At 52.1% G+C, this 63,824-nt stretch overlaps 2 protein-coding genes across 4 annotated transcripts; one reads left to right on the top strand and one right to left on the bottom strand.

The window, feature by feature from the left end:
- Positions 1 to 4,970: 4,970 nt before the first annotated feature.
- TMEM63B (transmembrane protein 63B) lies at positions 4,971 to 51,929 on the bottom strand. Of its 3 annotated transcripts, XM_086631659.1 has the most exons (24): positions 51,892 to 51,929; positions 22,337 to 22,535; positions 21,624 to 21,703; positions 19,405 to 19,443; positions 15,677 to 15,767; positions 14,805 to 14,842; positions 13,889 to 14,031; positions 13,570 to 13,621; positions 13,174 to 13,282; positions 12,601 to 12,671; positions 11,706 to 11,786; positions 11,448 to 11,571; positions 11,225 to 11,358; positions 10,938 to 11,075; positions 10,506 to 10,659; positions 10,131 to 10,237; positions 9,246 to 9,332; positions 7,775 to 7,840; positions 7,473 to 7,635; positions 7,200 to 7,305; positions 6,875 to 7,042; positions 6,623 to 6,738; positions 6,306 to 6,386; positions 4,971 to 5,234 (listed from the first exon to the last, which is right to left on the bottom strand). In XM_086631659.1, the coding sequence occupies exons 2-24, from the start codon at positions 22,511 to 22,513 to the stop codon at positions 5,070 to 5,072; spliced, it is 2,490 nt and encodes an 829-aa protein (XP_086487785.1). In that variant the 5' UTR covers positions 22,514 to 22,535; positions 51,892 to 51,929; the 3' UTR covers positions 4,971 to 5,069. The 3 variants fall into 3 exon arrangements, with proteins under 3 accessions (XP_086487785.1, XP_086487787.1, XP_086487786.1); XM_086631661.1 differs by lacking the exons at positions 14,805 to 14,842; positions 19,405 to 19,443; positions 21,624 to 21,703; positions 22,337 to 22,535 and having other exon boundaries at positions 51,892 to 51,919; XM_086631660.1 differs by lacking the exons at positions 14,805 to 14,842; positions 21,624 to 21,703; positions 22,337 to 22,535; positions 51,892 to 51,929 and having other exon boundaries at positions 19,405 to 19,435.
- Positions 51,930 to 52,115: 186 nt separating this feature from the next.
- Positions 52,116 to 62,605, top strand: MRPL14 (mitochondrial ribosomal protein L14). Its single transcript, XM_086628322.1, has 3 exons — positions 52,116 to 52,148; positions 59,642 to 59,735; positions 62,192 to 62,605. Exons 2-3 carry the CDS (start codon positions 59,662 to 59,664, stop codon positions 62,556 to 62,558), a joined length of 441 nt encoding a protein of 146 aa, XP_086484448.1. The 5' UTR covers positions 52,116 to 52,148; positions 59,642 to 59,661; the 3' UTR covers positions 62,559 to 62,605.
- Positions 62,606 to 63,824: the final 1,219 nt, after the last annotated feature.

Genomic DNA, 63,824 nt, shown 5'->3' with positions numbered 1-63,824 from the left:
ATAATAATGGTAATAGTAATAATAATATATACAGACAAGTGATGTACAGTGCAATTCCTCACCATCCCTTGACCAATGTCCAGCCTGTTCCTGGCTAGTGATTTCAAGTGCAGGTAAGTCCCAAAACTGCAATCCCAGAAGAGAGAGAGAATAGGCCTCAGGAGCAGAATGATGGGAGAGACCCTCCAGAGATGGCAACTATTGAGAAAGAGAGGCCATCCCCCAAAACTTTCTGATTTATAGTGAGCATGACGTTACATGGTATGGAAGACTCATTGCCGATTTAAGCGTCAATCGCCCTGGCCACGCTCCTCCCAGGTTTTTGGACTCTGGGGTCCTATCAAAAACAAGCTGAAAAGTCCTTGATCACTATGGATACCTGCACACCACAGTTGGCAACAAACTAAAACAAAGTGTCTTACCAACTTGGTTCTCACCTGATCACGGCTGCAGTCTCTTGAAAATGCAGCGTACTTCAGGAATGCAGCTTTTCTGAACAGAAAATTGATTCTATCCCTGTGAAATCAGGACACCACCTCACCAGCTGCACCTTGCTGCTGGGTGCCGGCAGGGCCCACCCCAAGCAGGTCCCACTGCCCTAGAGGTTCCCACAGGAGGGTTGCCCTCCGTGACTCACAGTGCAGGTATGCTGGGTGGTGCCGCTGCTGGCAGGCATGGCTGCAATGGGGCTTGGCACAGCACTGCGCAGCCTGTTAGTGGCGCAACATGGCTTTGTCTGGCATGGCATGGCCCACCATGGACCAACACAGGTCAGTCTGGTGTGGCTTTGCCTAGCGCAGCCCACATGGCTCAGTGCAGCATGGTTGGGCTTGGCCTGGCATGACCAGCTCAGCTCAGCGCCGTTCAGCATGGCCCACCCCAGCCCCAGTTCTGGGAAGAAGCTGTGCACTGCTGTCCTTCTAGTGCCAGGGCTGAACACAGTGATCCCAATGGGTGTCACCAACTGGGGGGCTCCTTCTCCTCCCCTTGTGCCTGGCTGCAGCTGGAGAGGCTGTGCTCGCACCGCCTTGCTGCAGGAGCTGGCATCCAGATGCTCCCCCCAGGCCTTTGCAGAGCACCTGCTTTCTAACCCACCCCACCTTGCCCCAGAGGGCCAAATCCTGGCTAAGCAGGGAGCAGATTGCATGTAGAGTCAGGAGCTGTGTCCCTTGCCTAAAGCGGGGGGACAACCAGGACCCTCAAAACCAGCTGTGGCATAGTCCTGCTGCTGCACCTACAAAAGAACGCTCCAGCCCTGGCCAGGATCCACTGGAGCTGCACTCTCCCCATTCCCACATAGGAGAGCCCATCACAGGCAGCTTGTTCTGCCCACCCTGGTGGGGAGGAGGCTTTGGGGTGCCCCTGCTCCAGGGTACCACAGTGGCCGCTCCACCTTACCCCTCAGCCAGAAGGTGGCTGTCACTTCCCACAGGCTGGAAAAGTAGGGGAGTCCCCGCCGGGGTCACCAGCCAGCTCCTGCCCCAGCTGCAGGCAGCAGCGTGCGCTTTCAGACAAGGTGCAAGCAGACCCCTGCAATGCCAGGGCTTGTTTCCTGCTTTGGGCTTGTGCCTGGAACGTTTCTACCAGCTGCTTCTTCCAGCCTTGAGCATTGCCGATCTGCTCTGCCTGCTCCAATCCACCCGAGACAGTGCCTGTGCTTGCTGTGACCTCATTCTTCTCTGGTTCATCTCTTGCCTCATTACCCTTGGTGGCCTTTAAAGCCATTTTCACAGCGACTCCTCTGGGGTAGAAGACAGCTCCAGCCTAATCCTGTCACACAGGCTGTCCCATGTCCTGCCCCTCATGCATTCCAAACACCTGCACAAATATCTGTGCAGTTTCCTTATTCTCTTCCCTCAAGCTTCCCTTTGCAGTGATGCCTGCAGGGGCCTGGAAGCGGCACCATTCTTCCTTTAGTCTTTGGTTCTCTTTATCTGTGCCCAGGCGTTGCCTCTTCCCAGTCCTTTGGCTGCAGCAGAAGGAAAGCTTTTTGTCCCCTGCTCATGCTGTGCTGCTGGCACATGAACCCACAGAGCCTGAGCACAGCGAGGTGGGAATGGAGCTGGGAGCCTGGGGTCACTTATCCATCTCTCAGAGGCCTGCCCCACACCCTCGCCTCTACCATTGCACCATCCTTGGAGCAACGGCCACTGTATACAAATCAACGAGCGCACAGCAGCTGCCTGGGAACCATCCCAGCCCCCGGCCTGCAGCAGAGCGCAGCAGGGAGCAGCCCTGGGGGTTGGCTGCTTAGGGAATGGCAGAGATACCACCAGCGTCACACAGCAGGAAAGCATTCCCGCCGTGCTGCACTCCAGCAGTCTAGCACTCTTTCTCAGAGGCGTCAGCTGTCCACCCAAACCAGGCTGGCAGTTGCCACTAAGGCTACCAGCAAACTCCCCTCTTCTCCCATACCATTCCAAAAGCATCCGCCCCCATCCCAGCCTCAGTGCATGCAGCTCTCCATCCACCTGCTTTTAGCCTCAAAGCTTTTAGCTTTGATGGCTCTGCAAGCCGGAGGGAGAGCCCACTCGGTCTGGGAGAGCCCGTGAGCTGGGTTCCCAGCAGGCGGGCAGGGCTTGTGCTCATGCAGGGGGAGCACACAACCCCCACTCCTCCTTTTGCACCACGCATGCTCCCACATCCCTGCTGCAGCTGGGGTCCTCTCCTCCAGGTCCCAGCCCCCAACCCACTGCACAAAGAAAAGACTGCAAGAGACAATAGCTCTTTTTGTTCCTTTTTCTTTTGTACACAAATTATACGGGTATTATACACATCTCTACACAGACAGTGCCACTCAGAACACACAGCTCTCCATGGGCAGAGCCCCAACAGCTGCAGAGGCAGCCCCAGGCCACGGCCATACCTATAGAGACCGGAGCATCCAGCCCACTACTGGATTGGGGCAAGGGTGGTAGGTAGGTGCAAGAATAGGGAAGCAGGATCAACATCCTCCCTGCCCCAGGCTGGGAGCGGACCGGGAGCTCTTGGCTCACATGTTTCATTTAATTTCTCAGCCCGACCCTGGAAGGGGCAGGTGACACTCACCGGTCCCTCCGCACCCACATGCACTCCAGCCCCAGCCGAGCCTGGGAGCCAGGGTGGCCTGCCCTCCCCATGCATCGAAGACCCTCATTCTCTTCCCTCTGTTCCCTCTTCCTCCGGGCCTGGGATTCCTATAGAGAGATGTACAGGAAAGTCAGCTAGGTCCTGCCTGGAGCAGCCTCCCCGCCTGCTCTGTGTGTCCAGCTCCCCTCCTCTAATGGGGACGAGGGGGAGAAAAGCCATGGGATGTGCCTGCCCTTCCCCAGAGCGGAGCTGGGCAGGGCTGATTCGTCACTTGTTCAGGTCTATTAAAGTGCCTGGAGCTTCAAGGCCAGCACAGGTGATTGAAAAGGTGAACGACTGTCCCCTTCCAACCGAGCCTGTCAGACCCTGGAGGGCACTGCCCTCAGCGAGCCGGCGCAGCACCCACAGATGACAGGCAAGGGGAAGGTGGTAGTTTCTGCAATGAGCACCAAACAGGATGGTGGCAGGGGGTTGAGGGAAATAAATATAGCTCAATAGCAGGGAGATTCATTTTCCTTTACATTTTACACAAGAGGAGGGGGGGAAGCAATTGAGGGCAACTGATTCTGACCAGAAACCTCCTCACAAAGAGCCTTTAAACCGGGTCAGACCTCCCTGCGGGTGCCAGGGGTTCCACTCCACCTCTCCTATCCATCCTGTCCCATCTGCCTCTGGGACACGGCTATCACCAGGGGGAGGGCAAGGGGCAGAAGCAGGGGAAGAAACAGACCCCTCTCTCAGGCTGGGTAATGCCAGGGGAGCCTACATCCAGCCAGGGCAGGTGAAGAAAGCCAGCACAGCCCCAAGAGACTCTTGTGCTCCTGAAGATAGCGGTCTTGCTTGGAGAGGGCTCCCAAAGGCTGCTATCCCAGGGCTCTCTCCCTCTCTGACCACTTCAGCTAGGAGAAGACCTTGTGGCGGCCCAGGGAAGGCAGCCCATGGGGCCCTGTTGCAATCAGGCAGCACCGACCCTGCAGGGTGCTGAGGGCCTGCAGTCCAGGACCCTTTTTCCCCTCTCCCTAGCACCCAGGAGACGCCCAGCACAGCCCCCCTGGCCCCTAGGCCTGACTCTGCTGTGCAGACACAGGGCAGCAAAGGGGGCTGCGGTACCACGCGAGGGGTCAGGTTGATTTGTTTGAAAAGGGGAGTAAAATGTTGCAAAAAAAATGCCACTTAAAATGACACTGCAATCCCCTGCCTGTGTCCCTGGGGGAGGAGGGGACAGGACCTGGGGGAGAGGCTGCCCGCGCCTCCTCCTGCCCACGAGAAATGCCCTCGGCACCCCTCACCCTGCGAGGGGCTGCCTAGCTCATGCCAACCCCGCATCCCTTTCCGGGGGTGATGCCACCCCTGACTACGAGGCCAGGCCGTCACTTTCCCTGCGTAGGGAGAGGTTTCTGTCACTCCCTGCACCTGGCCCACCTGCTGGCGCTGGCATGTCACACCAACGGGATGCTGCAAGGGATTAAGAAAGGGTGGGCACGGGTAGAAGGTGCAACAAAAGCCACCCCCCTCCCTAGGTGGGACTTCAAATACACTGACTAAAGCTTTTTGTTTTGTCACCTTCCTGTAAATCTAATAAATTATTAGTGTTTCTCACCAGGAGAACTGGGGACAGGGGGTCCTGCTGAGGAGCCCCCAGAAGTTCCCCTTGTACTCCTCCCCACAAAGCACCCAGCCTTCCTCCTCCCTGTGGGTCCAGAGCAGCACCGTGGGGGCCGCGGTCCCCCTCCTCCCCAGCCCCTGGGGTTTTGGGTCTGGGGACGCCTTAAGAAGGTAGCTAGTAAAGAGCATGCCCACCGAGCTGCTGGGCTGGTGCAGGGGTGGAGGGTCAGGGAAACGGAGAGTTTGCGGCAGGGCCCCTGCCCTCGTTGAAGGCAGCAGCCCCGGGGGGTGGGTGGGCGAGGGCAGCAGCCAGCACCTCGGTGCCTCTCCTAGGTCTCCGTGTGCACAGCCTGCCCCGCTCCTGAGCCTCCTTCCCCTCCCTCCCTCCGAGGTCTCTACTGGTGGATCTCGTTCTCTATCAGGCTGTCCTCACACGACTGGAAATCCGTATCGTTCATGCCATCCGCGTTGATGAGCTCCTCGTCCTGCGACCCCTGCTCTTCTGACTCCGTCACTTCGCCCTCTGGTGAGGAGTCCTGCAGCACTTGGGCGATGTACTTCTGCCAGGCCCACGCGCAGGGTAGGCGAGGGGTGGGGGGAAAGCAGAAACACACATGAGTCCAAGGGGCTTCTCGTGGCAGCAGAGCACAACACGCACAGTGCCATGCAAGAGGCTGAGCGTGGGGATACGCTGGGAGGGCAAGGAAAGGTCCAGACTCCATGGGATGTACCAGGAGAGGGGGTAAAAGCAGGACTGGCTTGGCCCTGCAACAGTGGATGTTGCGAAGCCCAGCATCCTGGGACAGGCAGCAGCCGCAGGGAGCCAGGGCTGGAAGACCATGGGGCTTCTCAGCTCTTTGGAGCCCACACTGAATGGAAGATTGTGCTCCCTGTTTTGCCAGTGGACATGTCTCCCTGAGGCTGTGCCTGCCTTCTATAGGAAACCTCCTTTTGGAGAGATGCTGCTGTTCTTAGGGACATGGAGACTAGGAAGGATTACATGTGCTCACCCCAGCCCTGCTCTCCTGAGGAAGCAGGAGGCTCTGCTTTACCCCATCTCTGCGTGTACTCCCTGAACTGCTCTGCACAGCATCTAGACCCCAACTAGAACAATCTCATGGTGGAAGGAAGCAGCTGGAACAAGCCAGTGAGCCAAGGAGAAGTTCAGAAAACTGGATCTGGGATCTCAAAGAGTTAGGCAGGGGAAGGGAGAGTTCCCAAAGCACTTTCATGGCCTTCAAGGCAATGCCCACAGAGACCCCTTTGCACCGGCACCAGGACCAGCCCAGTGGGTGACAGCCTTTGCTGACAGGCAAGCGTGCAAAGATGCAGAATGAGAAAGGAGACTGACCCAGCCGGATTCACTGTCCCAGCCAAGAAAGAGGCAGAAAGTAAATGCACAGCATCTGAGCAGTGGGTTAGGGTTGTGTGTGTGGGATGGGGCAGGGGGCTACACTTCGTCACCCAGCTCAGGGGGCACAGCACCCAATATTTGGCTCCCATTCTCGCTGGGAGACTCCAAGTGCTGCCTCAGAGAGGCGAGGAGAGATACTCGGAGAGGGAGTTACCTCCCCCTTCCCAAACCCGGGTAAGGAGCGCGCCAGGTCATGGAGGTGGGGACAAGGACTCACCGCTGATCTGGGAGCTGGCAGGCTGGTGGCAGGTCTCCCATTCTGCCTGTTGTCTATAGTGTCCACCTCTGTGTGGTCAATCTGGAGAGAAAAGGATGAATTGAGAGACTGCTGGGGCAACATGTTTGCTGTCCCGTCATAGGAGCAGCATACAGGCAGCAGGGAGAGCCTTGGGACTGTCCCCTCTGTGAAGCCAGGGTTCAGAGGATCTACCAGGGAGCAGGCTAGGACCCCCTGCTAGAGACCCTGCTGTTCTGCAGCTGAGCTGTGCTCCCAAGGAGAAGGGTCCTATACTCCCACCCAGCACGCCATCTCACCTTGTAGTTGTGAGCGCTGAGGTATTTGAAGTGCCCGAAGCAGACGTGACACAGGCAGATCACAATGGTGATCACAAGGACCACAAAGGTGAACATGGAAGTGGGGGCCAGGAACCCTGGGGCAAAGGAAAACCGAAGCGGTGTCAGAGGGACGCTGACCGTGTCCTGTGGCTGGGTCTGCCAAGATCACAGCCTGGCCAGGGAAACAGCTCTGTAGAAGGTCAGGAGCTGGCATCCCAGCCCAGCGCTCACCTGTGCGCATCGTGGAGAAGAAGAGAAGCCAGAAGAGGCAGAGGATGGGGGCTGCCACCACCTGGTTCACAGCCCCTGAATGAATCTTCTTGTCCAGCTTAGCAGGCAGGTAAGCGTAATACAGGTTGTATCGGTCCACCAAGTGCTTAAGCAGCATGTACATGAGCCCTGGTAGAAAGGGAAGGATGCCAGCAGAGTGGGGAATCAGCCTCTTTCCCAGCACCTCTGAGTGACAGGGGATATCTCCCCCACACCATCCTTCTTGCCTCCCTCCCTCGAGTTCTCCCCAGCCTCTGACGCAGGGAGGTGGAGCGGGATCACTTACCAAAAGGGACGATGATGGGACAGGTGATGCTGTATGTCATGACCACAGTGAATACGCACATCATCCAGGCGTAAGCAGCCCCAAACTGGAACTCGTAGGCCTGGTGCTGCAAGAGGGAACAGAGACCCATCAGCACAGCTCTGGGAGCTAAGTGGGGGTGTGCACCACACCCAGTTGTACACACAGCATCAGGCGAGCCCCTTCTGGGCTCCGTCGCAGCACTCCCATCCCCAGGTGGAGACCACAGCCCACCCTCTCAGCCCTGCTACATACTCGTTTGACGTTCCTCCGCTCAGCGGCCGAGCGGGCCAGGCAGAGGCGTATCATGTACATGAGCAAGCCAGGGATGCGCAGCAGGTCCATGGCATTCCCGATGAAGGCAGAGGCGATGACGTAGTTGACAAAGAAGGCCCCATTGTCTGGCAGGAACACACACCTGGGGAGGTGCAGTGAGAGTAGGCTGCAGGAGGTGCTTCTCCCTCACAGGGCAACAGCCGGAAGCCCCCAGTACCTTTGGACACCAATAAGAACCTTCCCCTATCGCCAAGAAGGGCCTTCTGCCCAAATTCACTTACTCGAATCGAACAGCAGCTTCAGCGAGGAATTTTTTGTCAAACAGCCAGCGGAAAAACACATCCAAGCTGTGGGGGAGGGGGGCAAGAAGGAAAGAGGAACAGTCAGAAGCATCCATACAGACATACACATGCAAATATGTGGAAGCTGCTCTAAGAAAGACCCAAAGCTCTGACCATAGACTCTTTTGTTCCCTCTTGGGATGTGTAACCAGCAATTATGTAAATCAGACACTGGGAAAAAGACTGCAGCACCCGAAGAGGGACATAAAGCTTCCTACTCTCATGTGTCCTCTCCCTTTGCCCCAGTCCTATTAGTAAAGTATCTTCCTCTCCTCTCTTTTAGAGCATAACGTCCATGCCAGGAACAGGTGACTGACTCTACAGAAGAAACTGGCTAGGTACAAAGTACCCTCCAACACTGAGATTAAAAAAAAAAAAAAATCCCTTAGGAGAAACAAATCCCATTTTCCTCAGTTTTAATTTTTTGATATAGAACTGTCCAATTCTCTGGCATCTCAGGTACCAGTGGAGTACAGAGCTCCAGAGGCAACAGCAGCTGGTCCGAGTTCTCAGAAGGAAGTACAGTCTGTTTAATGGTATCTGGTCAAAAAGCCAACCTTCTGAGAACATTTACCTGTCTAGGTTGTAAGGTTATATGGAAAAAAGTTTTAATCTCGCTGGGAAACATTGCTGCAGTCACCCACTAGGATGGAGGACTATTATTCTGATTCTATCAGAGGGTTTGTCTATTCTCAGGAGCTGCCTGACTTCACCACTGCAGGGCTGTAACCCAAATCCTGAATTTAGGGGGTTACAGATCTCCCACACTACAATGTGTAGTGTAACTCCCTACTACAGCGAGGACACCCTGTCCCACTCCCACCCTCCAGTTTTTCCTTCCTTACATTATTTCCCTACTCGGCCACTGTTCGGTGCTGGGAGCTCATGTTGACAGCCAGCAGCTGACGCACCACTGTTTGCGACAGGGCATTTCTATAACTCCTGCAGGAAGATTTGGGACTATCATTTAAACAGATGAGCATTGATGCAGTCTACACATAACCATTCACCCCAGCAGTTCTGGCTGAAATGGGGAATTCCCTAGTTTTGTGCAAAATTCAGAGTGCTCCCTGAGCACAGAGGTGGGGAGTGCCTCCCTCACCAGCAGACCTCGAGCAGATTTTTCACATGCGTCCATCGACCGTGCCAGTTTTTGCAGCATTATTTGTAACACCACGGCACATGTCAGCCTGTCTGCAGACTGATTTAATAAGCTCTAGAGACCCAGCCAGGTATGGTCTGGCCTGGCTCCCCAACCAGAATGAAACATCACCTTCCCAAGGGGATGGTGGCCAGGTCACTCCTGCATCTGGGAAAGGATGTAGTGTAGGAGAACAACAACCATGGGTACATCTCAACTGTCCCCATGCTCCAGGTCTCTACACTTGCTTTCCCTTCCCACCACGCCTACCTGCTCAGGCCCAGCGATGGCAGCAGCAAGACCATGAAGATGAGAAAGGTGTAACACTTGTGCATGGTCGTCCTGTTCTCTCCAGACCTGAAGGCAGAGAGGAGGCTGTTAAATCTTTCACTGTTGCCCCACCAGCCGCAGGAGCGGTGCCCCCATCGCTTCTCATCAGAAAGTACTTCCCAGTGTCCAATCTGAATTCCACTCTGTCCACTGCTGGTACATTAATACGTCCCCTTCCCCTCCAGGGTGCCTGAGGTCTGTTCTCGAGTCCCAGTTCCTTCCCTCGCTTGTCTCACAGGCCCTCCCGGCCCTCTTATCTTTAGAGGACTCTCCGCAATCATCTCTCTTGACCTGCAATCCTCAAAGCTGGTGACACTGTCCTCACCGGTGTTTGCAACATAGAACAGAAAACAAAGCTTACATCGCACATGCTGTGGGGAATGTGCCTCACAAGCAGCACATTTCTAGCGCTCTGCACTTCAAATACCTTCCCTGTGGCCAGAAGCCATAGCAGCTAAGGCAATTTTCCCTTGGAAAAGCTATGATTTGCACATGGGTACAGGCACACCACCCCTGCCCACTCCTGACTCACCTGAGCCACAACTTCCCTTGCCACTAGCATTTCTCAGTGACCAGCCCCAACTCCTTCCAGCTTTCTACTTCTTGTAGACCTATGTCAAGCTCTGCTCAGACAACCATGCAGATTGGCAGAACAGCTGTCCACAGCAGATGCCAAATGTCCAAGAGGGGCAATGTAACACCACGTTTGGAGGGGAAGACAGTTCAAGCAGAAGGGATCCAGCCAGGAGCTTTACGTTAGCGAGAAATGTCTAATGGCCAGGCAGCATGCTGGTATGGCTAAGCGCAGGTGCTGGTAGTCCTTACCTGGTCCAGTGCGCTTCGAAGAAGGCAGAGTAATACACGATGGTGGGCAGCAGAGCAGAGAAGCACCACAGCAGTAGGGTAGGGAAGAACTGGGTGATGATGGGGTTCTGTAACGAGGGAAAGAAGAGATTGTGTACTACACGGTACGTCAGCTCTCGCACCAGCCACAGGTACAGCTGCTTTTGCTGATGCTGAGTCCTCAGCACCGTGGCTGCCACTGCACCCTGGCCAGGCTCAACACATCCCTCCTGGTCAGGCTGACAGGACCTGGGGAGCACTGATAACCTCTCTCCCTACCCCCTCCCTTGCAGGGGCTGTTGTGCCCTGGAGAGGTTTCCATGCGACCCATCCTGCACCTGTCTCCGAAGGCCTTACATTGAGGTACTCCACAGGCTTAGTGACATTGAACTTGTCCATAGTGGTGATGATGATAGCAGGGGTGGTGAGGAAGAAGAGGAGAATGAAGAGGACCACATTGATCACGAGGCAGCGGATCCACCAGATGAAGCCCCGGATGGAGAGGTGTTCCCTGGGAAGGGGTAAGGAAGGCATCAGGATGGCTGCATGGGGCAGAAGGGCAGGTCCAGAGCCTCACGTGCACACCATGGCCCAGCCTGCGTGAACAGCACTTGAGGTGCCAGCCCAAGGCTTTCCCTCTCCAGGTCACATCAGACTTCTAGCTCAGCCAGGCTGGGCTTCAGCAAGAACAACTCATTCAGTTACCAGAGGAGCAGATGGAGAAGGAGACAGGGAAGGTGCACCCCTTTCCCATCACCAGGGCCCACTAAGCCCCACAGAGCTGCTCACCAGTAGATATTCTGCGGGTCAGGGGCATAGCTGACGGTCCAGTTGGAGACGTGGAGGGATTCGCTGCAGGAGGAGGCCCTGGGCTCCCCACGGCATGCACAGCCCTGGCACTTACAAGCGTTGAAATCTTTGAGGATTCTGGAGAAGAAGAGAAAGAGGGAGATGCTGACACAGAGGGCTGTCTGGGACAAGCTAAGGGGGATGCCTTAGTGCTGACATTCCTCTGATTTGAGGCAAGAGCTGGGACAGGTCACCTTCCCATGAAAGACAGGACCTTTTACACTCACATGGCTGTGATGGTCTCATTGTGGAAGGTGACAAAGGCCATCCCCAGAGGCTTTTCATTCACCTTCTCCTTCTCCCGCTTGTAGTCATCTTTGAGCTTCTCCTCCAGCTTGGTATAGTACTCAATGGCCTCCACCTAGGAAAGGGAACAGGGGTCAGAGCAGAAACATGGGGACCCAAGCCCTGGCATGCCCCACCACCAAACATCTCTGGTTCTCCCCCCACCTCCTCGCAGCCCCTGATGACACAGCAGCACAGGTGGCCACAGGGCTTGGGGTTGATCATGGATGGTGTGTTCTCCTTGCTCTGCAAGTTGGTGAAGTAGATTCGTCCACGCTCAGCTTTCTTCCTGAAACAGGACAGCAGAAGAGAAGGAAGGAAAGAAAGAAAGAGAGCAGCTCAGAAAAACTCCTCTGGCACCAGACTTGAGGGAGAGCCTACGGCATTGGCCTACCCTGACTTCTCTCCCAAATCAGGGGTTACCTCTCTGCGTCGAGGAACATCAGTCGGGCCACGTCATAGCAGGGTCGGGCCTCCAGGACGGTGCAGTTGGCATAGGCCTCCCTGTGGATGGGAAGCATCAGCTCATCACACCTGGCACCAAAGGCTGTACCCTCAAGCAAACCACACGCATCCAGGACTTCTCTCCTGCCCTGGGCTGAGCGTCATGACGCACAGCAAGAGCTTGCTGGGGGCAGCAGGGTAGCCTGCAGGCTCTGTCCCTTATAGCAGAAGACACACATGAGGCAAACACTACATCCTCCGGATGCACGAGGAGCATCTTCAGATGTTTGTCCTGTGGCAGCAAGGACCAGGACCCCACAACTCCTCTCTGCTTTCATGGGCCACAGGGCTTGGGGTCAGAAGGACTCCCAAAGGGTACAAAACATTTCTCCTCTCTCTATGCTGCTTCTAAACATGGCCCTCACAGCGTGTTCATTGAAGTCCTGAAGGAAGAGAAACTTTGTTTTTTTTATTAAAAAGAAAAATATACTTTTCCACAAGGACTGTGATCAGGGCAGAAGCAGCAGCACAACATCCCATAGTTACTGCCTGAGCGACTCCTGCCTGGATCTCATCTCTGAGCTCGACTACCTTTCAGTACACACTCTGTCCACTACTTACCACACTGACCCTCTATGGCTCTGCAAGAGTTAGCTGGGTGTATCCCCAGGCACAAAACTAAGGACACTGCACATTCAGATAAAAAATTGTGCAGAAAAATAACAGTGAGATGACCAAAATAAAAGCGTTCACCAATTTAGACTAGCTTTTTGCTCTTGATGTACTATTGCCATTCCAGATAATGCTAGCACTACCCAAATAAAACCACCCCTGTTACAGAGCAGCCTTTCATTAGGCACACAGTGAGACTCACTCGAAATGCTTCTTGATCTTCTCTGGCTCAGCATATTTTGAGATCCCATTGATGAAGAGAGTTCGCTTAACCTGGAAGGAAGGAAGAAAAATAAAAAAGGAGAGGGCAGGCAGGTGTGGATGGTGTGAAAGACTGGACTGCAGCAAAACCCTCCAAGGCCTGAGTCAGCGATGGGAAAGGGCAGTCCCATCACTTCCAGCATCCAGACCTCCCCCTGTCCTATGCTTCCACTAGTTGTTGGCACCCTGCATCCCAGTGCGCCGCAGACTGACATCCCAGGGGCTTATACTGCACCTGCCTGAACAGAGAGGGTATCCTTAATGAAGAAGGCAAAAGTAGCTGGAGCAAGCCCTGAGGAAGTCATGAGGTCCCCCCAACACGTTCATTCAGAGCAGGCCTCTCCTGTTTCCCTACAGACAGTCAGGGCTGCTGCTCTGGAGGAGGTCTGCCTTCAGCCAGGCAGACCTCAATTGCTGTGGGAAGTGGGGTGCTCTGCACTCTCTCCAAGGCCACCTGACTTGACAGAAGGGTATGGGAAAAATGTGCCTGAGAGCGCAGCCAGATCCTGCTCACCAAGTCATCCTCTTTGTAGCGCATCTTGGAGGTGTGCCGGCGCATGCTGTACACCGTCAGCAGCAGGTAAAGGAAGGCGAAAGACGTGTGCAGCCACAACAAGTTATTCCTGTCACAAAGGAGACCACAAAGGTCAACAAAAGGTTGCCACTACAAGTCAGGACGTGGCTGGTCAGGCCCTGAAGGCAATGGGGTCATGAGCAGCATAACTGGCATGGCACCCACATGCCCTACAACCAACTTCCTGGAGTTTAGTCTGGAAATTGGAGTAGGGACAGTAGCTTCACAGCAAGGGCACAAAAGCAGCCTTCAAGGAGGTGAGGCTCTGCAGCAAAAGAACATTTACAAAATACCCCAAGGGCCTCAATTATCCATCCCATCCCTGCCCACACATACCCAGAATTCAAGTTAGCTATAGTTGTCCTCCCAAAGCTGTAGGCGTTGTTTTCTAGGGAGAAAGAGGCAGAGACAAGCACATTCAGTTATACTGAGTGGCACAGAGCACCACTGGGGTGGGCTACAGCAGAAATCTCACCTGCAGAACACCCCAAAACCCCAAGCTGCCCAGGATGATGCTTTGGATGTGCCACTCTCAAAGTGGGACAGCAGTCAGAATTTGCCTGTTAGTCCCGTCCTGCCCTCCACTGCTCCTCAGTGGTTTGGGACAGTGTTGAAAACAGCTCCCCCAGCCCAGCCAGATTCTCCCTGCTCTCACCTAGCAGGTCCCCTGAGAAGTTGACAGGTAACACGATGCCCACGGACAGCACACCCACGGCCACCAGCAGCCCGATGATGTGCCTCTGGAAGGACAGGTAATGCACCGCATCACCTCCACACTTGTCCCGGATCTCGTCATCCCTGCCAGGGAGAGAAAGGCCGTCAGGCAATCTTCTACATTCCCTCAAGTGCTGCAGGAAAGCAAAGGGTCATGGCTGCCCTCTTGGTTTGAATTCACACAGCACCCCTGGTGCTGTCCCACAGAGCTGTGGCCAGGCCTCAAGTAGGGATCCCAGCACCCAGCCTTGAACCAGCCTGGGCAGAAACCTGCCCGTGCAATGCTTACTGCAGCCCCACTACCACGCCCCTGCCCTCCACTCCTGGGATGGGCAGCTGGACCCATGCAAACCCAAGGTCACATCCTTCTGGTAGGCCTTGCTTCCGCTGCTGAGACACAGGATGGCTGACACTGTCCCACAGCATTCTGAAGCCAAGAAGCGCTCAGGAGACTACTCCTGAGCATCATCAGGCTGAGGTATCTCCCTGCATCCTCCAGTCCCTCCTTTGTAATCCTTCCTTGGACAGCAGCGCCCCTAGCAGGAGTCCCAGGTAGAAGAGCATCTCTGCAGAGCAGCAGACAGTGTTTCTGAGATGGGACTGAAGCAGGGGAGACTTGGGCTGGGTGCTCTTCTCTGTCATGGACTCACTGACCCCTCAGTTTTGGCTTTAGGACTCCTCATCAAGTCCTGTCTTTGCTCGTCCTCTCCAGAGGACACGTTTTGCCTGTGCTCTTCAGAGAAGGGGCTGCAGCAAGGGCAGTGACTTCACACGACTGCACTGGGTGTCCCAATGCCCTGCACTACCCTCTGCTTCTTCCCCAGGTGGCTCCTACGTGCAGGTCCTGGGGCACTTACTTTATCCTGAAGATGGCTGTCAGCCAGGAGCAGAAACCCTGTGCAGAAAGAAGACAGTAGGGTCTTGTGTCACTCTGTTCCTTTTTCCCTGCTCCCTCGTTCAAAGGCTCAGGAGACCAGGCTGGTGTTCTCACACCTCAACAGACTCTGCTCAGGACAGGAAGGGGACAGACCACGAGCACCCAGATATGCAGAGCCACAGATGGGTCCAGGTGAAGGAGATGACAGTGCTACTCCACAGGGCACAACATAGGCTGGACTCTGCCATGTGGCTGTCCCCTACTGACTGGACCTCAGCCTCCCAGACAACCTATGGTCTCCTGGCTAGCATGGAAGCTCTCCACCGCCTAGGGACACCCACAAAATTCACCATACAGGTACTTTAGCCATCATGGTGGACAAGAGCAGCTCTGCAGGGACTGGGAAGGCAGAGTGGGACAAACCAGTACTCCTCAAAGGACACCTGAAAGAGGAACACTTCCTCAGAGCTTCACCACTCATCCATCACATCTTGTTATCCTACTGAACTGCGCCTCCCCTTTAGAGAGGAAAACATCAGCAGAGGTAGATAGTGCTGTGAGGAGGAGCCAGTCACCTTTCTCCCGGCAAGTATTATTTGTGATACTGAGATGATAGGTTGGACAGATGTCCGTTAAGCCACAGGGATGTACAGACTACTTATTTAAGCACATGTCTAGAAGCCACATAGTTATGTCCCCTTGAGCTCTATACCACACTTATACACTACAAGGTGTGGGACCTAAGGCCCAGGGATGGGCAATCGGCGTTGCTTCTGAGGAGCCCTTGGGTCAGACAAGCTATGGGCTCCTGGCCACTCAAAGGGAAGGTGTTTGACTCTTGCTGCTACTCACATTGTCCCTCTGGTCGAAGTCCACAGAACTGGAGACGGAGGTGAGGCGCTCATAGCGGTCATGGTTGTCAGAATGCAGGGCGGAGGCTACACTAAAATGACAAGTGAGAGGCGAGGGAGAAAGTTAGAAGATGCAAGAAGGTAGCCTGGCCAGGAACCAAGAGCACCCAGAAGATGAGAGGTTAATTCAGGTCAGTTTGCCCCAGGTTAAGATGAAGAGAGGCGAGATCAGAGAGCAGAGGTAGCAGTAAGCAGAGATCCCTCCTCAGACAGCACCCTGAGCCCAGCAGCCCCCACGGGCTTGGCCATGGATGCTACTTGCTCAGCATCTTCCGAAAGGCACTGGCGTTACGCAGCAGCCCCTGCGAGGAAGGGCTGGCAGCGGCAGCCACAGAGGAGAGATAAGGTCTGTTTAGCACAGGGTTTAGATAGAGGAGAGGAGGTGGGAACCAGAGGGTGTCACAGCCCCTGTGGCTCCAGTGCCGCCACAAGGCGGCAGCCCCGGTGCTCCGGAGAGGCACTGGCAGCGGCTCCCGACCTGGAGGGCCTCACTCCACTTATGGAAGAGGAAGACTGGGAGTCTGGTGGGCCATATTCCAGCTACATCAGTCCTCCCTGCCCTTAGTGCTTCAGTGCAGGGAAATCCAGGAGGAGAAAGGCAGCTGAGCTCCAGTGGCTGTGCTGCCTGGAGCCAGGCTCAGCCCAACAAGCTCCATGGCCTCAGCTGGACCTCCTACCTGGACATCCCTCCAGCAGGAGTGGGGCAGGCAGCTGGAAGTGAATGACCACAAGCTAAAGTGCAGGAAAGCAAGAGAGGTAAATATCCCAGACTGTTTTACTCTAGACGGAGGCAAGGACCTAGATAAAGGATCTGCAGCAGAAGCATCCAAGGCAGACAACAGCCCCTGCTACAAATGCAGGTGGAGGGCGGCTGGCAAAGGAGACAAGAAAATGGTCCAGAGACCTAAATTAAATAGCACTTGCTAGATGACAACAGCAGGCCAGTACCTTGGAGGTGCAAGAGATGTAGCTGATCTGAAAGCTAGAAGTAAAGGAAAAAAAACAGATGAAAACAGTTTCTCTGTAACCAATACAGGCTTAAGGAGGATCAGACAAGAACCCAGAGAAGAAGCAACTGAGAGACAAGTACTAGAGACACGGTGTATGACACTACAGGACAGACCCCCTCGACCCTGCTGAAGGAAAGAGGATGGGATACGTGGCCTCCCTCAGAGCGGAGCAGCATCTGCTGAGTCCCTGGCTGGAAGCAATGGAGAGAGGGGAAAGGAGATTAGCTGAAGGCCATGGGACTACAGGAGTGCAGATTAGCCAGTGGTGTGCAGCCTTGTGACTGCGCAGCCCAACACCCTGCTCTGCTGGAGGCACAGGGCAAGCTTCAACCCAGCTCTTGAACCTTCAGTCCCTTAAAACCCCAGAGGCCCTGCAGATGGGCACATCGAACGAGGGTAAATTTCTGCTGTCCGCAGGCCCGAGGAGAGCCCAGTACACCACAGTGTGTTTTTGGCTCCTCGGTATTGGAAAAGCAGAGGGCAGAGCAGAGCAGCACTGGAGGGGACAATGGAGCACCATGTTATGAGATGACCAGGCTAACTCAGCTCCATTCAGCAGGATGCAGTGACCATAATCAGGATGACTCGCAGTGCTGAGAAGACAGAGGGGGCCAAACCTCACCAAAGATGGGAAGCTGAAGAGGGAGCTTCAATGGTACCTGCACTTAGCTGAGGGCTTTTTAAAGCTAAGCACTAACAAAGCAAAGTGGTGGAGGCAAGGTTGCCCTAAAGGGTGAGAAGATTAAGGTGGAACCCTGTCCGCTGCCCTAGGTTTGGTGCCGGCCCTGCCAGGCAGGAAGAAGGATGGGGTCTGAGGCACGACTAGCCTCATGCCAAGGGAACTGCAGGCTCCAGGAGGTGAGGCCAAGCATGCTGTGGAAAGGGCTTGCTGCCGTGCGAGGCAGGAGGTGGCTGCATGGGTGGAAAGCCCCATAGGACTCTGATCACTGCCTTCAACCATGAAGGTGCAGGTGAGTTGCCACGATCTCCCAGTGCAGACTGAGTCACCAATTAAGAGTGCCGATGGCAAGGGCACGAGCCCTGGCAAGGGGCAGGACAACGACACTTGCCAGTTCTCAGGCAAAGGGACACATCTGAGGAAGATGTCCTCCTGCACCAAGAGCAATGCTGTGCATTCAACGGCTGGGAGTGCCAGGCAGCATACACGTGTCCCTAACCCACCATGTGCCACTGTGCCCCAGCACAAAGCATGGCTGGGATTGGAAAGTGCCACCAGCCTTTGAGGAGCACAGCCAGGACAAGGTCTCCTTGTCGAGCTCCACAGGCTTTTGGAAGTTTCTGGCTGCCAATGTTGTCCCAGCTCAAGCAGTAGGTTTTGGGGGGGGATGTCAGCAGAGAGCTCCAGCAAGCCCAGATGAAGGATAGGAGCAGGAAGAAGTATTGCCCTGGAGAGAGATAAGCACTCCTCAGGATAACTGAGATGGCCCCTGCCAAGAAGCCTCAGAACACAACAGCCCTGTTACCTCAGCCTTACTCCCCCTGCAAGGTGTTAGCAGTGAAAAGTTGCCAGACACACTCGAAGCAGGGCCAACCACTAGTGAAGCACTCCAGCATGAGCGAGGGGTCCCCTCTGTGCCTTGTACCATAGCCACCACCACCTCTGTTTTCACAGCTCCAACCACTCTGCTCCTTTGGGGGCAAGGAGCAACCACAAAAATAGAAGCATCCCTATACCCTCTCAAGGCAGCAGCAGGCCCCTGCTTTGCAAGTGATGGGCTTTGAGAAGCAAGGCTGCAGCTTCCTGCCCCATATTCAGACACATGTTAGCTTGGCTGGAGCGACCATTACAGGCTCTACACCACTGCCTGATCATCTCCTGTGCAGCATATGCCACCCATCCAGTCGGCAAGGCATGGGGGATGCTCTTATCCTAGGCAAAAAAGTAGCAAGAAAGAGGAAAGAGCAGGGAGGGAGGGTTCATGGCAGCATTTAATGGGCAACGCCAGGCCAAGGTGCCAGAGGATGCTCTCAGCAGAGTTGAGGCAGGAAGTTTGCTTCTGCAGGGGGAGAGAGAAACGATAAAGATGCTGCCTTGCCGGGTGCACTGCCAGTGGGGGTAGGTGGCAAGGGACATGGGCCAATGCTTGCCTTGGTCCTGGCAGTCTCATAAGGTGAAGGTAAAAAAAGAGAGAAGTCGTGCAATTGCCTGCTAGATCCTCTCCATGCACCCGCCTGCCCCTACACCTGGCATGGGAGCAGCCCTCATCGCTCCCTGGCACGAGAGGGATCAGGCAAAGGAGGCTTCCCTGGGTGGCCCCAGTGTGCTGTGGGCTCAGGCAACCAGGTTTATTTTCTCCATCGTAAGGCTGGATAGCTGGACACAGGCAGGTAGAGCAGGGTATGTGATGTGGCACCTTCTGCCTCAGCTGGGAGCTCCTAGGCACTACTGCCTCAGGGAATGTTTAAGGGCTACTAGGGGAAAATCAGTGTACATCCAGCTGTGGTAGTGGCTGACACAAAGGGGAGGGAAAAAGAGAAGAGCATGAATTCACCGACCGAGAGGCACAAATCCAAGCCCAAACTCCCAGCCACTTAGATTAGTTCAGAAGCAAGACAGAAAACTGTAAGAGAAAAGGAGAAAGAGAGAGAGCATGAGCAAGAAAAAGAGAAGAAACAAGACCCTGAAAAAACGACATACTATTCCCGCTCCTCTCGCTCCGTCTGCCGACGTCGGCGCCTGGGGGCACAGAAACAGAAAAGGAGAGGTTACAACCCCAGGAGCAGGCACTGGGTCTCCTTCGTCACAGGGAGCTATGTACCTGACAGGGCTCCACACTGTCCTGAGGAAGAGAAACCTGCTGATGTTCAGGCTGGAGAAGACCTTCTTTCCAGAGCCCAGTGCTGTCCCAAGTCACAAAAACCTGAAGCACTCGCTGGCCCAAGGGCAGAGTGCTTTGCTGCTAGCTAAAGGCAAGCTGGCTTCACTGGGAAGGTGATCTGGCTCCACACCACAAGCGTCCCAGGGAGCTTCTGAGGGACCGGGCCAGGCAGGACAGTCTACCAGGGCTGTCCAGCTGCCATCTGAGCTCCCCCTTCCATGTCTCTCCTCCTCACTAAGGCAGCCAACATATTTGCATCTTGCCCTCCTGAAATGCTCATCTTACCTCACGGATGGGCCAAGTAGCAGGGGCTCCTCCCTGGGACCCCCATGCTGATGATCCACAGACCTTTACCACAGCCACACTGTCCCTCTCCCTATGCTTACCAGCTCTTCCTTGCCAAATGGCTGGCATCCCTCTGCCTTTCTGCCTACAGCCACTGCTCCCACTGCCTCACATCCAAGGTGCTCAAGCATCACCTCCAAGAACGGCCAGCCCTCTTTCCCCACTGAAGGCCAGAGCTGTGCAGCCCCTGTGGCTACCAACCAGCGCCTGGGTCCAGAGAGCTTAACCTCAAGGAGCTGCTGCCCTCTCCCCAGTGAGGTCTCATCTGGCTATTCCTTTCTCCTTGCTTTTCCCCCAAGGCCTCCGCATTGCTGACTTCCCCAGTCAGGCCAGGAAAGGAGAGGCAGATGAGCCACAGGGACACAGCTGCTTATCTAACACTACCTGGGACCACTTATCTAAACCAGGAGAGTTCCTGGTTTGGTGCTGGAAGAAAACAACTCTTATTCTTTCCACTGTTGTGCAGGTAGTGCTTGAGAGCAGCTTGCTTGAATCTGTATCATCAAAGGAACCAAAGAGGCTGAAGCTCAGTCCCATCCAAGCCTTCGGGCGCGATGAGCTCGTGGAGTTGATTAAGGGGAAGAGCCACCTACCACAGCCAGCCTTCAGAAGCCATGCTTTGCCTCCAGCACCTAACAAAGCACCATGGGCACAGCAAACCACCCCTGGAAAGAGGTGGACTACCTGCACAACCCCTCTAGCTTAATCAAGGAGAGTGTTCCTTGTTCTGTACTGGAAGAGAATAATCATTGACCTTCCTGTTGCTGACAGCAAAAACAAGAATAGCATCTCACTCTGCCATGGAGCTGTCATGCCCAACAGGCTCTGGCTTTTGCCGACAGACACTAGTCCACAAATGCATTGGGCAGGAGGGATCCATACCCAGATCGACTTGTCAGCACTTGGGATGTGAGCTAAACTCCCATCAGGACAGCAGTGGACACTTGGCACCTACCGCTCCTCGACCTCCTGTCTGCTTCAGCGCGGGGCATGGGAGGGGGTGAGCCAGCAATTTGTTCGCTCTTCCTTTGCACCCCTTGCCCAGCCAGAAGTGACTGGTGGCCTTTTGCCTGGGGGAGAACGAACTAGCGGGGCTGAACTTTGCTTTTACCCTGGGCACCTGTGCTCTCTTAACTGTCAGTGCATGTCCCTGCTTCACCCTCCCTGTGCTCACACACGTTGCACACTCGCTCCGTGGGCCAGGTGTCCCAGTCGTCCCTGCCTGAGCTTGGCGAATGAGAAGTACACACTTGGAAATGCAGCCTACTACTTTCAAGTGCTCTTAACAAGAACTGCGTCCAGGAGAGCCACAAAGACACCTTCAGAGGCTTAACAAAGCCTTCAGTGTGGCAGCCTTGAACCTTTCCTGTGACCTCTTTTCCTCTCCTTTCTCCTCCCCCACCCTCCATCTGCTGTTTCTCTGTAAGGGCCCCTGCCCATCTCTGTCACTGTAGTGACCATAAGTGATACGGAGTCAGCAGGGAACACTCCCTGTGTTGGAAGAAGGATGCTGTAACAAAAAAGCTGTTAAGCAGGGATTTTTCCCGTTCCTGGAGCTCAGGGAATAAAACTGGCATGCTTGCCTCTCCTCTCCAGCTGCCTCTGGCACACATAAGGAGATTTATCCCTCATGCCCTACAGCAAAGAAGGGTACTACTTGTGCTTTGTTTTCCTGCCCCTCTCCCATGCTTACCTGTCAGCATCAGTCACCAGGGCCAGGCGTCCGTAGTCCCAAGCAACTTTACGCAAAATTGAAAAGACAAACAACAGTGCCTGGAAGAGAGCAAAGGGGGAACTGTGAGATGAAGCACGGTCCAGCTCTGTCCTTGTTCTCTGTGTGCAGAGCCACAGGAGCAGGGTGGTAGGAGGGGACAGGAATGCTCAGCTAACAGGACACTGAGGCCAGGGGACAGCAAAAGTTCCCCAGGACTGTTAAGATCAGACTGTCTGGATGGCTGTGGGAGGCAGAGGTCCAGGATGCCACACACAGTAGCTAAGTCAGTCATAGGATCAAAAGGCCCTCAGGTCTCAAGGAGGACAGATTATAGCTACCACATCTGTGGTCCTGCAGCTCCTAAGGAGGAACAAGCAAAACCTTTTGCTTTGTAAGGTAAAGCTGCAGGGGCCTGGCATCATAAGCAGGCGTTTCAAGATGCAGAACTGACCTAACCTGACCCATGTCCTTAGGAAAATTTGCAACACCCTTCCATGGGCTCAGTGTGGTGGTATTCGAGTTAAGTCAATAGTGGCTAAGCCCACAGAGGCTGAGACACAATCAGGGCCAGAAAGCCAGCCAGCAGCAAAGTCAAGAATGGCATTTTGGGCCCTGAACTCTAACCACCTGACATTTCTCCCTTCACAGCTAATTAGGGGAGAAGGCGTTGAAGCAACAGTAGATAGACTTACGAGAAAGCACATAAAGTCGAGGGCTAGGACGGTGGGCACCCCGCCGAAGGGCAGCCCCTGCAGCACAGTGCTGCGGATGCGAGCACTGTAGCAGTAGTCCTTGGTGCTGTTGTTACATGTGGAGGCTTTGCAGGTGGCCCCTGCTGAGCCCAGGGTGGCAATCACGTAGGGAAGCATCTCTACAGCTTCATCGTCTTCCCTGGGGAGAGGAGAGAAAGGCTTGGTTAGACACACGCCAGCTGGATGACAGCATAGGCCTGTTGGAGTTAGCAGGCAGGGTTGGCCCTATCACAGGCTCCTCTGCACTACAGGATTGCCCTGGGAACCACTGTCCAGGGAACAAGGTCATCTGGAGAAGCCTGCCGAGGCTTGAGGGGTGCTGTGGTCCCACCACACAGTCCCAGAGCTCCCTTGTTCCCCAACTCTCATCCCATTAAGGTGCACCTCTTTCTCACAGACTACTCCTCTTCCTGAGGACAGGGTGTCTCAGCCCCTTCCCCTCAGCAGGGAGAACGGTCAGGTACAGGAAAGAGCGAAAGGGTGGGGTGGTAGGGACATGCAGTCACGTCTGGATGATGGAAACAAACTGCTACGGGACAGCTGCTGCATCATGATCCCACAACTTCCTCTGCCTGGCTGTGTGCCGTTAGCTTTATTAGGATGAATCACCACCCTGCCGTCACTGCAGGCCTCAGACCCCATCTCCCAGGGCACCCATCAGGGGCTGGGTTACACCCCCTGCTTGTTTTCTTTCCTTCCTCTGACTCGGATGCATTTAGATGCAGAGGGCCGAGAAGAGGCTCAGGCTCTATTATTTAGCTGGTCAAATATTTCTTTCAGTGCTCTCCCCAAATGGCTACAAGACCTGCAGATGGGAGAGATCTTCCTCCTGTGCAGAGCAGCTCCACAGGAAACAGAGAAGACCATGCTAGCAATGGATAAATGCAAACTGAGCATCACTGAGATGGTCTAGAAATGATAAATTGACAACAGAAACACAACTGTTTTGTGGAACAGGGGAGAGAAAACCCCATCAGCTGCAGAAGGAAGCAGCAATAAGAGACAGGAAGATCTACCCAGGCTGCCAGTCCCTGAACCACACCTCTTATCCAGCAGCCACTAACCTCCCCAAATCCTTCACTACCACCGCATACCACACGGAAGGGCTGGCTGGCACAGCATCGCTGCTGGGCAAGGCTCAGGTGCTGCTTACCCAAGTCCAGAAACACTGTCATGGTATGCTGGGCAAAAGAGCAGCCACTCGCCCAAAGCACGAGAAAGCCACCACCACTGCCCTGGGCTGGTTTCAGCCTCTTGTCCCAGAGATGTCCCCTGCCACCAGCCCTGCCCTTCTAAGCTCTGTGTTGGATGGTCACATTAGCACAGAGGGTGCAGGGCTCTTCCCTCCAGCTCAGGGGTATAGTCTGGCAATCTCCCGCCCGGCTGCAGAGATTTATCAGCATCGCAGCACAACGCTGGCTGGATAATGACCATCAAACCGTTTGCTGTGGTGTCCTAGAGAGCTCAGCTTGAAAGCGATCCCTCCCGGCTCAGCTGGTATGGATGCACAGAGGCAAACCAGCTGAAGCATCGATGACAAAGGGCACCACAACAAGCAAAAGCCCGGCTGGGTAGAGGCATTGAGGGGGGGTCAGCCAAATTGCAAAAAGTCACCAAGCAGCCTCTTAAGAGATATTTGCAGGTACAGAGCTGGAGCAGGGCTGCTGGGAGCAGAAAAAAGTAGTGCAAAAGCAGGAGAAGAAAGCCTAGCCATGAGATCACAGAGGGGAAACAACCAGGGAAGCCAGGCAGGATAATTCATCCCAGCTGAACTAACGAGAGACTCCAGAGGAGAATAAGAAGCTCCAGAGGAGGGATAGGACAAAATGATGGGATGAGACTCACCAAAGGGTAGTCACACGTTTTGGAGTAGGAACAGTGACACCCCTCTGTTTTTACCTGCAAAGTGCAAGCCTAGATGGACTCACTGCAAAGAGATATACCTCTCATTCCTGGTTTTGAGGAACTTTCAGGTTGTGAATGGTGTCTTGCAGCGACGAGTTGCATATGTCGAGTAAAAGACTGCAATCTCAATGCAGTCTTCCAACTCTAACCACTCTCACCACACACCTACGGCCCACTCTCTTTTGACCCTACAGAAAGGTGACCAGAACCACCTACCATATCCTGGGTAGGGAAACAACCTTAACTACCAGAACAGCATCTTGATGCTCTCAGCATCTGTCCTTACATTACTCCTCATGCAGCTGAGCATGATTTACTTCTCCGATGGCATCTTTGCATATTGAGGAAAAACATCTCAGTAACTAATCAGGCCTGTGATGCTGCTGGCCTGAGTGGCCATGGTAATTAAGAAGCCAGACGTGTCCCGGAACAAATTATTCCTTCCATATACCCAACCGCACGCTTCTGAGTGCCCACTTTCTCCTTGCCTCACATGACTTCGCTTCACATGGTGCCACTGTGGAGTCGCTCATCTTGACACATCTGAACGACTCCAGAGAATCGGCAGATTTTGGGTACCCTGCTGAACATTGTCTTTCCTGGGTCATTAATAGTGAAGGACCTCATAACCTCTGCTCTTGTCACACTGAAATTACTCGTTCACTCCTAGGCTTTGTTTGTGGACCCTTAGCCAGTTTTTGATCCAGGACTCCACACCTCCTCTAGCAGGCAGTTTTCTTAACAGTCTTTTGTGAGGAATTTCGAAGGTTTTCTGAACACCCAAGCAAGTTACACAAGCTGGCCGAATATTACCTATTATTTTCCCAAAGTACTGGAAGACTTGCAACAGATCAGGGGAGTATGATTTTCCTCTGCAGAGACCAAGCTGTTTACCTCATTCCTGCATGTTTTATAGCCCCATTTTCCGGTTGCCTTTCTAGAAGAAACAAGGCTCATATGCTTACACTGCCCATGACCCTATCACAATCATTATTTATACAAACCATTACATGTTCAAGACAAACTCTGCAAGCCTATAGGTAATTTAAGCCACATTTCACAGAGACAGGTCCGAGAGATGTATTTTTTTTTTTTCTGAAGCCTAGAAGATGGACTGGAGATAAACATTGCTAGCCTCTCCAATAACCCAGCCAGAACACTCAGTAACGGAAAAGCTGTGGCATATGCCCAAGGCTTACACTGCCTTTTCATCAGCCCAGCCAGGCAGCACAGCTGCATTCAGGACCATCCCTAGGGTCTGCAACCTCCTGCCCAGCTGGTGAGCACAAGAAGGGGCTCCTCATGGAAACAGAGGTTCTTCAGGTATGTGGGAAGGCTGGGAAAGCTTGCAGCAATGTGTGGAGCACTTCTGCCCTTCCAGCTCCTCCAGCTGCAGGCACTCTCGGCAGCAGGCTAGAGGTGACCTGCCACCACATCACTTCAGGTCAGACCCACTAAGGCACCCAGCTTCTTCTGGGGTTACAACACAAATGAGGCGACTAAGAAAAAGCTTGGTGACCATCTCCGCAGGTGTGATGGATAGTGCCTACCTAGAATCCTTCATCCAAAGACCTTTGCCACGAGCTTATTGGCTGAGCAGGAGGCTGGCTGATGACCCGTGGGCATGGCAATACCTCTGTCCTCATGCTCAGTTTGCACCTTGGTCTTGATGGCCACTCCACAGGACCCTCTGTCCCCACCCTTGACTGGGCAGGGTATGCCGCCACATGTCCTGTGCTGCAAGGCGCAGGGCTGGTCCTGAAGGCAGCTGACATGGGGTGCAGTTTTTTAAGCAAAGCACAGGGAGGGAGGAAATGTGGCACTCACAGCAACCACAGCCTCGCAGAGCACCAGTTTGCTTTCCAGTTACAAAAGGAAATCCCTTTTGGCAACAGAGGAGGGAGAAGGGGATTTCTCAGGTAACAACTGGCCCCCTCCCCAAACACACACCTGATGCTTTGCCTCCACCCAAGGCAGAGATGGTTTTGCAAAGCTTTCTGTTCAGATCCTATTGAATGCCTCTGGGGAAGGACCCTGGGCGCTTTCTTACATCTCTGCTGCCACTGCAGTTGAGAGTCCCGGGAGCACACAGGCTGCGCTGTACTGGGACATGGCTAAAGGTGCTTTTCCTCGTCCCTCCTTCCCTTCGCAAGCTGTAGGACAGGGCGAGATTGGCTCTGCCTGGGCTGAGATGCTAACATCAGCACCACCTCCTGCGCATCAAGAGAGCCAAGGTGCAGGTGGGAAGCTGTTGTGAGGGCTAGGGCAGTGGGAACCCACCCAAGATGTCCAAGCCCTTTCCTGACCATGAGCACAGCTTCCCACCACAGCATACAGCACAGCCAAGGAGGCAGTAAGAGCAGGACATCAAACCAGGTCCCACACAACCAACCCCAGAGCCTTCTTCTCCTGCATTCTCCACATTTAATGCTGACTTCCTCAAAACAGCAAGGACAGTATAGAAAAATGTGCCAAAAGGCATTTTCGGCTCTTATTCGGCAATACTGGACTACTTCTCTATAAGCAGCAGGAAGGGGAGAGAGAGGAATGGCATACCCCCTCCTTCCCTCATCCCCAGAGAAGTCTGCTCCCTGTCCCACACCACAGCCTCTGCATCCCCATCAGGATCAACGCTGATCCACACTGCCCCATCTTTCTATCCTATGTGTCAGGAGCAGAGGTGTTCTGCTTCCTAACTGAAGTCCCTAAAGCACATCCCACCGGGTACTGCAGTGCACGCAGCCTCCAGCCCACCTCCCACCTGCCAAGCCCTGTGCAAACACAGCCCTGGGAACTGCTGCTCTCGAGGGCTTGGTGGACCTAATAGGACAGGGGCTCTCCACCTCACCTTTGCCCTTGGCCTGCAGGTCAGCACAGCTCGCTGGGTTTTCCCCTTGGATGAGCCACGTAGGAGCCAAGCAAACCTCCACACTTCCATCCGTCCATTGCAAAGGGAAAGCAGGAAGAAGGTGGCATGAGGCTGGGAAGGCCAGGATGACATGCCTTGGCCCTTCCATGGCCGTGTCTCAGCCTGCAGAGTGTGCACTGGGGTGATCATGGAGTCATCCCGCAGTGTGGGCAGGGGGTGACACTCAGCAGAACCCTGAGGGGCTCTTGCAGGGCATGGGACCAAGAGGTCCCCATTGAGGAGGCTGCCTGTCCCACACAGAACTCTGCCACGGCACAGCATGGTTGATACATGCAATAAAAATAGCACTGCAGGCCTTCCAAAACGGAGCATTTCCCATTCTCATCAGTTCACCCTGGAGTCTCTGCCCCTCACACCCAGTGCTCACATCCTCTGCCAAACTCCTGGCACCAGGAGGAAAAAAACAAGAGAAAGCAGTCTGCTAGGACTTGGGCAGGAGCGATGCAGAAGCTGGACAGTTGACTTACAGGCAGACAGATGCATGGACATGGGCAAGTGTCTAGCTGTGTTCTTCCAGCCACACCACTGATGTCAGCCAGACACGAGGAGGTGGCCTGAGAAACGCCTGCAGAATAACATAAATCAATGAGGCATATGCCTGCGCTTGCAGCCAGAAGAACGTAAGCACACAAGCTACATTCATTTGTTTTCTCACCAGTAAACGTTAATAACCCCATCTGTAATTAGAACAGCAAGATCATGCTCTGGTAGAGACGCATTCGTTTACGGAAATGTGACAGTCCCACAACAGGCTGAGGACACAGAGACAGGCAGCTGGATACCAGCAGGTCTGGGGTTAGGATACTAGAGATTTCCAATTAAAAAAAAGCAACCCAAAAAAACCCACCTAAAATTTGCTAAATCTCTAGAACATGACATTTAGGGAGGTGAGGTGCATTTTGGTTCCTAGTGTCATGGGCTATACTTTGCAGATCTGCTCCTCTGGGGTCTCCTTGATCTTCCAAGCACCATAGGTGATCCATGCCATGACAACAGGGACCTGAGCCCAGAGGATGTGCCACCCTGAGACCCTGCCTGCCAGGGCAGCACAGACCTGCCATGCTGGGCACTTGAGGACCCTCACACAGCAGCTGGAACCCAAAGCTGAGGGAGCCTTTTCACCCCTTAGACAGCCACCTAGGTTACCTGCCCCTTGACAGCAAAGCTCAGCAGAGCTCTGTGCAAACCACTTGCAGCCACAAACAGACCACAGGAATAACACTCCGACTCCCAGCAAGCAAGCAGGGAAAAGTCTCAGGAGAGACGAGGAGAAGGAGGCTTGCAAATTAGCTGAAAGCATTTCCCAGGGTAGAGCAGGAAGGAAAACGGGTAAATAGCACTCTTGCTGCAGACAGAGTGGTGGGAAAGCTGCCCTGCGCTGTGCATCAGACCCAGCGCGGAGCTTTCAGGCAGTTGAAGGCCAGAGAAGTGCTGACGCGCCGGGTGCAGCGAGGGGGAACACGATCTGCAGGCCAAGGGAAAAAGCATCAGGAAGCAAACGTGCTACCAGCGCGTTTCAAACAAGTCTGGGCAAAGCAACAATGAGCGTACAATAGGGATCAGTCCTGTATCGCCAGGAAGGAGGAGTGCCTGCCAAATCCCTGCATCTCTCTGCCTCCTCTTCATCTCCAGTCAACGTACTAAGCTCCCTGCACGCTTCATTGTCTGTATGAGCCAGCCAAGCAGACACCAGGCCTCCAAAGCTTTGATCTGGCAGGCTCAGCTTCAAAGCAAGAACTAAGTGCACCCTCGCCCTGCGTCCAAAGTCCTTCCAGCTGGCTTTGCATCAGGCCTCAAGTATATGCCAGCAACGGGCATCACACCTCTTTTTGTGTGTACCAGCTCCCAGCCCCGGTGCTGGCAGGTACCACCACTGTCATGGCCAGCCCCAGCCCTGCGCTGCCCAAGGCACCGCTCTGCAGCAGCTGGCGTACTGCTGGCTGCATGCATTCTGCTGCTCGGGAACCCCTGGTCCTGCTCCCAGCACAGCTGTAAGCACAGCCAACCACACAAGTGACTCATCCGCGCTGGGAGGGTGCCTGGCAGGGATGGAAGTAGACTGTAACAGCGGGAAGCCTTTGGATTCAAGAGAAACCTGGGTTTGATTTTCTCCTGAAGGCAACTGAGACCTACAGTGCTCACCTTGTGAGCAAAATGGGAAGGATGTATGGCTTCCCCACCTGAAAGGACAGGAACTCGTCCTGATGTTTTGCCTTGAACCTGCCAGAGGGATGATCCTGAGGGGACACGGATGTTTTGGAGACCTCTGCTTACCTCCTGGGGCTCAGTACTGGGGCTCCTTCATTTCCAAGGCTTGAAACAAGGTTATTTGAAGAACTCTCTTCCCTTGGAAAAAACACTCTGAAAGCTGGGGAATCTCAGCATCAGGGAAATCTTCAAGTTTCAGGTGAAACCAAGCTATTTTATTTCTACAACTTTATTTTGACAGTCCTCCCTTGACAGGCCACATAACCTCCAGGAAAGAAGAGAGGTTTTCTCATCCATGACTTTCAATAAGGAGAAGAGCTTTTGGGTGCTAACTTCCATGAAGGTCAGAAAACCGGTCCATTTCATGACTGTCCTTTCAAGATCACCCAGGATAGTCAATCATAAAACTTTGCCTGCGAACATCAGCAAAACTCGTCATGCTGCCTCCGCCCACTGGAAACTGTCTGCCTTGCCAAGTGATATGGATTTAGCTCCAGACACTGCTAGGTCTTGTTTATGTCTCTTTTTTTACAGGAACTCCCTCCAATCTGTTGGTAGCACTTTCAAGTCATATGGTGGCCTGAACATAATGTACCACACCAAGAGGGGCTGTATGACAGCTCAAAACCCTGGTACGCTGTGGTTCATGCTCCTCTCATCTCAGTTGGCTTAATCTGTCCTCAGCCTAAAGGCTCTTTGGTCTCTCCAGCTCCATGTTTTGCTCTCATGTCACATCTTGCTGCTCTCTTGCCTGAGTGTTCACATCCCTTTGGACTGGGTGCCTCTGGACAAGGGGTGTCTGTCCCTGTCTGGCTGTCAGGGAAAGGCGGATGGTGTCCCCTTCCCCTCCAGGGAGGTCTGGCAGTACAACAGCACCCACGCAACACCAACTTGACTTCCTCCATCCAGCTACAAGGAGTCGACACAGTCACAACATCCAGCATTTCTGCTCTGTCCCATCTTGTTTGCCTCCTGACAAACACTATGGAGTCTCAACACCACCTGGACACCACCAGGGTCCCAGCCATATGTCCCACCCTAGTGCACACCAAGGTCTTGTCTCCTCCTCTGCCATCAAGAGGAAGCCCAAACCTATCCAACAGTTCTCCACATCAATCAGCTCTCCGTTGGCACAGCAGAGCCACAGCCAACCCGATCTGCATTAAAATTTGAGTGTTAGATTTCATGAGTCACCGAATCAAACACTTTGGTTCCAAATATATCTACCTGTCACTTTCCCTTCAAGTTCCTGGGCTGTTAATCTATCAGAAAGAAATCAAGTTTGTCTGCCAGCTTGTACTTTATAAAGAAATACTGCTTACTGTTTGGCTTCCCTTGTTTCCTGTAGCCATATGCTGGTAGTGATAAGCAAACGCAACATAAATAAGTTGAGTGGTGAGACCGACGAGGTGCTGGACTTCGTGCCGTACATTTTGCGAAGCAGCAGCCATATGGCAACCAAGCTCTGGCTGGGAGCAAGTCTCAGAAAACAGGTCTTCCTCAGCTATCACCCAACACTTCAGCAGTAGCAATTCTACCAATTCCCAATGAACATTTACTAAACCCAAGGATGGAGTCTCCACCCTCTCTCAACACCAGTGGCTTTCAGCTTCTGGTTTATGGATGCCAAGAGCACAAGGGCTGTTCCTCAGGGGTTGTCTTCTTGGTCGTCTCCTGCATGTCTACTATCAGCACTTATGCTACTTGCATGTGGTCTGCACTTTCGTTGAAAAATATCTATCTGCCCCAGGTTGTGTCTCCCACACTTCACTCTTTACATGAGAGTGATTATCTATACAGGATCTTTAATGCACAAATATCACTTTAGCTTTCAAGCACTGTTAAGGAGAGCTATTCAGGTGCATGACATCTGGCTTCGCTGAAACATGGACCAATTTTCCTGGTGATCCCTTATTTATATTGAATTTTCCCATGTTCCCCTCCATTTCTTAAGTGACCAAACACCATCTTGTCTGCTTTGCACAGGTACACATTTTCAGCAGGAGCTTTGCACCTCTCCCAGCTCTCCTCCCTTTTTCCTTTGTTTAACAGTAAGCTCACCATCTTAGAGCTTCTTGTTTATCTCCGATGTTATTCCTCTCGTGCATAGGGGAGTATTAACATACTTGCCTTCCCTCATACCCCATATCTGTCGTCACAGACTGGGTATTCTCATCTACACCCAGCTTTCCCTCTTGAGTGAAGCATATGTGTACCTCTCATAAAACCAGTTTTTTGAGCTAGTCTCTCAAGGTCACATTGACTGCTTCTTCCTCCTCCTCACTTCTGCATGACAGAAGTCTTTACCTCCTTGGCAGTGCAGTGCTCAAAGATACAGGAATTTTGACCACTGGGCATGATTACATTAACTTATCTACAGAGTGTGACCAACACTTCCCACCAAGGAAACCCTTAGTGATGCAAGTCACAAAGCAGTGGCAAGGAACATCTCTCAAGAGTTGTCCAAGCTGCTTCTCAGGGCTCTCTCCACAGCTGTTTCCTCAGCAGGCACCAGCAGGATACCCTACTGCATCAGCCCTGGGAGCATCCCTACTCCTTACACCGCAGTGTGCAAGTTGCTCACTCAGAGGTTACAGGAGGTGCTTCTCTCTTGCCTGGTCCTCCTGCTCTAAGCACTGACAACACCACAGTTAGCATGCACAGGGTCAGGGAAGCATCTATGGACGGTACTGCAGAAAAGTTTCATGGCCCTGCTTTTAACAACTGCTCCATAGAGACCTAGGGAAACTAAAACCCTGCATCAGTTCAGGAACAGTTGCAAGATGGGTGCATGGGCTGCTCAGAGAAGCATCCCCAGAGATGAAAGTAGCACACAGAAAAACCCTCCTTCGCATCAGAAGGTGAGGAAGCTCAGCACTAGCAGGGAAGGGCCCACCAGCCCATCTCTCTCAACCAGCAGGAAACACAGGGAACGTAAAACCAGGAAGCCTAGAGGGAAACTCCTTCCCCTGTGGGCACTGCCAAGCAAGAAGCCAGGATGCTGCATGACCTGCAGCAGGAGCAACTTCTCATGAGATGTTGTTCCTACAACAGGAACATCTACTCCAGACTCTGACACCTGCACTCTACCTATAACAAATAAATGCTGATCCTTTTCAAAGGTCCTTAAGCAGACTGCAGCTCCAAGTGTTTGCATTTTGCAGGCTGGGAATATTCTTGCCTTTTCCTCACTTTTTTCCCAACATTTCTAGGGTAGCAGTCGCCTTGCAGAGTTGGTCTACAAAGGACTCACGGCAAAGGCAAGCAACAAAGGTCAACGTAATCACAGCCCTGCAGCAGGCAGGATTGAGCTCCCTTTACGACTCCATGCTGAGAAGAGATTCAGCAACAACAGCAGGAGGAGGAGGAAAGAAGTCAATTGTTCCTCAATGACAGCAGACATCAGCAAAGGACTATCACAGTAAGAGGTCTGGATGCAGCCAGCAAGCCAGGACAGTTATAGAAGAACATCTAGGAACTAGTATCCTGCATGTGCTGGGGAAAGCATGACAGGAACTAGAGCTCCGACAACAGCAGCACAGCCCAGCCCACGGCACAGCACCACACACAGGGCTGGCAGAGCACCCAGTACAACCAAGAGCAGCAGGACAACCTTGGCCACAAGGATGTCCAAACTAGAACACCGTGATGCTGAAAAATCCTTGAGGCTTTACAGGACACCATTCCCCTTACACACTCGGTCCCAGCAGCTACTGAACTCCAACAAGGGAGACAGAGGCTGCAAGAGATCAATTTTGAGCTCCTGCTGAGCACTGAATAAATAACAAAGGTCATGGCAGAGCGAGATGGACATTAAACACAGCCTTGAGACTGTCCTTGTCCCTGATCCCTCATCTACGCTACAGAGAAAACTGCTGGATCCCACTTGGCGTATCAGTGCCCTCTTCTGCAGGATCTTTGCTCTGATGCTGCCAGAGGGATCCACCCTAGAGAGCTCACCAGTAACCTTCACCTGCTGGGAAGAATGAAGGTTCAACACATCTTTTTCAGGGCAGCTCTGTCTGCCTTCGACCGCTGGGGCTGGGGTCCGCAGTCAGGAGTCACTCGCATGCACCAGGCTGGAGACGACGGGCTCTCAGCCAGCCACCAGCACTTGAGAGATGCTGACCGGGCTCTTCTTTTCAATGGTCTCTCTCCACTTTGCAGGGTTTGGCAAGAGGAGCTGGGCTCGGCTTGGGAACACAGGGAACAAAGTGCCAGACCAGCACTGGGCACAGAGACAATGGTGCCCAGCCGAGACCAGGAACACTGAAGTGGTACTTCAAGGCAAGAAGCCCGGCTCCCAGACCCGCAGATAAAGGTGTGCAAGATAAAGTGGCTGCTTGGACTTGGAGGAGAACACTGAATTTTCGGTAAGACGCAGCAGTGCAAGCCTCATGTCATCCAGACTCCTATCTCAATGTTAGGACAAACAAAGAAGCAGTACTTTAACGGGGTAAAGCCACTCTGAGTCACTGTTTATCCATGGAGCACAGCTCCACAAGAGCAAATACCAAGCCTATGAAAGTCCACTAAAGACTTGCAGTTGGCAACCTGGGCTCCTCTTGCCTGCAGCCGCAGCTGAAGCCAGGGTGTTCCCATCCTCTAAGACCACTGAAATCTTGACTTGAAGGAGGTGGCTCAGAGGTCACCCCAGAAGCCCTGTGGAGCACACCAAATACTGTGCACTAAGGGCTGCTAGAGGCAAAGTCAGGAAGAGCCCTCCTGCCCAGATAGACCAGCACCACACAGAAGTAGTAAAACTGGGCACCTGGCAGCCCCCTCAGGGGTGCCTGCTCATCTCCTGGGCCCTGCTCCTCCCGGCTGTGGCATTGAGAGAAAACCAGCAGTGGGTGCTTTTACACAGGCTTGAGTCTGAAGAACACCCAGGGGCAGCTAAGTGTTATGGCCTGGAGCTGCCCTAAGGCGGCCTGCGCACCCACAGGCTGCTTTCCATGGAAAGCACTGCCCTAAACAGAGTGCGAATCAGTGGGGAACTGCCCTGAGAGGGACCACGCTCAGAAGAGCTGTGCTGCTCCCATCCAACTGCTTCTGCTGCCAGGCTCAAGCCCTTCAGCCTTGATCCTTACATGTCAGTGGGAGTGAAGGCCCATCACTTATTCTTTACACGTTTCCTGAGACCACCTCTCTCTCCAAAAGCGCTCCCTCGTACTCTATGCTTCCATGGGTGACTTCTAATGCTGAAAGAAAATAGCGTGATGACACTGATGGCTGGGATCTACGTGTCCCAAGCCTGTAGGGAATCTTGTATCTGACCTTGTGTCTCCATCCTTGCATGAAGCCTTAAAGTTTGAAGGTCACCATGTACCCACAACCCTAACCCTCCCCTGGGCACAGGTGCCAGCACACAGCATAACACTGGCAGGATGCACCAAAGCACACCATAGGTTTCCACCAAGAAATCACACTCCTGGCTCTTCCCTCGCATGGAAGAGGCATCTGGCTGTGCGGACTGATGTGAAGTGCAGCATGAAAGAGGTGGGCAGGAAGGGCAGTACACCCAAAGAAAAAGCAGTTAGTGGATCTCAAAGACAATCAGGGTACCTTCAGACAACAAAACTGTTCTTTGCTGATTCACATGCTAGAGACTGAATATGCTGTTTCATACTTTGTTTCTGGATCAGAACAACACACCATGCGTATTGCATGAAAAGAAAATAATTCGTTAAAGCTGTGTCTGAGACCTCTAATAAAACATGACAGAACAGTAAGCAGTTCCTCCAGAATTTTCCTTGTAGGTGTCAAGTTTGCCTGGCTTTCTCAAACACATCGCAGGAACATAAAACCAATTATCAGATTATGGCATTTCGAGATTAATTATTAATTAATAACCCAGATGAGGTTACCACTTAGTATTTCTCCCAACACAAAGCTAGCTTTGGCAACTGTATGGGCTAACGCTTGTTAAGATTTTTCTCCAAGCATCTTCATGAAAAAGAAATCACCCCTGCTCAGAAAGCTCTTAAGTACATACTTATCTTGAAATGCCCTCAGTGAAGTCACCACAACTTAAGTACACGGCTAAATTGAAGTGTTTACCTAAAAGAGGGACAGACTTGAGCACTGTGCTCTGCCACAAGCACTAGATGTTTTCCCAGACTGTTCTCTGAACTCCAGCTACGTGCACCAGTTATCAACCCAACTCAAACCTAGCAGAGCATCTTAGGGTGGAGGAAGCAAAGATCAAGTAGCTTAACCAGAATTTGTCTTTGATGATGAGAAATAGATTCCTGCAGTACACTTCATAGTGACTAGTTAAATGAATGACCCTAGAGCAGAAAGCTTTCTTCTCTTCATGGGGAAATGGTTGTGGCAGGCTTGAAAGGCATGCCCTTCCTCCTGACTCTGTTTCCAAATTTCATTACTTCTGCTTCTGGCTGCTCCTCCAAAAATGCTGCTCCTCCAAAAATACTGCTCCCCGTTCTCAGTGAGGGGACTGAAGATTTGCTGCTGTCAGGAGATGTCTCACCTGCCTCTGCTCTCCTTAAGTTAAGCTCTGTGCACCTGGCATTTCTCCAAGCACACCTTTGCAGCCTCTGACAGTTTCCATGGCTGGTGTCTCTCTGTGTGGTCAGCATCTTTCTTGCCATATTGTGCCTGAACATCCCAAGCACAGATATGGCCAGAACCAGAGGGAGAACGGTGCTGCGGTCTCCTTGCTCTGCAGCACAACTCCTTTGCACTCATAGTCTGAGAAGCCAAAGAGTTCTCTTTCGGTCGCACTGTGGCCAAATATCTAAACCCGTATACCCTGTCATCCTAGCCTGTCCTCTCGCTTCCCATTTCCTTCCGGCACAGCTGTCTCCTACGGCATCCAAACTTCACAGCAGGAGGGGAAAGCAAGATTTTATTATTTTTAAATAAACACAGTAGTTTGACAAGCATCAGCTGTTATATGGTGAACTTCAGGTTTCCCATTTAAGTCAACAAATATTCAAACATCCTAGTCGTCCCATTTTTACCTAGTGGGACTCATCTGAACCTTGTTGCCATGCTTGCTACTGATCATCAGCATTAGTGTCAGGGCTTGCCTGGGTCTTGGCAAACACTACCACAAAACAAACACGGCCTTTGCCTCTCCATCGCTGTTATGGAGTATCTTGAAAAGGTCTCCTGCACCAAAGCACTTGAGTACCTCAGAGTTTTACCAGGCAGCTGTACAATCCAGAGTCTCCTGCATTCCCGCTGGGGCAGGTGATCTACAGATACCAAGGGCAGAGGCGAACTCCATTAACACATGATGGAGAAGAAGCTTCGCTTTTCAGATCATGGTGTGGAAAGCCATGTGCTACTGGAGATACACTGGAGACACAGCAGGAAGCTCTTACAGAGCATTTTGCTTTTTATCAATGGAGAAAGTGCAGCGGCAGTGCCTTATCTCACACACAGGTCTGGCTCTTCCAACACATCCCAATCAGCTCAGACAAGCCAGTCCGATACTTCACAGAAAAGCACTAGGCAGCATTAGGTTTACATGGCTTAAAACACAACCTGGACAATGCAGCGTAAGGCCAGACAATGCTGCTTATTTGAGCAGTGGATCAAGCAAAATCTCCACTCCTCCAACTGGAGAGCTTTCAGATTCAGTGTGCACCTTCCAAACCACTACCACCACCCCCCTCCCGAGAGCTCCGCGCAAGCCCAGCTGCTCCCTCCCCCAGCCACTCTCCCAATTTGATAGAGATGAAGGCCACAAAGTCAGCGGTCCCCTGCCCAAACATCGCCCAAGCAGGAGGTATGTATATCCCAGGCACATGACTCACAGCTCCTTCTCCAATCACAGCCGCCTGCGGTGGGGACATCCCCTCTCTGCCCTATGCTGCTGGGGCTGGAAGTGCACCTCCTATGCCAGCGTCCGGAGTGGAAGGTGGCTGACTGTCCCCGACAGCCACACTTACCTCCTCCAGGGCCTGAAATGGGAAAGTACAGGGATGCAGGAAGGCAGCGCTTCCTCCAGCCTCTCCTCCTGGGCAGCCAGCCCTGCCACTGCCACCCTGACTGCCTGTTTACGCCCGAGGCTTGCCACAGCAATCCTGCCACAGCCCCGTAAGCGAGCAGGAGGCTGGAATTTCACCCCTGGCACCCTGCCCTCTGCTTATGCCACGGGACCGGCATCCTTGTCAAAGCCTCTGAGGAATCCCCGTGTACGGAAATCAGGTCTCTCTGAGGCTGCGGTACCAGGCGTGGCTGCCAGGGACCGACTGCTGGGTCTGGTGGCACAGGGACGCATGTCCTATCAGGGTCAACACTGAGACCTCTGAGATCAACCCTGCCGCATGCAGCTCTGCTGGGCTCCATGTCACACGCACACTTGAGGGCTGACTCATTTACTGCAGCTCATCAGAAATCCATAGTCCCAGCAGCACTTTAGGGTCAACGCTCGCTCTCCAAGTGGCACAGGCGAAGGGACATGCATGTGTGACTGGGCAGCAATCAGAGAGATCCCTCACTTGGTGTCTTCTACCTCACACTCCAGTGGGCACTGCAAAGCAGCCCAGGGCAGTCATCTGCTCATCTTCAGACTCTCACCCAGACACTCGCTATATACCTTCTCCTGAGTAAGGGACCATCGCAACAACAGGGACGCTGACAACTATCAAGCCCCAAGCTTTACCCCACTGCTGCCAGCTGCAGTATCTTTGTCCCTACATGAAAGGCCTGCAGCCCCTCAGGGATAACCGTAGCCCAACATAGCCATGTGCATCTCACCTCTTCCTCCTGAATCCTAGCCGCTTTCAAGTCTCCTTTCCAACACCCTCATCCACATGTCTGTAGGGGTAGAAGGCTGTGGATGGCTTCCAGGGGCCAGAGCTGGCGTTCAGGAAGCCTTCCCCCAGCCATACCCACAGCAGCCCCTTGATGAGGGGTCACCAGTGCCTCTGCATGCCTGCCAGACGAGCTCACGGCTTCAGGTTCAGGTGCCACCATGCCTGCACTCACCAGCGGAGAAAACTCCCAATATAGCATCAGTTGCCTATTTATAACATACTGTTTACCAACACCAAGCACTCTCTCACTGGAAGCAGAGGACGAGATGAGTCAAGGGAGCGTGAGCAAGGGACCCTTCTCCTGTCATGGGAAGATGAGAGGACTGTGGGAGGGTTACTTAAGGGCTGGGTGCTGCAGCATGGCTAATCACCTGCAGCTCCCTCACCAATACAAGTGGACTTGAGGGCATGCTCAGCATTTTTTTCCATCAGACGCTTAATGTCTGGGAAGATCTTCCTGTGAAAGGGTGAGACCAGATCAAGCACACAGGAGTGCACTAGTGTCCCCTTGCAGCCTGCTCTGGGCTTGGGAAGCACTGAGTGCCAGCAGGCGTTGAAGAACAGATTTCGCATAAGGTCTCTAAAAATCTCCTGACAGCTCCTGGGACCCTATTCCAGCAGCTCAGTGAAGGGCTGCTGGTTGCTACAATTCTTTGACAGGGCTTCTTCAGACAGTACCCATTTCCAGGGAGAACCACAACCCTGCCAGCTGGTGGTCCTCCAGCAGGCAGGTGGGAAGGCAGCCCCCACTGCTCACCCTCACCCAGCCTTGGCTCTGGTCACTCTGTCATTGCATCCGCTCAGCATCCCTGGGCAGAGTTAGATTTGGAGGGCTGTATAAAGCAAGCATGTCTGACTGCTGAGGCACTACTGACACCAGCCTACAGCAGTGGGCAGAGATGAGGAGCACAACAAAGTTTTCTATGGGTCTCAAAGTGGGGCAGGGGGAGGAGAGGGATTACAACCTCAGGCTCCCAGGGCAATGTCGCACATTCAGGATTCTGCTCAGGAACTTGCTCCTGAGCAACAGAAGGCAAGAAATGAGTACCTCTTAGGGCTCCTTAAATTTTGCAGATTTTCTCAGTGTCCAAGGTATACCCCCTCCCAGGCGGCTGGAAACAGACCCCGTGTGATATTATTGAACTGCACACCCATATGGTGGCAGATCAGAGTCTTGAAGTCCATCCAGGCGAAACAACCGGTGCCAGCCTCTGGCTCCTCCCAGAGACACCATCCCATTTTCCATTCCTCCCTCCTGGCTGCATCCAGCCATCTCCCAATGCCAGGTTCATTTTTAGAGCCTCATATTTTCCTCTCCGTCTTGAAGAAAGTTATTGCTTTTCTGCCCTCAAATAGCCAACACCCCTTCCATCCTACCAAAATGGTAATGGACCTCCTGGCTCTGTTCCCCTCTGCCATTTCCTGGATCCATCTCCTGTACCATTGCACTTACCAGCCCCAAACGGGCTGGTGAGGATGCACATTTACATTAAGAGGCTGGATCGAATTCTGAGTTTTTAACCTTTCTAAGAGGCAAAGGGAGGGCTGTGTCAGGGGCTTTACCAGAAAGCCTCAGCTAGGGCTTGGTGCATGTTCGGACAAGGCTTGGAGTCCAGAGGCATGTCTGGAGCACGCTGCCTCAGCTGCAGGAACATGGGACATTGTCATATGTCAGGCCCAGGAACTGCTGGTCAACCACATGGTAAGTTTCAGCCATAAGCCATCCTTTCAGTTCACCATCATGTGCCATCCCCTCAGCATAGCTTCTACCACCGACAAGCCACAGTCTCGGTGGAGGTGCAGGCTTCTGCAGTCCCCGTGCTGCCAGAGGTGAAAGCACCAGCAGCACTACCTGTGCCCAGGATGATCCTCACTCTCTTCATCCTGCTGGCTCACCCCAGTACCCACTGCTGGGCCCTCAACTCTCTTGCCAGCTTCCCACACGTCCATGTGGCAGCTCCCAGCCATTCCCACCCATGCCTCGGCCCACCCGTTTCTCCTGGCATGGATTCACCCGCCCCTGGCGCTGACTCACTCCCCACTGCTCATAACCACGCATCCAACTTGCCTCTGGCATCCCTGCTACCCCGAGTCACAGGGTGAGGTGTCAGTACTCCGTTTTAGAGAGTGGCAGCAAAGCAGCATGGATCCACGACGCAGGATAGCCTGGCTCTGCTCTGCATCCCACCCCGACCGGCCACATGACCATGGGTATGCGCTAATACGCCCTGTGCCTCTGCTTCTGTCCGTCAGAATCACGTACAACCCCTCCCAGGGACGTCACGTCGTTAATTCACAGGCACTGAAAGACACTCCACTTTCCAGATTAGGCATACCAGGAGCACACAAGTATTTCTTGCTGCTTGCACCCTCACCTACAGTCAGCTGAAATGGCTGTTGAGTTTCTAGGAGTGATGGGTAGGTCCTGCAGCTATGGTCCTCTGCTCCCAAAGGTAAGGTCCAGGGGAGCAGGAGGGAGTGGTCACTGCCCTTCTGCCCCTTCCTCCACTGCGGCTTTTGGATTTACCCCTCTCCTGGGTGAGGAACACCTGCCCCTGCTCGAGTGTGTCATCAGCCACAGGATCAAAACCGAAGATTTTTTGGATGGTTTCCCAGTTGTTTGTTGGGGTAACTGCAAGAGCACAAGCTTCACGCCACCTCAAGTCAGCTACGAGTAGCCAGGGAGATGCCCAGGCAGGGAGCAGTGCACCTTAGGAAGTTTTGCCAGTGCTAGTTTAATTTTCCATCCGAAGTCAGTGCTTGGGCTCTTCAGTACCAGGTATGTACACTCCCTGCCCTCGAGGGAGGGGGCAGTGGCACTGAACAGCAAGTTTGTCTCAAGGAGTGACAAGGAAGGAATAAAACATGTTCCATTCATCCATGTCCAAGTCATGGGATCCCTCACCAGCCCTGGCACAGCTGGAGGAAGCACAGTGAGGTCAGCTCCTGCATCCTCTCCTGTCTGTGGGCAGCGTCCACCTTTGAGTACCTGCGAGGATCGGTGGTGCTGTGGGGCACTCTGCTCCGTGTCTCCCAGCTGCCGTTCCCCATTCATGGGCTCTTCATGCGACTCCTCCATGTCGCCTCTTGCTACCTGCCACTTGTCTCCACTGTCACCTTTTCTTCTTCCCTTCCTGGAGAGGACTTCAGGTTTACATTAGGACCAAGCCAATCTCCAGCCCTACGAGGGGATCCCAACATGGACAGCTCACATGCCTGATCACTTTTTGCGGTCCGCTCCTCTTCTCCCTCAGCATGCACAGTCACTGGATTAGTAGCATAGACTATTGGAATATTGGCTATTCCTTTTGGTATTTGATTTGGTGCCATGGTGCTGGGGAAGGAGCAGGAGGTTCCTCTCCCGGCATGGCAGGCAGCAGTGCCTCCTCCTGAATCTTCTCATCTGCTGGGTTACAGAGGGATGGGGCAGAAGTTCCTGTCCCACCATCCCCAACTCACATGCCTAAAGGAGGAGTAGGGGCAGATTGAAAAAAAAAAAAAAACAAAACCAAACCCAAACAACCCCAAACCATCCCCCTCAAGCCACGTTCGTGTCTCAAACTCGCTGATTCTGAAATCTGCCTGGCACAAGGTTCCTGGAGGCAAAAAGGGGCACGAAAACGCACACACCTCTGACAAAGGAGGCAGAGCAGGAATAACAAGGCAGCCGAGCCCCAGCGCTGGGGTAGGAGGAGAGGGTGTTGCCCCAGAGCTCTACTTGGAGCCTTCAGAGCCAGCTCTGCAAGGAGGGCTTGGTAGGAAGGGCAGGCTTCACAATCAGCACTGCGTTGGCAAGTCAAGGGACGCTCTGAAATGCTGGGGTGGACTGGAAGGCAAATAGAGGTTGACCGGGTGATTAACAGACTGGAAAAAGCCAGAGTGAAGGGAGGAGAGCAGAGGGAAGAGCAGGCAGGTGCACTTACTATGGGTCAGACAGGCTCACCACCCTGCAGAAGCTTTTCAGGACTAGGCTGGGAGTTTACAGCCCAGGCACCCATTCAGCCACAACACACAGCTCTACCTGCACCACTGCTTGGATGGGCTGGAGTCTACCTTCACTAAACGGGTTTAAAAACTCCTTTTCTTGCCCCATGAAATGCAGTGCAAACAGCAAGAGACAGAGCATATGTGCTGCAGTCCAAATAGCAAAGTCCCCTCTCCCCAAGCCGTCCAAAACCTGCTTTGTTCTCTATCTACCAGCCGTGCAGTCCCAGCACTGCTTTCCTACCCACACATCGGTCACTCTGATACATTCCAAAAACAGGCTCATTAAAGCTGCACACCTCCTCTACTCTGATTGCCCCATCCCGTCTCTTCCCCAGACTTGTGAGGTCCAACTAGAGATCACATTTGATCTTTCAGACCCAGCCCACGCCAGAGACACCTGCGAACACAATTGTGTCAGACTCAGAAGCAAAGACCCAAGCCATCAACATGTCCGCACAGGCGTAAGTCTGCTGACGGAGGTGCAGTTATACTGGCAAAACTGCTTCTTGGTGTTTTGAGGTGGTAGAATAAGCCAGGCTGAGAAGCAGGAGTATTTTGACAAAATAACATATCAGCAGAGCAAACAAAACAGGCAATCCTACACATCAAGCAGGCCAGAAGCTGCATATGTTTTGAAGGAGGCACCTAATGCACCTAACAGACACAGCCCAGACGATGCTCAAATACTGCTACCATACTATGTTCTTATGGCTTTGATTTGCGACGGTGTGTCCCTCACCCCATACTCACCAGAGGAGAGCTGAGCTATGGCTGCTACTCCATGAGATTCTTCTCAAGCAACTCAGGCTGTTCCACCCTGTAGCACTCGACTCCCCAGAAGACACAAAGGCTTACCGGGGTTATTGCCTACAAACTAAAGCTCTGGTCCCACCAAATAGAACAAAGCTTGAGAGAAAACAAAATAAAGGAGCGAAACACTTTTTTTTCTTCCCCCCTATCTCCCTTAAAGCACATCAAAGCACTTGGTTTCCCCTAACTGGCAACCATAGTCAGGAGCTACTAGCTTTGAAATTCCCCTCCTACCCCAGGCGATAATAAAACATGAAGACACGAGAGTGTGAGATTCCAGAAGCACTCAGCAGCAGGGATTTACAAGGGATACATCCTGTCAGGCACACTGGATCATCTTTATTTTTAACAGCATTACAGCGTTAGTGGGTGAAAGGGAAGCCGTGGATGTAGCAAGATTTTAGCGAGCCATCTGCTGCAGCATCTCACCCAATCTCCCTCTCAAGGTTTGTTCATCGGGCTAAGGAAGAAACGTCGCCTCACGGACTCAAAACAGGTGCAATGACCCTAAATAAACCAGCAGCTGTAAGTGACAGAGCACTGGACTGCAGGCTGGCAGGAAACAGAGGCGAGGGTCACATTTGGTTTCATTCATCGTTTTCACTGACCAGGGTGCCGAGTTTGGAGAGGTGGTGGGTGCTGGCTGCTCCAAGGTACCTGTTTGGCAAAGAAGCCAGGTGCCACAAGGGAAGGGATGCTGTAAATCCCTCTGAGGCAGACAATGGGGTGAAGTAAGGAGAGGCAGAGAACAATTTCAGAGGCACATGCGTGGAGAGTGGGCGTAGGTTTGTCAGGGCATCACCCTGCATAAGCTGGGGCCAGGCTAGTGCTTTATTTTACTGGAAATGCCTCCTCATAAGGTATGAGTCTCAAGGAAAGGGCTTAGACAGATACCAAGGCAGGAGCCACAAACAAGGAAGGCTTTAAAACCCAGAGAACAAGGGTGAGCTGAGAAAGTGGCAACAGGCAAAGAAAAGGACCTCCACCCATGCAAGAAGAGAAGGTAGAGCTGGCTGCACAGCTCTGAAGGTGACCACAGCTCCAGCATCTCACCGTGGGTTTTTCTTGCCACTCTTCATGGCCTGGCATTTCTACCCTGCCAAGCTAATGATACACAGTCATAAGATATGTTATGCTTATGCAGGATAACCAAGTCCCACCTTAATCTTTTCCTTGATTAGATAAACAGATTGATCTCCTTATGTTTCTCACCATAAAGCTTTCTCTCCAGCCCTCAGATTATCTTGTAACTCTTTTCTGCATTCTCTTCAATTTTTCAGTACCCTTTTCTAAGCACTGTCACTGGATTTAGACAGCATATTTTAGTACCAGTCTCCCCAGCACCTCCTACAGCAGTAAAGTCTCATTCCTAGGGCTACTCACTGCTGCCTTTCCAGCTGTCAAACATCTCACAAAACTGCCAGGCTTGAAAGGGCCTTACTAGGTCATCTGTTGAGATTCTTCTCTTCAGGCACAGTCAGCTGCAACTCATCCATATCTACAGACTTCTGGCTAATTTGTTCTAAAGCAAAAAAACCCTCCTTCCATAACCCCCAAAACCCCATAAAAGTGCCCTTCAGGATAGCCTCTTCTGCTTTGCAATCCCAGCTGATAATACGGAAAACCATGAAGTCTGAACTCCCTCATTACAAGGAAAGTGACTTCCTGCTCTGTATTCGTCACAACTACAGTCTTCTAGAAGTACATTGCTGTACATCCTTGAAGACGGCGAAGCTCCCTCTTCCAACTTTTCTTCCTCAGTCTACACAGTCCTAGTTCTTCTTGTCCTTCCTCCCACACCATATTTCTAAAGACCTTAATAGTTGCTTTCCTGGCTACTCTCTTGTTTGCACACATCCTTCTCATGGGTTGCATCTACATCTGAGCCTGGTCCTTCAGCAACACCTTCTCTGTGTCAAGGAAAACACTAATTGCTTCCTGCACATTAGAGGCATCACTCCTCATGCAGCCTCGCGCAAGGCTTGCCTAACATTTGTCTCCGCTCCAGCAGAGCACTAACTCATCCTGCTCACGAACCCTGGTAATACCAACATTGTCCCCTGTCCTGCCTACCCAGGGTCTCCTTATCAGACAGAAACCCTTTTGAGTACGGCTTTTCAATCGGGTTCACCTTACGGATGCTTCCTATCTTCCACCCCTTGGCTGTTTGTTTACAAGGCTGACAATTGGGTCAGTGACAGACTGACTCAAGTAAAGATCTATTACATCCATTGCCACTGTTCAACCCGTAAGCAAGCCATCCTCTCAGGCAAGGGCGTTGACCGACTTGACATGACATGTTCCAGACAAACGGATGCTGGTGGATTTTTAACCAGCATATTCTCCCACCTCGTTAACAGGATAAACACTAACTGCTTAACCCCCATTCTTTCTCCCTGTATTTCAAGGGATCAAACTTTGTGATCTCCCTCCACTTAGATGATCTCTAAGGTGGCTGCTCACCATGCAAAAGTTGACTTGGTCTATTCTTTCAGTACTTTCAGCGAAATTTCATAAGGCTTTGCCCACATTAGATGTGGATCTAATTTACCTAACTAGTCTTGTCACCTGTTCTGACTTGTGCTTGGATTCACTTTTAAAATTAACTCTAAGCATCTTGTCACCTCTGACCTTCTTTCCAAGATGAAGACAGAGTTCTTACTGTCACCTTTTATTTGTTCCTCTTTTTCACACAGCCAGAAGCCAACTCCTTCTTCTATCCAATAGCTGCATTGGCTCCTTCTGTCCCAGCTGAGAGTTCACACTGAGTTTCACATCCACCACAAATCCGGTTCCTTCCTCCCAGATTTATAACTTTGCGACTCATGTCAACTCAAGCTGCCTTTTCTGTGTCGTGAGTAATAGCGAGCCCCCAGGCAGCTACCGCAGTTCAGCAGACACACAGTAATTAATTTCCAGGTCTATGCCTCAAGCATAGACAAGAGCCCAGCAAAATCAAATCACCAACTTGCATACGTAGTCACCCTAGAGAAGATGTCAGCTTTACCAGCATCACCTGAGAGCCTCCAGTGTCCAATGGACACAAAGACACAAAGGGAGTCTAGACCATGTGCACAGGGAGTTGAGGGATGAATCCCTTATAAGATCTTCCTTGGGACTCAAAGGCACTAAATTTTTGCCTCAAGAGCCCACGTATCCTAAGGTCAGCTGCAGAGACTTTCCCCAGTGTCTGTGTCACTGCCAGGCTCTCTCTGACCTCCAAGCAGAAGACATCAGATGTTGGTAATTATTTCAAGCAGGAGACAAGGCCTACTGCCATCTGAGTTTCCTCTAAGTAAAAGAACATGGCAAGATTGTCTCAGCCCCTGGCTTTGAAGGGAGAGACAGCTTACTAAAGGCCTCTATCTAATTAGCAAAAGCAGGGCCAGGCCAATGCATGACTCTCCTACTAAATGCACTTTCATAAGAAATTCCACTGAAGAGTAGCACCCTCCCCCTGATCCAAGTCAGCAACGTATCGGGAGACAGTGGGATGCTCTTAAGGAGTCTGTCAGAGCTGCTCTTCCAAGCAGGTCAACAGGAGAGAGTACAACATCTCCCCACGAGCAACACCACGTGGCCTCCTTGTTGGTGTGACAGAGCCAGAGGTCAAATCACTGGTGGCAGCCGGCTGTCTGCAGAGTGATGCTCTGCACTGAGCCGCGAGACCTGCACAGACCCAGCCAGAACATCCCTAGGGGAAAGGGAAGGGGGTGTCAAAGCAAGCAACTGCTCTGCACATAGAGTTACAGGGGCTGCAGAGGGGAAGTGCACACCCAACACAGAGACTCACAGGAGTAGCTCTGGGAACATACAGTCCTTCTAAGGAGTGACAGGCAACAGTCAGACAGGAAAGGCCCATAGTAGCCGTTCTTCCAGCCAAAGAAAGGCAGAGAGGTTCTTTACCTTGCTGCTCAGGGGCAGCATGGTTGTGGTGGTTCAGAAAAGCAATTGCAGAACATATTGGAAACAGGCAGACATGAATCCTGCCTGAAATTGCTTTCTCCTGGTGCTGATGCAACATGCTGCCTTTCTAATACACAGTCCCTTAAGAGATCCAGCCCCTTTCTTTAATGCAATAGCACAAATATCTTCCCAGATCGAGCCACACAAACGGGAATCTTCAAAACCTTGCTTTACGCCAGACTTGTACTACCAATTGCCAATTTCTCCAGCAAAAACCAGCACACACAAAACAAGACCCCTCTCTCTTCCCAGCACAATAACCATGTGGGCAGAAGTGGCTGGCATCAACAATTAGACCAAAGCACACCAAGAACAGGAGACCTTGCTCAAAAGATGCAGTGGACTATGCCAGCAGCATCTCCATCTTGCCCATATAAGCCATGTAGCCACTGTAAGAGCTTGGCTTAAGGAGAGCCCCGGGAAAGCATTCCCACTCCCCTGGCTGGCTTTACAAAGGACTTGAAAGCAAAGAGGGGGAATGGCAGGCGGGTAATATCAACAAGCAAGAACATGGGGAGAACAGAAGTATTTCCAGCACTGTTCAGCAATCACGTGCAGGGAACGCGTAACGAGCGTGCAAAGATAACCCTGCAAAGGGCAGTGAGTGCTGCACAGAGAAGCAGAGAGGAAAACGTTCTGCACTTCATGCTTAGCAAGCGAGTCTCAGCCTTCCTGCAGCTAATCTGTATTTGGAGCAGAGGGTAGACACCCAGCTCCACGCTGGAAGGACATGAAGTGAGAAGGCAGTGCCAGCCGCAGACCTGCAGGCTCAGAGAAAAGCCATTTCACACTGCAAGCCTTTGCTCTACAAGCTTGGCACTGGCTTCGCAATCTCTCTCGTCTCTTGCAGAGTGCATACACACATGCGCATTTCTTTCTTGTTCCTTGATTTTTGTTTTTCTCCTTTTAACCAACTTTCTAGTCAATGCACCAGACCTGCCCCGCAACTCACTCCTCTGCGCAAGCCACAGAACTGCCCTGGCAGGATGAGGGCTGCAGGCAGAGAGGTGTCTCCTGAGAAGGCCACGCTCAAGGCAGTTCCTCCACACACCAACTCCCCATATGGCTGACGAGACAAGGAGTCCTTCCCAGCAAGAGCCTGAGCTGCACGGGGCACAGGAGAGAGGCTGATGGCTGCAGTTCCAGGCAGCAGGCATTCCCATGATGAAGACATTGCTACCTTCAGAGAGGCCAGCTGCCTCATGTCACAGTCCTTCCAAGCTGGAGCATCAGGACCAGCAACACACTTGCTAAGATCAGAGGGGCAGAGGGACACACAGACTCCCTCCCTCTCTCTCTCCCTGCCTGGAAACCTGCATTTCTGTTTCCAGCTCAGCCTGCAAGCAAGCTCTGAGCTTCCAAGGCTCATTTCCAACAGGCACGGCTGCAGGCAGACCCCAAGAAGGATGCCTGGGACTGGAGGAGCAGAGGTGGCTGCGAGGCAGGGGTGAGATGCACCACCACAAGCGTGGTTCCTCATCCTGTGCTAACGCCAGCAGTAGCCTGCTTGGCAGCAGGGCTGTCTGGGCAATGTCAGGACTGCTGGGGGTACCTTGACCAGCCCCAGGCTGCAACTCTGGACTTCCACTCCCGCTGCCAGTGCAGGGTGGGCAAGAGCTGCAGAGCCCCTCTGCACAACCCAGAGCCCTCTCCTGATGGATCAGGTCAGGAAAATCCTAATACCTGAGTGGGCAAAGGGGGGGGGGGGGGTGCAAAATAGAGGACTCTGCAGTACCTGTAGCTGTCACAGGTGAAAGTGGGCAGGCATGCCTACCGAAAGGCACTTGCTATCCCCTCTACTCAGCCCAGAGACAGGCCCCAGGGAGCCAGAAGGAGCAGGAGACAGCTCTGCTGTGACCAGACACAGGTGAACCTTCCTCTGGCTCACACAGAACCCCAGAGGACATGGTCCATTTGAGGCTCTGCTGCTCCCCGCCACGATGCCTCCTGAGCCCTCGGGCAAGACCTGGGACCCCGCAGACGGTAGCAAACCTGCTCCATTGCTTCAGGCTCCGAGCGGGGCCTCCACCTCCTTGTGCCAGATGCAGCGTGAAGAACACGCAGCAGGCTGACACACGGGCCACATGCCACAGGAGCCACCAGCTAGGGGAATGGCTGCCGGAGGGTAGCTGGGCTTGACACAGCAGGCTGCTGGGCATGCTCTCGCTGGCAGGAACGAGGTAGGGCAGAAACAGCCCGAGGGACTGCTACCAAGGATTACTCCCTCTCTCCTTGGTTCCCACTCCCTGGAAAGCAGCTGCTAGATTAAAAAAGCCTTTACGGCACTGTCATTCAAGGACATGGAGACAATCTCCATTTTCCAAACATCCCCATCATCTTGTCTCATCTGTACACCACAAAAAGCCCCAGGGAAGATCCGGCTCCAGCAAACCCTATCATCCTTGCCTCCACTACCCACCACAGAGCTCTCAGATGCTTTGATATGCAAATCAGCCACAGGATCCATAACCAGCACCGTCTGCAATTAACAGTGCACAGAGTATCCTCCGGCACAAAGCAGGCACCCCACGTCTGCGCAGGCTTCATGTCAGACGGTGCAGGTCCCGGCTGTCTTTCCTGGGAGCGGGAGGTGCTGTCTGTCCATGGAGCCCTGGGGTCCCCAGCATACAGTGGCATCTTGACCGCAAGGATAGAGTCAAGGTGCTTACAGATGGGATGCGGGCTGGGGTTGCACCTCGATATGGATGGGGAGGGTAGCAGAGGAGCTGCAGGCAGGACACTGTGGATGTCCCCGTGACCCGAGGCACTCACCTGCCCTAGGCTCAAGGAAAGCTCAAGTAGCGACAGACAAAAAGCAGGCCCTCAGCACTGCCAGCTCTCAGGCTTTTATTGCAAATCTCACACTACCTGGGATTTTCTTCAAGTCCTAGTTCCCCGAATGAAGTGATTTAATGAATTTTTTTTTTTTTTTACATAAAAATTTATCAAAAAAATCTCACGCAAATTCCTAGCCTGTTTTATTGCTGAAGAAAGCTAAAAAATATAACCAAGGATATTTTAAAATCCCAGAAGGAAAAAACAACAACAACCACCATCAAACAAGAAGTAAAGCACTCCTTATTTTTTCTTTTTTCTGGCCCAATTCATGACTTCAGGACATTTCAGGATAGTTGCACCGCTCTCCTGTCAAAGGGTATGAAAACAGAGCATTGCAAAGCCTCACGGCAATGCCTTCTTGACAAGAAAACCAACACCTTCAGAACATACAGTAGCTTTAGTTCCTTCCAAGGTTATTGAAGACAGGAACAGACAAAAATAGAGCAAACTTAGTGCAAGAAAACACACTCACGAGCCAAACCAGAGCTTCTTCCCAACCCCCTCAAAGGCATCTTCTTTCATGTTTATCTTGTTCCTACGCTATCCAGGTGAAGTCTGCAGAAAGGACTTTTCTCCTTGTAAAGGCAGCTAAAAGGCTCGAGATGAAAAAGGCCTTTCCTAGGTAGATACCAGCTAATTGCAATCATTAGAAGCAACGTCCTTAATGCTTTGCTATTTCTGGTTTGAACGGAGTCCTCCTGGAGTCCAAGCTGAGTGGTTGGCTTTCCGCTCTCCCAGAAGCATTAAGAGAATAAAAGGCTATCAGGGACCGTACAGCAACCGTGTTTGGAGGGGAAAGGTATCGGTCCCCGCAATGCACTTGCAAAGGCTTTGTCCCATGCCCGGGTGGAGCATCTGCAGGACCATCCAAGAGGCACCTGTGCCATGCAACCCTTCAGGGGCTTTGTGACCGCTGCTAATGGGATGCTCCTGCCCTGCAGCCCGTGGCTTTCTATGTGTGCTTACTCCAGAAGCTGATACAATGGATGAGAACACTTCCACAGTAACAGACAAATACCACGGTGGGAGGTGGGCTCCTCATGGACTATGCACAACTAAATCAGCACACCCTGATCATGATCAACCTTTTGCTTCCAACTCCTGCCATTGAGGGAAGAGAGGGAGGTGTTCCCCAAATTCCCCAAACACCAGGTCTCCATCCAGCTGAGACCTATCAAACCTGCTATAGGCACCAGGCTGCCTGCAGCCATGTCACAGATTTTTGGCGTGATGCCTCCAGCAGGTAGCTACATACAGACATCCAGGGCACACTCTACGACAGGAGGAAAAACGATGGTTTGCTGTTTTGTAGAGGCTGGTGATCAAGACGAGCAGAAAGGAAGTGCTTTGCTATATGACCACGGGCACAAGCCCCATCCAATAGCTCTTTGCTAAGTTCTCCGCGGTACGAGAGGCAGGGCGATAGCAGAAATTTGCCTGCTGTTCCCACCCTTGAAACATCCCTCCTACCACTCTGTCACAGCGGTGCCTGGAGAAGGGAGGCGGACGGGCAGCTCTTCCAGCACCGAACACGCACAAAAGCGGCCTCAGCACCTCCGACGGCGCTCGCAGGTGAGATGGCTGCCGGTACCACCCGGTAGAAACGGGTCCGGCGACCCCCGGGACGCAGAAACCACGTTACTCAGCAGCGGCCGAACCGAGGGACGACACACCGGGAGACGGCAGAGGACAGGAGCCTGGGAGGCGAGTGAGAAGCCTCGGGGCTCCGAGCCACCTCGCTTCCACGCAAGCTCAGCGAGCACCGGGAAAGAGGGCACAGGCCGCTCCGCCGGCGCCGCACCCGGGCGCGCCCCCCGCCCCGCTCCGCCCCAAGATGGCAGGCGGCGCCCCCCGCCCCAGGCCGCCCCCGCTGCGGGGCTCCGCGCCACGGCCCGGCCCAGCCCGCTCCGCCCTTAGGACTGCCTGAGGCGCGCCCGCTGCCCCCCGCCCCCAACCTCGGCAAGCACCGAGGCGGTGGGCTGCGGCCCCGGGCCCACCTGGCCTGGAGGAGCCGCACCGGCCGCGCCCCTTGCCGCATCCCGCCGCGGCGACGGCTCGCTTACCCCGTGTCAGGCGCGGACTAACTCCCCCCAGGCCGTTGCTCCGCTTCGCCCCGCCGGGCCGGGCCGGGCGCTGCGGTACCGCGCTGCGCTGCGCCGCTCGCTGCCGTGAGCGACGACCGCTCCGCTGGGCTCGGCTCGGCTGGGGGGCGGGCGCGGCGGCGCCGGCCCTGGGACCGCGGTGGGCGGGGCCCGCGGGCGGTGGCGGCGCTGCGCATGCGCGGGGGCCTGCGGGTGGCGGGTCCGCGTTCCCCTCGGAGGTGCGCGGCGGGGCCGGGGGGGGTGTGGGGCCTGTGCTCGGTGTGGGTGGGGGGCGTAAAGGTGGCCCCGGGAGCGGCGGCAGCGGGGAGGGGAGCGGAGGGGGCGCCGGGTGGGGGCAGCCGTGCGGCAGTGGGCGCCCCGCCCCTGAGCTGCGGCGCTGCTGTCGCGTGGGCCGTAGGCCTCCCGGGCGGGGCTAGGCCGTGGCCTGCGGACCCGGCGGCTTTGTCCCGCACGCCGGGCCAGGCTGCTCCCGGAGCGCCGGCTTTCCTCCGGAGCTGGTGCCAGGCCCTCGCCCGGCCTCCTGGCCGAGCCGCTCGGGGCGCGGGCTGGCCCCCTCAGCCCCTCGGGCATAGGGCGAGAGCGGGCCGCAGTGTGTGCGGCTGCCGTGCTCGCGTGTGGGCCCTGCGGCACCTGGGCTGTCCGGGTCCTCCCTTTCCCCAGGTACCTGCCCCGCTGCCCGTCCCTCACAGGGAGCCGTTTGCAGGCGTCACTGATGCTCAGTGTACAGCGCCTGAAACATCTAAACCCTGGTCGTGGGTTGCTGCTCTAAAAAGGCTGAGAGATGCTGGCGTCAAAGATGGAATGGAGGTTGAGCGTCAGGCAGCAGGGCAGGGAGTTGTGACATCTTGTGAAAGCAGCTGGGAGCCAGAAACTGGGCTGCTTGGAGCCTTTGTGTCACCTGCACATAGGGCACTGCAGATGAGGTGACCGGCAGCATCTTGCCTCTCCAGCTGACGGCACCCTCTGCTCCCGCTGGGCTTCAGCCCGTGCCCTAGCAGTCTCGCCTGGGGGAGGAGGAAAACACTATTCTGACATTCCTGCATGCATGTCCTTCAGAACATTTCTTTGCTTCAGAATTCATGGAATTATATGAAATGGAATTCATTCATTTGTGCTGCTGGCTTGTGTGGGTATGAGTTGTCGTGTAGCAAAGTGAGACCAAAATTCCTGTGTCCTGACAAGCATGGCATTTACTCGTGTGTGTCATGGGGACTCAGGAAGTGTGGGTGCTAGTCTGTGCTTTGCTGGTTATTCTCCAAAAAACTCCTTTGGAGGTCTGGTGAGTAAGGAGAGGCAATTTGGGGAAGAAGACAGTGTGACAGGTTTATTATAAGTGTGAAAGACTTACTCCTTGTATTAAAGCAGATGGGCAGCCAGCCTTTTTAAAAGACACTGATGCTCATCTGAGGTGCGTTCACTTATCTGGTTCGAAAGTTCCCCAGGCTTACCTGGGAGGGTCTTGTTTGGAAGCAGAGAAACTGGATTAAGGGAGGTTTTTGAGTGAGAGGCGAGGCTTGTTCCAGCAAAGCTGCAGGTAGCTCTGTGCTGCCTTGCAGCGTGAGTGTACCTTTGTCTCCAGTTTAGGTGGTTTTCTCATTGAGCCTGAATTCTCTCTGTATTAGGCATCCTTTACTGGTGTAGCTTTATCAGAAAGGCCTGGAGCTACTATCGTTGTTTTTTTTTTTTTTTTTTGTGAACAACTAGCCTAGGTCAGTGGTTCCTGTTTTTTGTGTGGTTTTGTTGTTTTTTTTGTGTTTTTTTTGTGGTTGAACCACAGATCCCCACCTTCTCTTCGTTCTTGTTTCTGTCCTCCCTGCCCCAGCTCCCCCCAGCGTGGTTACTGCCATATGGTTTGTGATCACAACTTGCTGGTTAGGACCTGGTCACCCAGGTCAGGGCTGGGAACAGAATCTGGTCTTGTGGCTTGTCATCTGTTGTCCTATTCCTGAGACCTCAATGCTTTTAGAAGTAGTAAAGATACATTTGAAAGGTAATAGCAGCTTTAAGTTACGGGAGTGTGGGCAGTTCTCTGAATTCATGTGTAATTCCAGAAGGCAGAGACAGGGAGGGGCCTTGCTGGGCTTCAACTCCAGCCCCACAGACAGTACCATAGCAGAGCTTCTCTGGTTAGGTACCTGCTGTACTGCTCCTTTCCTTTCACCTCACACAGGAAGTTGTCCTCTCTGTAGCTTAATTTCCTGCTGGTGCACTGGGAATAATCTCTTCTTATTTTAGTACAGTGCTGTGAACATGAATATATAGAATGGTTTAAGGTGCTCGGATACTAGAACGGTAAGAGCTATAAGTACCTTAGAGTTGGGACTTCTGGATACTTAAGACGTCAAAAGTAAGTTTTCAGTTGAAGGTATTCAGCCTTTTTTTTATCTGCCTTTCCTGATTGTGATCTGGAAGGTGAGGTTGGTGTGTTTTGCTTCAAAGTTGTTAAGAGGTACCCATAATGAGGTTTTGTTGATAACTTGGATCAATAAATATCCTGTTTAATAGCTAATTCTATTCATAAACGGAATTCAAAAAGACGTAATTCCCCTTTGTGAAGCGTGGCCTTTCTGGCTGTCATTAATGTAAAACCAATTATGTCTTGGTAATGAATATCTTGTGTATTTTTAACACACACAAGCCCTTAATCACATCGTTTCCTTTATGAGGAGAGCTGTGAATGGATTGTGTCCCGTAGTTCACAGTTGGCTCCTGCAGCTCACCTTGGCAGACGGTCTATAAATAAACCTGCAGTGGCAAAGTAGGGGTTTAGGTATTTGCTTCGTGCCTATTGTCTGGATTTATTTCCTTCGTTTTAATGATGGATGACAGATGCAGTTCAAATCTTTGTGGTCCCTGGAGCATGTCTGTTTTGGTCTCTTAGAAGAATTAAGGGGATGTTGGCCCCCGCTGTTTGACTGTGCAGATCAGGTTACTACTGTTAAAGTGAAGAATGTTTTCCCCTGTTTTATTTTGTACGTTTGACAGCAGGCTTTGGGTGGCAAGCCTCAGCATTTGCTTTGCAACATCCATTGGTTTTACTTGAGGCCTGTTTGTGTGGATGAGTTAGTAGCAGAAAGAAGGAAAGGAAATTGCTGCATGATTGTGGAACTGCAGATCTTCGGAATATAGGAAGCAGGTGTCATTTCCAAAACTCGTGATTAAAAAGGAAAGGAATACTGGATTTCTAGGTAATAGCACTATTTAAAAGTACATTTACTGTAGGATGCAGGCAGTGAAAGCACAGCGCCTAGGATGGTTTTCAGGTTATGCACCAGTGATAAAAACTTGGTCAGAGCCATTGCCCTGGCCTCTTGAGTGTTCAGGTGCAGATCTTTTTAGTGCTCCCATGGCTGTGTTAATAGTGCAGATTCATACAAATTATTCTTATGAAGCCCATCAGTATTTCTGCTGAAATGAAAGAGATCCTTTTCTTGTCCAAATCTCCCAGTGTTTCTCTGGAGATACTGTAAGCCTGGGCTGGCAGTGAAAGGAGAAGTCACAGTCTTGTGTTTTGTTATATTCCCTCGCACCGGTATTCATGCGGCTGTGGGATGAGTTGGATCAGAGAACTGAGCTAGCTGAAAACTGTGACTGATTTACACGACTGCTAGAGCCAGCATAAGGGAGGTGATAGAAGTGTGCGTTGAGGTGACACAGGGCTTCCTTTCTTGGTATTGTGTGCCCTGACATTGGTTCAAAGTGAGTATGTAATCCTGTCCTCCTTATCTGGAAGATGTCCTTGCTTTGTATCAGCTCCTCGAGGTGGTCTACTTGTGTGTTTGCATGCATTTGATGAAAATGTTGTGTGGCCTGCTTCTGTTAGCTGGGATGAAATTTTCCAGAACTCCTCTGCTCAAAAACCACTCAAGATTGCAGTAAATATAAGTTAGTTCTTTAATCTCAAGGGAAAACAGTGAAGGTGGTAGCTTTAGTATGGCACTTGAAAATGGTGCAGCAGGTAAAATAACTCCCAGAGGTTTATAACTGGTGAAGAGTTCCTTTGTTCTGCGATGTTGGAATTTGATGTCGGTCTGTTGCATTCAATGGCGTATGGCTGAAGGGCCCTCAAGAAGGGAGTGTTTGCTGCAGCAGGTTATTGTGTGCTCAGACTTAGTGAAGTAGAAATTGGGTCGTTTTAGTGAATATTTGATTAACAGACTCCTTTACCCTTTCTGAATCTTACCCTGAAGTCAGTCTGAGGTCTGTGCTAACTTTTAACTGGTATGTGGAGCAGAGAGAAGCAAAGCATCTTTACAGTTCTGGTTTTAAGAAATTACTCTCTCTAACCACGAGAGAGAGCCACTGCTAGAATTTAGGGGCAGCAGGGAGAGAGGTTGTTCTGCATGGTTCTTTATCACTGCTTTGGTGAAGCTCTGTGTGGCCTACACTGTATCAATAGCTGTCTTTGAGTTGGGCCTTTCATTTTACGATAATGTCTGTTTAAGTACTGCTGTTGCCTAGCATGAACAACTTGGAAATTAATCCTGCTTGAGCAGGAAATTGGACTAGATGACCTCCAAAAGTCCCTTCCAAGTAATTCCTTGGTCAGAAGTGTGTTAGTGACTAAGTATGCTCAGCAGCGGTGGTGTTTTTCCTGTCCAGGGTATTGCAGGGTGCGCTCCTTTATCAGTTGGGCAATACCGACAGCAGACTTCAGGGAATTGCTGCAAATTTTCCTGTGCTTGAGGGTTATAGGGGTGCTTTTCCCATACACCTCTCAGCACTGAAACCCGATCAGAGACAACCCTGGGAGAGCCACCTTCAGAAGCAGGCTCAGGTCACGTGTGTTCCCCACGCCTGTGCTGAACGCAGCCTCCTCTGAGCCTTCGTAAGGCCTGCTGGTGTGAGGCAACATCAGCACTGGGAAGGAGAGGTGTGCTGGGCACGCTGGGGCTGGTGGCTGTCATCACTTTATAGCAGCTCTTCAACTTTGGCACCAACTCGGAGCATTCATGTGGCAGCACCCAGTGTGTCGGAGTGAATGACTTCTGTGCCTTTTGGAGTTTAGTAATTAGCTGCTCCACAGAGGGCGGAGGAGATCAAATGCCCTGTTAGCAGCTGCAGAGGGAGCAAGTTGGGACCAAGTCTGGTTGAGGAGCACCTGGAAACAGACCCAGACTCCTGGCTTTTCATTTCTAGAAGGGAAGCTGGCATGTTAAAATAGCTGAAGATGTGATTCACTTTTCGTGAACCCACTTACACCCTTTCATCCTGTACTGTATGCCAAAGATGCATTCTTCCCTTCACCCTGAACCTTCCTATTAATTGGAAGCATCCCCCCTGTTTACTCAGTTCCTAACAGGATGCTTCATACCAAATAATCAATCCTATGAAGTTTCTTAGCTTGTGACACATCTTAATGTGCCAAGGAATAATTCTTAGCAAAGGAGGGGGTACTGAGTCATCTGGAAAAATAAACAGTCCTTGGACACTTAATGCTGTTGATGCTTCTGCTGGTAGTTTTGTAACGTCAAACCTTCACTGCAGCCACAGGGTAGAAACAAACGGTGACTCCTCCCAGGAGTAGGGAGTGAGGTCAGAGTTTAGGCAGCGCTTTAGGACTCTTGACATGTGGCCTTAAGCACATCTATCTATGCTGGTCATGACGTTGCTTTCCCTCTGACAGTGGCCAGAGCGTGCACCTGTGCCTGCCCTGCCACAAGCCGGCAGACCTCCCTCCCATCGGTCTTGGGTAGCAGTGAATATGAGAAGGCCCATCCCCTCTGGCCAGCGAGGCCAACCATGCCTGCCAGAGGAATAGAGCTGGGCTCCCCAGGAAGCATCTGTCAAAGACAAGAGAGAGGCTGACGTGCTGCTGCTTGTGTGGATCTTCTGGAGGGATTCAAGGCCTCAGTGCGATTCTAGAGGAAGTAGGAGCAATATTACCCACCGGGTTTGAGTTTCACATGGGGAAACAGTACACCCAAGTGCAGAACGGGACACAGGCTGTCCTCCCTGCCAGCACGGGGTATGGGCTTACAGCAAGGCAATGTAGTTGAACTTGCTTAGAAATCCTAGCAGCAGCAAGGCCCAGGTAGTTGGACCTGGATTGCCAGCAGCTCTGTAAATGCTGCAGGGCCTTGTTTTCGTTAGGATCGCACAGCTAGGTAAGGAGCTGTGGCAAAACCACAGCAGCCTTGGAATGTCATTTCAGAGAGGGAACAACGCAGGGAAGCTCTGAACTCGTTTGGAGATCTTCTGCCCACGGAAAAGTGGCTTTGTTCAGCAAATAAACGTAAGCTTTGGTTGTTGCTCATCTTTTCCAAACCTGCCTGTATGACAGGTGAGACAGTTTGCCACATTGCGTGCTTTGCTCAGGGAGTGCTGGTACAAAATTGCTGTGGTGTGCATCTCCAGTGCCACCCATCCTGCTATCAGGTAATGCTGGCTCTGTAGAACAACCGCAAACCCTAAAAAATACATATGTACCCAAGTAAGAAGACACACTGTGGAAAAATAAAAACAATGAGGAGAGTGAAGATTTAGCCTGGGCTTTACTTGGTTCTAATAAGAACAGCTGTGGCATCGCCCGTCAGAAGGCTCTGTGGGTATTTTTTTCTTCCTGGACAAGTTAGGTCAGCTTTATTTTTAGAATGAAAGTTAAGAAAATGGCTTTACAATGTGCTGCTACAGTTTGGCCCTAAGCTCACCAGAACTGGCAAAGGGAGATAAGAGGTCAATGTATTTTTAATGTTTACTTTAGAAAGGAGAGAAGCGGAGCATGTGTTGGTTACACTGCCAAGGTCCACGCAAGCAGTGTCATACAGCGGTAGTTGCAGTCAGATGGAAAGTCTTAGCTCTACCTGAGCTGGCCTGAAAGAGGACAGGCTCTAGGTCCATGTTTTCTCCTTTCACTTGGATCTGTTGGCATAGTTGCCTGGATCATCGCTCCCTAATCCATGTCTGGCAAAATGATTCGGGTTCAGATAAGCCTTTGCGATTGTGCGTGTGAGCTGGTTCCCATCAGTCTGACAGAATGAGGTTAGGGAACTGCCATGGATGTAGTCAGGGAAGAGGGTGTGGTAAACTCAGAGGTTACTCTTGCAACCCAGCTCTGCTGCAGTCCCAGTGGTGTTTGGTTTTGGCTTGAGCAAGCACCATAAAGTTACAGAGGACTGTTTCATCTGGGCAACCTGAACAGGGTGAGATGGGCAGAGATGCGATTCTGGTCTCGAAACACAGCCTGCTGAACACTTTGTGTGTGCTGAGAGGGAACGTGCCCTCACCAGTGATGTTTCCTTTTATCCCTTGTCTGGCAAATTGTTTCTTGAAGCTCTGATACCGGTCTGCAGAGTATCTCTTAGCTTTTTGCTTGGTTTGGCAAAGCACCTTTTACAAGTAACTATGGTAGCTTTTACTGGTCACTGCAGCCTCTAAATTAGTTTACATCCAAAACTCTCAGACCTGCTTGTTGGATGGTTCACAGTGCGTGCGGAAGGGCCCTTACCTCTGTGTGCAGGAAGCTGCAGTGCAGTGATACTGAGTGCAGCTTTGTAGTGTACGCATCTGAATTGTGTTGTCTGCTGGATTCAGGCAGGGGTTGCTCATCTGCTTTGTAGCATGCTGTGGATGCTGTTGCCATGCTGTGTGCTGTGGATTGCAGCTTCTGAAGAGGTGCTGAGCCTGTAGCATGTGATTCACGTCAGGGAAAGGAAGCGAAACAAATTCTGTCCATTTTCCAGAGTTCATCATTCTTTTGTTTCTTACACAGAGCGGGTTACTGGAATCCAAATGGCTCTCTTGAATACGCGATTGGGTTTATCCTTAACCCATCTAAGCAGCGCAGTGATCCCACGACACTTCAGGTAATTTTCAAATCCTGTTTTTGCTTTTGTTTTCTTGGGAGAATTTCCTGATTGAAAGAGATGCTGTTAAGGAGGTCAAGCATAAGATACAATCTTTCTAATTCAAAAAGCATAATAAAATAAAACAAAATCTCATAGTCGTCTCTTCACAGGTTGTAAAGTGAGCCTGAACCTGAAAAAAACCTGCAGGTTCCTGGCAGTCTGAGTGTGGTCTGAACTCTGCGTTTTTGTATGCGTGTAAGGAGGCTTTTAGGCCTTTGAGAGCAATGCAGGGGCCTGCAAGCAGAAGTTGAAAGTGCGTGCATTTCTCAGCCAAGTCCAAAAAAGCAACAGCAAGCCCATGCTGATGTAAAGCCAATTATATGTTTAAAATTGTTCCAGAGTTTATAATTTCAGATATTTAGAACAAGAGTAACCTGAAAAATTATTGCCTTGTACCTTAACGGTGTCCATTTTGCTATTTTTCTTTAGGCCCTCTTTCCAGCCTCAAGGCATTTAAAGCTTCTTAAATTTATGGACCTCCTGTTATGCCTTGCGCAAAGCTTAGAGCCTAATCCCACAGTACACTTAGTGCAGGTGCGGGGACTCTCTGGCATATAGCTCTTTGAAGGGTCAGGGCTTCAGAATAGTCATTCCCATGACTGTGGTCTAGAGAGGGGATTAAGACAATGCTCAGGGCTAGGTCGTACCATAGTCCCAGGAGCTATCTCAAGGAGGTATCTAAGTCTTACTGGCTTTCTCTGTAAATGGTCTGCATGAGAGCATTGGCCAGTAGACATTTAAAGGTTATACACACGCTGACAGCAAGAATGAGGCCAAGTCCACAGAAGTGAGCAGTGCTACTGCAGGGTGTCAGCAGTCTTAATGGGAAAACCTTTCCTTTGTGGTGGGCCTGCTTTAGATGTGGTGGGGTTTTGCTCCAAGGCTGTAGCAGTAATGAAGGAAGGAAGGGAAAGAAAAAGTTCTCCTTGCACAGTTAGTCTTGTCTAGTGGTACCTGGGCTATCACGCTTACAGTTGTTTGCTACTGCTGCATTGCAGACTCGTTCCCACCTAGATTCCCCTTTCTCCTTCCTGCAACAATACTCTTGTCCCTTTCCAGCTTCCTCCTTTCTGCCTTCCCTGCTGTGCAGCCACGGCCTGGCAAGTGGAGGATAGACACTGTGGTACACCACAGTCCTTGCCAGGGGATGAGGTGGGAGAGGGTGGCTGCTTGCAGACATGACTGACTTCTGAAAGAGGAGAGAAGTGCCTGCTTGTAGGGGAAAGCTGGGGTGGGGCTCTGCTGTGGGAAACAAATCTTGAAAGGCAGCACTGGACCTTTGGAGCAGTCAGACTAATGGCTGACCCAGCCAGCCTTCCCTCGCTGCATGTAAAAATGTCTGCTTCTACTGATGTCCATCCGCACTGGGTTCGATATGCAGGGAATGGCTGCTCTTCTTTTAGGCAGCATTGCACATACAGCTCCTTTGTCTTCAGGAAGGGGCGATGGTCCCCATTGATCTCTGTTTACTGTACACCACTTCTGCTCTGCAAAACAAGGTGAACGGTTAGGTTGATTCCATATGCTGTCTGTCTGAGTAGTTCAGCCAACAGCAGCTTGGCATTCGTGCAGCTGTCTGGCCAGTGTGTTTGTAGTACCTTACTGCAAAGCAGTTGTTCAGCAGTAGAAAGGATCTTCCTGATTTTCCTATGGTCTGTGTTTGGGCGTCCTTTGAAAAGAAGCAACAAATCGCTTCAGTTCGAGCTTACTGGATGAAAGAGAGGTTGAATTATTTCTCAGTTTATTCCTGCTGTTCCCAAGCATATTCAGAGTCAGATCTAACAAATTAGTATCAAACACTTTATTTCTCCTGACAATCCCACAGAGCAAACAATACAGAAGAGACCGTGTCTCTCTGGGTACCTCCCACATGGTGAAGGTGATGATATGTTAGATTCTAGTTAGTGGCAGCTTAGCACAGGCACAGCAGAACCTCAGATGTCTCACTGAGAGCAGAGTAAGATGGGAGACCCTCATAGACTTCACTAAAAAGAAGATTGGTCAGAAAAGTCCTTATTGCTGAGGACTGTGTACAAGATTGAAAGAGCCTGACTTGAGTCTTAGCTTCCTGTAGGCTGTTTGTGGCAGAAGCAAGCACTTTTTTTTTTTCTTGTAAATTGCAGTTTAGTGGAATCAAATGGAAGCCACTCTTCACGCCATCTTTTAGTTGTGTTTCAGAGTAGAACGGGCCGTCTTGTGTTTGACATTTAGTGAAGAGTGTGCAAAGCCCAGAGTAGCATCTGGCTTTCAAAGAGCCCATTGAATGCAGTCAATGTGTCACCCATATGGTATGTATTTGTTGCTGGCGCCTTCCGAGTGGTGTCTGTAATGACAAGATCCTGTGCTGGGTTTGCCCTTGCTCCCCAAGGATTATTGAGGAGGTCTGTCTCTCATTCTTTCCTGTCTTTTGCTAGTATCACTGGAGCATGCCAAGCAATACAGAAACTCACCCGCGTGCGAGTGGTGGACAACAGCGCCTTGGGGAACACGCCGTACCACCGGCCACCAAAATGTATCCATGTGTATAACAAGACCGGAGTTGGCAAAGTAGGAGATAAGATCCTTCTGGCTATCAAAGGAGAAAAGAAGAAGGCTTTGATTGTAGGGCACAAGATGCCTGGCCCTCACATGACACCTAGATTTGATTCCAACAACGTGGTACTGATAGAAGACAATGGAAATCCAATAGGGACTAGGATAAAAACACCAATACCCTATATCCTGCGACAGAGAGAAGGAGAGTTCTCCAAAGTATTGGCCATTGCCCGCAACTTTGTATGAAAGCCAAGAAAGGTCTCTGGCAATCCTGTTTATATCCTTTCATACATTAGCTGTTCCTTGGTCTTTTTCTATGAAATAGTGAAATGTGAAAAAGTTGAGGTTTATCAAGAGTCTCCCTGTTTAAGAATTAACAAACAACTAGTTTAAATATTGAAATACCTTGTTTTTCTCCAAAATAAGCTTGATTTCTTTCACAGAACTTCTGCAGTGTGTTGGGAAATGCTCCTTCACTCTTACTGCTCCAGTGATGTTAATTTGGTCTCTAATCATTAAAATAAGAACATGAAAATCCTTCTTGTTTTTTTACTGCTTATACTGTCTTTTCCGTATTTCTGTCTTTCCCAAGTTCCCAGGAGCAAGACACAAAGTGCAGTCCCTGGCCCAGTGACAATGAGGTCTACAAAATGGATTCATGTGTAATAGAGTAGGAGAGATAAATAATGAACTATCGGTGCCTTGGGCACATGCAATAAAAGGATTAGATTCTATGTCTTTGCCTCAGAAGAATCTTTAGGAGGAATCACAATTGGGAGAGTGTGATGGCCCACGGTTTTGGTGGTGTGTGGTTGGACAGGGTGTGCCGGAAATGGGGAAGCAGAGGTAGGAAGGGAAAGTGAATGGGGTACGTTTTAGATGCAGCCTATGCTTTCCACCTGACCAACCTCAGGAAATTGTGTTCTCTGAGTAACGCAAAGGCTGGGTTCAGACTGAAAGGTCCACAGAAAGAGGCTTCCTTGTGGACTGCTTTTCAGGACCACATCAGACGTTGTGTGATGTTGGTTGGTGAGACCAGCTGTAGTCCAGCAGTGCTTCCTAAGCTCAGGCACAATAGTGGGCAAATGCTACTGCATTGCTTTCAGGGCCAGCTGTGATTCAGGAGCTGAACTGCTGCCTTTATATGGAGCTGAGCAGAGAAACTTGGTGCTCGTAGCAAGTAAAGGGACATTGGGGCAGAGCACTCCTACAAATAGTAGTGCTGCTGAAGAGGGTGCAGGGGAGGCAGCCAGCAGGAGTCTCGCCAGCTTCAGGCTGACTGCTTACAGGTCCGGTGGCAGTGGCAGCAGGCTGTGCCTTGTCCTTCCACCTCCTCTCCGTGTTGTGCTGGGAAAGCTCCTCACCTTGGCCCTGTGTTGCCCCTATGTGAAGATCCGAGGACTGCAGTGCTGAGCTATACCACATATTGGCTAGTTACTCCTGGCAGATGTGTGTGCCCTGTGATCCTCACTGTGAAATCCACATTGCCCATGGAAAAGGTGAGCTCTGCAT

This window comes from Tauraco erythrolophus, chromosome 2 (genome assembly GCF_009769465.1).
Source record: "Tauraco erythrolophus isolate bTauEry1 chromosome 2, bTauEry1.pri, whole genome shotgun sequence".
Taxonomy (NCBI): domain Eukaryota; kingdom Metazoa; phylum Chordata; class Aves; order Musophagiformes; family Musophagidae; genus Tauraco; species Tauraco erythrolophus.
Note: the sequence above shows the minus strand (reverse complement) of the source record. Positions and strands in the feature narration are given on the sequence as shown.

Bases quoted from the DNA above. Each gene is read 5' to 3' on its own strand.
- TMEM63B (XM_086631659.1), bottom strand. From the start codon at position 22,513: ATGCTTCCCTACGTGATTGCCACCCTGGGCTCAGCAGGGGCCACCTGC. The intron at 13,283-13,569 runs GTATGTGTGGGC...CCTTTGTGACAG, and splicing joins ATAGCTAACTTGAATTCTGG to GAATAACTTGTTGTGGCTGC. The intron at 10,660-10,937 runs GTGAGCAGCTCT...ACCCCTTCCCAG, and splicing joins GACCCGCAGAATATCTACTG to GGAACACCTCTCCATCCGGG.
- MRPL14 (XM_086628322.1), top strand. From the start codon at position 59,662: ATGGCTCTCTTGAATACGCGATTGGGTTTATCCTTAACCCATCTAAGC. The intron at 59,736-62,191 runs GTAATTTTCAAA...GTCTTTTGCTAG, and splicing joins GTGATCCCACGACACTTCAG to TATCACTGGAGCATGCCAAG.